The following is a 60,948-nucleotide window of genomic DNA, read 5'->3' as shown; positions in this document are numbered from 1 at the left end:
CAAATGGAACCAAACGTTTGTCGTTTTATTGAAAAATATAATTGAGGACACTTATTATTGCGCTCAAACAAATTATCTTATTCGATTTCTTCTTGAATTAGGATCAGTTGAACTTGAACCAAGTCTTTGAAGTCTCTAAGGTCATCTTAAAATAACAAAATAAAATTTGATAACCGTAGAATTTTTAGATGATATATGAGTCATATGACCAGTTCTCAATTGGTTAAAATAAGCAACTCAACGTAGAATATTGCTGCAGGAAAATAAGGTGAAAACTTGGCGTGTGCCATGACGTACAAGTGCTAGTGTTGACAATTTTTTTTAATACATAAGGAGGCTATGTTTTATACATATTAGTACACAAATTCACGCGTTGCGTGTCTTATACGTTCCAATGTTTTAATTGAAAATAAAAAACATAGTGAAAGAAAAAATGGAAATTTTGTAAATTGTTTTAATTGAAAATTTTTTAAAAAATATTGAAATAAAAAATGGAAATTTTGTAAATGGATATCGAAAAAAAAAAGAAGTAAAAGTGACGTTTTTTGTAATTACATGGTCATCAAAGGGTAAAAATAAAGGAGGTGACCATACGAACCCCTCAACTTTAATAAAAGGGTTTTGAATTTATGGAAAGATTTATTACAATATGAGTCTCCGTCGGACTCGAGATCACATATCAAATCCGAGATTTTAATAACCGATAAGCTATAAGTAATGAGCATATGTTTTGTTTTATATCGAGTATCAAAATTTTGCGTACCCAAATATCACATGCATATCTATTAAATATTTTGAAATGGAAAATGGGAGAGATGCGATAAGTGTGGTGGTCCCAATGAGTTGGGATCGAGCAAAGGATGTCCAAATAACTTTAAAATGCATAAATTAATGCAACATCTAATATAGAGTGCGATGGTTGAACTGTCTCAATTTCGAGTTTGCCTGTAACATACGACACCGTTTCATTCTATCTGCAAAAGGGAAAACATGAGTGCTTGTGTGACTTCATAAATATGGCAAGAGCTCTCTATGTACTAGTAAATTTGTACACATACACGGTATACAATTAATATACCATAAATTCAGACAATGCAAGTTCACATATAAAAACAGTACCACCAACTCAACTATTGCACATGGTGGACACAGAGATTGACACGGTTGGTGGGGAGCATAGTAAAACTCATATATATATATATATATATATATATATATATATATATATATATATATATATATATATAATAGTAAAAGTGCACGTGCTCCGCACGATAAAATAACTTATTTTATGATCAATATTATATAATTGAATTAAAAAAAAATAATAATAAAATATATTGTATATAAGTTTTATATATATATATATATATATATATATATATATATATATATAGACTAATGTCTATCTACTTCAATATCTAATTTAATGAAAAAAATATTGATTCAGAAATCTATGTATATAACTTAGAAACTTGAATATATCACAAGTGAAAAATAAGACACAATACAAAAAAATTTAGCAAATTAGATACAAAATGATATATAGATGAAAGTATAAAGTGGTGAAAAAATATACTCTAAAACATTAACTCAAAATATTAAATGGCCAAAAAAATGAGAGATCAAAACATATTCCATAATTGTAATAAGTAGTATTTACATAAAATAATATATGAAATTCGTATTCATAATTAACAAACAACATAATAACTAAAATTATTACTTGCTAAGTTATTTCTCATGATAATTTATTACTTTATCTTTCATTTAATGTTTTCAAACTTTATTTAATATATATAATATTTTTGTAATTATTTATTAAATTATAATACGATTCATTTAACACAGAAATATAACAATTAAAATAAAATTTTATTAAAAAATTTAATTAAAAAAATTTAAAGTACTATGATTTTTTAACTTAAAGTATCGTGATTATCACTTCATCGTTTTCTATAAGAATTAGTTTAAGTTTTAAACACTTAAATAATATTTAATATGTTGATTATTAATTTTTCACTCCATTTATTTGCACTAAAACCTTCAAAATTATATCAAATTAAAATTTCATAAATGTTACATTTTTTAAATAATAAATGTTATATTTTTGTTATAGTTAATTTTTTTTAAAAATAATTATCAATTAATCCACTATATTAATAATATGATACCTATGATAATAAAAAAATCTTCTTCTTCAAAAACTTTTCATGACAAAATAATTACATATTAACAAATATAATTAACTCTTCAAAAACTTTTCATGACAAAATAATTACATATTAACAAATATAATTAACTCACTGCTACCATCATCATCATCATCATCATCATCATCATCATCATCATCATCATCATTATTATTATTATTATTATTATTATTATTATTATTATTATTATTATTATTATTATTATTATTATTATTATTATTATTATATTTTTTAAAACAAATAAATGATTTTCAAGATAAAATAATGAATTAATAACAAAAATACTAAATCCACTAACATGTATTTTGATTATTATTATTTATGATTATGATTAATTTAAATTAGTCTTTATTATTTGATTTAATATTTATATTAATTAATGTTTATATCACCATCTAATCATTTAAACAAAAATTTTCGTCATCCTTATTATATATAAAAGAATACTTTCTCTAATTATTATTTTATATTAATTAACAATTTTAATTATTTTAATTATCATCTTAAGTTTATTATATTTAATTAAAGTTTGTTTTTTTCCCACCACCTGAAGTATAGTGAAATATAATTTATAACACTTTTTAATTATAAATATTTCATTAATTATTAACAAAATAGTTTTTTATTCAAAAAAATACGAAATATAAATATATGAGAATAAATTAATCTCATTACCAAATATTTTTGAATGAATAATAGCAATGTTACGTGGTAAAAAATTATTTTATTATAAATAATTATTTATATATATCTGTTGGGATCGGTTCAGAGGGTAGAGGGGGGGTGAATACACTCTGAAACTTTTCTTCTTCTTCTTTAAAATGATCAAGTGAGGTTTAGTTCACTTAATCTGTTTTCTCAACTTCTAAACCGTTTTGAACAACTTAAATAGTGCGGAACTAGTTCAGAGGTTTAGTGATGCAAAGTTTATAAAGCAATGTATGAGCAGGATGTAAGATAAATGGCAGTAAAGGCTAAAGCACGATTTTATGGAAGTTCGAAGGCTTAATCCTTCTACGTCTCCCCTTCTTCCACTTAGGAAGGAATTCACTAGAAGACTTTGGTTATTACAACGTCTTGTAATACACCCACTTCAGACTTAGGACTTATCCAATGCCTAATCCGAAACTCCTAGATTTACACAGATAAGATTCTCAGTTCTTATCAGACTGGTGGAAGCTTTCAGAGCAGCTTCAAGTCTCTTCAACACTGAGTATAGTTGAGTTGAGCTTCTCAGACTGCAGAGCGGTTGAGAGGCTTGGAAACCCTAGGATGATCCTTGATGATCAGATACGTGAACTATAAGCGAGGGTTTATTTGAGCAGCAGATGAATGATCTTGTGAGTGTGCTCAAGTATATCAGATGAGGACTTCTGATATTACTCAAGTGATTGAAATGTCTCTCTTCGTTGTCTCGTATCACTTGTTGTTGTTCCTTTTTTTTTGTTGTTATTCTTGTTTTTTACTTCTTGAGCAATCCTCCCTTTAAATAGGTCAATCATCAACGTCTTTATTTTGAACGTTCTGATGCTGCATTGAATGCACATTTAATGCTCATAAATGCATTGATGATTCTGCATGAGGATCGTACACTGCAGACAACTTCCAGGGTCCAAAACTGGAATAAACGGTCGAGTGCTTTATCTGCAGTCATTCTGTGTTTTTGCCATTTTGGTACAACCTGTTGTCTTGATTTGCAGGAGTCAACAAATCTTCTGATACGCCGGTTCTGCTTTTAAAAAAGGATCCTGCAAAGAACATCTTGTCACAGGTTCTTGTCTCGAGATATCTTGATAGGCAGTTGGCATTCTACCGGTAGGGATATTTGTCCTCTGCTGGTTTGAATAACCAGTCGATAGGCTTGAGACTTCAACCGGTCGAGAGACATAGGCGGTTGACAAGCTTCCGGTAGATGGATTTATCCTTGTGTATTCAGCCGATCGAGAGCAAGGGCGATTGACAAGCTTCCGGTAGAAGTTGTAGTAGATTCCTGAAATACAATGGTTGGCAGCACATTCCTATACAATGAGTTGTTGTTTGTTATCACCAAAATATCGGATTCAACAATTTCCCCCTTTTTGGTGATGACAAAACTTAAGTGCCCCAAGAACAATATGAAAGCAGTACAATGAACTTCATTGAGAGAATGAATTTCATTAAGTACAATAAACATTTTTATTACACCTACAGAAGAAAGTCAAAATGAGATGCAGCTGAGATAAGTGAATATTGTTCATCTTTTGAACCAACTGGCTCCTCCCGACCTATCGCCTGACCTGTCGCCTTCTCTTCTTCTTCTGCCGGCTTCTTCCTTTCTTCTGGACTCTTCTTCTCGTCTTCTTGCCTCTGCTGCTGGACTCTTCTTCTCGTCTTCTTGCCTCTGCTGCTCTACGTTGCTCTTCTTCCCCCTTTTTGGCATCACCTTGGTTGAGTCGAACGATGATCTCAGTGAGTTGAGTGCCAAGGCAGGATTGCATATTGTCAATCTTTGCATCGAGTTGAGCAAGTAGAGTAGCTTGCATAGTGTCCATCCGATCATTCAACTGCTTGTGAAGGCGATTTTCGGATCGGACAACTTGTTCAGATACGGTAGAGAGCGTGTTGATTTGAGTGCGATGATGATTAGTGATCTCTGTGGTCATACGAGCAAGGTCTCGAGACACGGTCTCGAAATGCCGAATCATCGTCTGGCGTGAATTATCAACGGAGAAGGAGGAGTTAGTGATATCTTGAGAGAAGGACCTAACCGTTTGCGTGAGCTCATGTAGCCTATTAATCAAGGTATGATCTAGAGCTGCGGCCATGGCGTCAATCAAAGACTCATCAGTCTGAAGCATTTGCCCTTGTTGGTCATTTCTTGGTGAAACCGGGCTTGACTCACGATGATGTGGTGATGGTGATCTGGCTGGAGAGCTAGATGATGGACCCTCCAATAATGGTACAGTTGGAGATGTAATAGTTTCGACTGCAGCCAATATGGTTGGTGGAGTATCATGATCAGCACTTGGTTCATCCATAATGAGATCTTCCATAAACTTTTCAGTGGATGGAGACGGTTGATGTGCTTGATCAGCATCAGTCACTTGCTGTACTGGAGATGCAGGTGATACAATAGTGCTTGGTGTCTCCATTGGGGGCACTATTGCTGCACTACTGCTAGGAGCCTCTGTCACAGAGGTGACAGGTATCTCTTGTGCAACCACTTCTGAAACATCTTGTGGATGACTTGGAGAGGTGAGAGCGGTCGTCACTGGAAAGGAGTGAGCAATCACAACTACTTCCGGTTGAGTGACTGCTTGGACTGCGATGGAGGAGGGGTCGACCGATGAAGAGGCTGCCACACTCGATTTTAGAGCAGATGATTGAAAGAGGTCGGCAGTGATGAGATCGGTCAGAATCCCATCTGAAGAAGAAAAAGCATAGACGTCTTCCTCACCCTGATCTTGAGTGAGAAAGGTCTTCATCATCACTTGTCCTTCCAGCACATAAGCTTGTAAACAGGCTGCTGAAGCTGGTGTGTTGTCAATGTTGAGAGCTTGATAGTGCTGAAGCAGTTGAGTGATTTGACGTAGACTATCCTGTAGTCCAGTCAAAATCACAAAGTCATCGGCAGCGGTATAACTCTTAGATTTGAAATTCTTGACACGCTCATTAATTAACAGAGATAGCAGGCTTCCTCGAAGCTTCAAGTCTATGAGCTGTCTTCTTCCCAAAGCCTCCACGATGTCTTTAGTATCAGCAAATAGAAGCATCTTTTGCTCAATAAGGTTTAGAGATTTTCATTTAGGAAATATTTGAGCCAGAGTCAGGTGTGTGCGGGAGTGATGCCATCTGTCAAAGCGTTGTAGGTGACGCTTGACAGTGCGGAGGACGTGAGAGATGATCAGATTGAGCTCTATCGTAGCTGCTGGTTGAGCCTTGGGTGTGTAGATCATCACACCTTTCCCTTTGTCTTTGGGATCAGCTAGAGTGACCTTAGGAGCTGATAAGGCACCTTCCCGGATTGTCACACCCTTTGTAGGATGAGGAGCAGTAGAAGCAGCAGCGGTAGTGGTCTCGACCGTTGGCAGGGTAGGAGCAAGGCCAGACAGAGACTTTAGCTTCTTGTGCTGCCTCTTCTTCTCGCCTGCAGGCGTAGATGACACAGCTGCTTTGGATAGAGAAGGAGATGATTTGCTGAAAGCTTGAATCAGTGGAACATTCTCACGTGATTCGTCTTCAGAGTCAGATTCGATGATCAGTTGGCGCTTGGCAGACTTTTTGGTGTCGACTGGTTTGGCCACGACCGGAACCGTTGAAAGCGGTTGTGGGATAGCAATAACCTTTGCGGTAGCGGGCAAGGTGTCGACCGCAGTCTCCTTTTTGTTCAGGAATTTGAGAATCGTGGACTTGTTGAGCCATTTGGTGGGATGCAGAGGCTCAGTTTTGGAGAAGTCCACTCCAAGGATGCTCAAAATGTGGCAAATTTGCAGAGCAAATCCCTCGGATTGCCCTTTTCCCCTGATCATTTCACATAGAATATTGAACAGAATGTCTGACCAGTTTATGTTGATCTTGGAGGCAATACACGCCATGTATTGAAATTTCTCCAGTGTCACTTTGTCGTAAGAACCAGCCTTGGCCAGAAGATTCTTGGCCACGATGTTGGTCAAGAGCCTGAATGGAGCTTTGAGAGATGTCTTCTGGGCCGGCAGTTTGATTGGAGCATCAGTGGTTGAGAACTCCTTCAACCAGTAAGAGCAGTTACCGTCTGGAAGATCCGTGCATTTTGTCAAACCCCTGGAGGGCAGATCAAAAGTGCTAGCGAAGAACTGCTGATTGAAAGAGTAGGCTTCTGTCTTGATCACGCATTTGATAGTCTCATGCTCAATTTGAGCGGTAGTGAAGAACTCCTTCAAAACAGGCAAATCGCAGATGGCACTGCATTCCAGAAATTTCTTCAGTCCAGAGGCTTCAAGCATGGTGAAGACCTCTGTAATTCCTGCATTGTTTGCCTTAACCACGGAGTCAAAGTTGATTGCCAGGCAGGTCTTCTGGATCGACATGATAGCTGTAGATAGGAACTAGAGCAGAAAGTAAGCAAAATCTAGAGAGTAATTCGATGGTGCGTTTAGTGCAATATGAAAGCTTTAGCAAATGTGAAAGGTTGATATACGAGTGTAAAGAGGTATATATAGGAACCTATGGGCCATAGGGTGACGTCATGAAAAAGTGTTTTTGAAATTCAAAAAAATTTTTTGAAGAGAATAATCACCGCGCCCAATTAATGTCAACTGGTTCAAAGCACAAGGCTGCTAGTACTAAGCCTGTCAGACACTAGTTTAAGGCGGATGATATGCCACTATTTATGGCAATGTAAAAGCTAAGCTATTAATGTCATAATGGCAATTATTCCCCCTAAACACATGCATACTAACTCAGATCTACTAAGCCAAGAATATTTCGAAAATAAGAAAACTTAGCGTCCGGTAGAGGCTTGGTGAATATGTCTGCTGCTTGCTGATCGGTAGAGATGTATTCCAGCTTGATTTCTTTCTTTAAGACATGATCTCGGATAAAGTGATGCCTGACATCAATGTGCTTTGTCCTAGAGTGCATCACTGGATTGTGAGTGATGGCTATGGCACTTGTATTGTCACAGTAGATTGGAGCTTCACTCGACCGGATTCCATAATCCTTAAGCTGCTGTTGAATCCAGAGTATTTGAGCACAACAGCTGCCAGCAGCAAGGTATTCTGCTTCGGTGGTCGAGGTAGCAATTGATGTCTGCTTCTTACTTGACCACGAAATCAGTCTATCTCCAAGAAATTGACATGTGCCGCTTGTACTTTTGCGATCAATTCTACACCCTGCATAATCTGCATCTGAATAGCCAATAAGATTAAGATTTGAATCTTTGGGATACCAAAGACCCACATTAGTAGTTTCTTTAATATATTTAATGATTCGTTTGGCAGCAATGAGATGAGATTGCTTAGGTGCTGCTTGAAATCTAGCACATAGACAGACTGAATACATAATATCCGGTCGACTGGCGGTCAAATAAAGCAATGAGCCAATAAGGCCTCGATACATGGTTACCTCGACCGGAATTCCCCCTTCATCTTTATCAAGCTTGATTGATGTACTCATGGGGGTAGATGCAGTTGAGCATTGTTCCATTCCAAACTTCTTTACCAATTCCTTGGCATACTTGGACTGATTGATAAATATTCCAGTTTCAAGTTGCTTCACTTGAAGTCCAAGAAAGAAGTTTAGCTCGCCCATCATGCTCATTTCAAACTTCTCCTGCATTAGCTTAGAGAACTTTGAGCACAACTTGGGGTTAGTTGACCCAAATATAATGTCATCAACATAAATTTGTACTAGTAACACATGATCACCTTTTACAAATTTAAACAGGGTCTTATCGACCGTTCCAATTTGGAAATCATGTTCCAGTAAAAATTTTAGTAATGTGTCATACCAAGCACGTGGTGCTTGTTTTAATCCATAAAGAGCTTTGTCAAGTTTATAAATATATTGAGGATGAGTAGGATTGACAAAACCTGGTGGTTGTTCAACGTACACCTCTTCTTGAAGTAGACCATTGAGGAATGCAGACTTGACATCCATTTGATAAACTTTAAAATCCTTAAAAGCTGCATAGGCAAGAAAGATGTGGATTGCTTCTAGTCTTGCAACTGGCGCGAAAGATTCCTCAAAGTCTATGCCTTCTTCTTGTCTAAATCCTTGAGCAACAAGTCGAGCTTTGTTACGCACAACGGTGCCATGTTCATCGAGCTTGTTACGAAACACCCATCTAGTTCCAATCACATTTTGATTTTCCGGTCGAGGAACTAGATGCCAAACATTGTTGCGGGTGAATTGATTCAGTTCTTCTTGCATTGCCTCGATCCAGCTGGCATCTGATAGGGCTTCATCTATCTTCTTGGGCTCTACCTGAGATATGAAAGCTGCATGCAAGAATTCATTAATCATTTTACCACGTGTTTTTCGAGGAGCAGAAGGGTCACCTATGACCAACCCAGGTGGATGATTTTTGTTCCACCTAAAATAATTCCCTAAAGGGTTGTCATCAATTGGTTGATGAACGTCCTCGTTTACTGGATCATCATTGGCAGGAGGATCGTTATCCACCGGTGGATCCACTTCTGGCCTTGTTTGATCACAAATGGTAGAGGGAGCTGGATCATCCTTCTTTGGAGGATATAGATCACTGTCACTCTCTTCCTGTAGATTTGTGTTTTCAAATCTGTGACTCAGATCATTTATGCTCCCTTGAGTTTGTTCTGTACAAAGAGTAGATTCATCAAAAATAACATGAATGGTTTCCTCGACCGTTAGTGATCTTTGATTGAACACTCGATAAGCTCTGCTAACGGCTGAGTAACCAATAAAAGTTCCTTCGTCTGCTTTGGCATCGAAGGCTGTCAAATGGTTTTTGCCATTGTTGTGGATAAAGCATTTGCACCCAAAAATTTTGAAGTATGAGATATCAGGTTTTGTGCCATTCCAGATCTCATATGGAGTTTTGTTAAATCGTTTATTAATCATAGATCTGTTTTGAGTATAGCAAGCTGTGTTAACTGCTTCTGCCCAAAGCCTTTGAGAAACATTTGAATCAGCAATCATAGTTCTGGCTGCTTCTTTTAAAGTACGGTTCCTTCTTTCAGCCACCCCATTTTGCTGTGGGGATCTAGCAGCTAACAACTCATGCTTGATTCCCTGATCATCTAGATAAGTCATAAGAGTGGTGTTTAAAAATTCAGTCCCTCTATCACTCCTGATCCTATCTATCACAGTAGATTGTTCATTTTGCAAGCGTTTAAAAAGCTTAATCAGGTGAGGTGCAGTTTGATCTTTTGAAGAAAGAAAGATGACCCAAGTAAATCGAGAAAAGTCATCTATAACAACAAGAGCATATCTCATTCCCCCTAAGCTTCTTACTGGTATAGGACCAAATAGGTCCATGTGAAGTAAGTCTAAACATTTGGAAGAAGACATACACCCTTTATTTTTAAAAGTTGCTCTCACCTGCTTTCCTAGTTGACAAGCAGGACAAACTTTGTCTTTTATAAAATCTCCTTCGGGCAGTCCAGAAACCAAATCATGCTTCCTCAAGTTAGAAATGGACTTAAAATTTAGATGATTTAATCGCTTATGCCACAACCAATGTTTATCATGATGAGCAGTAAGACAAGTAGGTGAGGAAATATGTGAGCAAGACCAGTTTACCTTGTAGGTGTTTAGGTCTCGTACACCGGTCATAAGAGTCTCACCTTTGTCATTTTTTATGAGGCAAGTGTGTTTGTGAAACTCGACCGAATGATCATTGTCACATAGTTGACTAATACTTATCAAATTATAACATAGTTTGTCAACAAGTAACACATCTTTAATAATGATGTTACCATGGATAATCTTACCCTTACCCATGGTTTTACCTTTGGAGTTGTCTCCAAAGCTGATCTTTGGTCCTTTGCACAACACCACTTCTGTTAGAAGTTCTGGATTCCCTGTCATGTGTCGTGAACAACCGCTATCTAAATACCAGGTAGTGTCCTTGATAGAAGTGGTTTTCTCGCCTGTTTGGACTTTTAGTACCTGCAAAGAGTGAAGAACTTTTGGTACCCATATCTAGTAGGGTCCAGGTCGGATTAGCCCTTTTGGGACCCACACCTGGAACACCCTTACAGGTTTGCCCGTGTGTGTGTCCAGAAATCTGTGCGGTCGATAGGCAGTAAATGTGTGTGCTTGTGAGGTTACTGTGTGCTGCTTGCCTTTTTGATTTTTATCAGTTAGCCTGTACCTCTTTTGAACTGGCCTGCAATTAAAGTACTGGTAAGGCTTCTCCTTTGACCATCTTTTCTTAGAGTAGTTAGGCTCATTCCATGGCCTTTTGAAATTAGATTGGTTTCCCTTTCTTCTTTCATTAGGTTTAGGTTTGATCCAAGTTCCTCTTTGATTAGAGATCTGGGGATCCACATATCCCAGCCCTCTATGCTTAGAACTTCGTTCGTTAGATACTTTCTGATTTTTGTCAAAGCTGCACTTATCGTATTCATATATCGTGCTGGACCTGACAAATCTTATTTTGTTAAGATTGCCTTTGTCCAGGCTTGACTGAATACAGGACTCCATAGACTGTTCATTTGTTCCAAACCCTAGACCGGTCTTATCATGTATCGGTCTTTGGATTTCTTGAATCTTGTCAATGGTTACAGAAGATTTATTCCAAGCCTTAATGGTTTCAAGTAGTTTTTTATTCTCAATCAAGGTAGCTTGGAATACTCTTTTCAAGGTGTCGTTCTCAGTAGCCAGCAGACTTAGCTTGACCTTAAGACCATCAAGCTCTTTTTGCTGCATGCAGCTTGATTCGCTTGACTTATCTTTTAGGTCGGCTCTTTTTGCCTTTACTTCCTCGAACTCCTTGGATAATGCTTTGTATTCATTAGCCATTTCGTGTAAAGCAGTAACCAAATCACTGTGAGTAAATTCAGGTGAGCCAAAGTCAAATACCTCCTCAGCTTCTTCTTCGATGTCAGCCATAAGGCATTCCACCTTTTCATCATCGCTGTCATCTGAAGAGCTTCCGGTATTGGAGTTGTCGGAGTCAGACTCGGCCCACTTGATTTTGCTTTCGTCTGCTACTAAAACCCTTTGGTCTCTTCCTTTTCTAAGGGTCCTCTTGTCCTCCTTGCCCCTTCTTCTTTCAGAAAATTGCTTCTGATCATTGCTCTTAGGCTTGGTGCACTCTGCAATGAAATGGCCTGGCTTGCCACAGTTAAAACAAGTAGGACCATCGTTTGTATGGTCCAATTTATGATAATTTTTAAATTTAGAATTGTTTTTACGCATAAATTTACCAAATTTCTTGACAAAGAGTGTCATGGCTTCATTGCTGATTTGCTCAGCTGATCTCTTTGGAGCTTCCTCGATCGGTGGACGTATCACGGTTGAGGTTAAGGCCTTGGTTGGTTGAGAGGTAGATGGTTCATCCTCTGTTCTCATGTTGAGCTCGAACTCGTAGGCTTTAAGATCTGCAAAGAGATCATGCAGTTCAACCTTGCTCAAGTCTTTCGACTCTCTCATGGCCACTGTCTTGATCTCCCATTCTTTGGGCAGAGCTCTCATAACCTTCACAGCAATTTCACGGTTAGTATAAGTTTTACCTAAAGCAATAAGATCACAAATGATACTACTGAACCGTTCATCAAATTCAGCCATGGTTTCCCCTGGCTTCATTTTGGCGTTGTCATATTTTTGAATGGCCAAGGTGAGCTTGTTTTCCTTTGTCTGGTCATTCCCTTCACACAGCTGAGTGAGCTTCTCCCAAATCTCCTTTGCTGTGGAACATGACTTGATTTTGCTGAACATATTCTTGTCCAGTGTTTTGTATAGGATGTCCCGGGCCACATTGTCAAGATTGGCCTTCTTTTTGTCCTCAGTGGTCCACTCAGCTCTTGGTTTCTCAATCATTTGTCCTGCACCATCGGCTAGAGCTGGGTTGACCTTCATAATTTTGATAGGACCGTCTGTTATGACATATAGCATGTCATCATCCTGTGCTGCAAGATGTGCTTGCATGCGAATTTTCCAATCATCATACTCTTCTTTAGAAAACATAGGAATTCTGTTGAAAGAAGTCATGATTTTAAAACTTTAGATCAACAGTTGAGAAAGGAACCCGCTCTGATACCACTTGTTGGGATCGCTTCAGAGGGTAGAGGGGGGGAGTGAATACACTCTGAAACTTTTCTTCTTCTTCTTTAAAATGATCAAGTGAGGTTTAGTTCACTTAATCTGTTTTCTCAACTTCTAAACCGTTTTGAACAACTTAAATAGTGCGGAACTAGTTCAGAGGTTTAGTGATGCAAAGTTTATAAAGCAATGTATGAGCAGGATGTAAGATAAATGGCAGTAAAGGCTAAAGCACGATTTTATGGAAGTTCGAAGGCTTAATCCTTCTACGTCTCCCCTTCTTCCACTTAGGAAGGAATTCACTAGAAGACTTTGGTTATTACAACGTCTTGTAATACACCCACTTCAGACTTACGACTTATCCAATGCCTAATCCGAAACTCCTAGATTTACACAGATAAGATTCTCAGTTCTTATCAGACTGGTGGAAGCTTTCAGAGCAGCTTCAAGTCTCTTCAACACTGAGTATAGTTGAGTTGAGCTTCTCAGACTGCAGAGCGGTTGAGAGGCTTGGAAACCCTAGGATGATCCTTGATGATCAGATACGTGAACTATAAGCGAGGGTTTATTTGAGCAGCAGATGAATGATCTTGTGAGTGTGCTCAAGTATATCAGATGAGGACTTCTGATATTACTCAAGTGATTGAAATGTCTCTCTTCGTTGTCTCGTATCACTTGTTGTTGTTCCTTTTTTTTGTTGTTATTCTTGTTTTTTACTTCTTGAGCAATCCTCCCTTTAAATAGGTCAATCATCAACGTCTTTATTTTGAACGTTCTGATGCTGCATTGAATGCACATTTAATGCTCATAAATGCATTGATGATTCTGCATGAGGATCGTACACTGCAGACAACTTCCAGGGTCCAAAACTGGAATAAACGGTCGAGTGCTTTATCTGCAGTCATTCTGTGTTTTTGCCATTTTGGTACAACCTGTTGTCTTGATTTGCAGGAGTCAACAAATCTTCTGATACGCCGGTTCTGCTTTTAAAAAAGGATCCTGCAAAGAACATCTTGTCACAGGTTCTTGTCTCGAGATATCTTGATAGGCAGTTGGCATTCTACCGGTAGGGATATTTGTCCTCTGCTGGTTTGAATAACCAGTCGATAGGCTTGAGACTTCAACCGGTCGAGAGACATAGGCGGTTGACAAGCTTCCGGTAGATGGATTTATCCTTGTGTCTTCAGCCGATCGAGAGCAAGGGCGATTGACAAGCTTCCGGTAGAAGTTGTAGTAGATTCCTGAAATACAATGGTTGGCAGCACATTCCTATACAATGAGTTGTTGTTTGTTATCACCAAAATATCGGATTCAACAATATCAAAGTATTCTAATTTTCAATGTTTTTATTAATCTTTGATCTTTGTATCAATTCATATATAATATTATTTTGTCAAAGTGATCACCCAAATGCATTAGATTTTATTTATTTTAGAGTGTATAAATGTAAAGAATTATTAATAATTATTGATTAATAAGCTACGTACATAATAATAAATTTACTTATCAATGTTTTTTTGTTGAAATGATGTTACTGCGAATATTTTTTTAAAATCAAACAAATTAATACCATAATCGTGAACACAATAGTGTTAAATATAGAATTACTAAAAGCATTAACTTTTGAAATAAATCATCAATAAATAATTGAAATAAATCTTGGATATTTGAATTTCTGTCTATTAACTTTAAATATTTTAAATTTTTTGAAAACACTATGTAATTTTTAATATAATCATTTATTTATTTTTGAAAAGTTTTTATTAATATACTATTTAAATTTTCCTCATAATAAATCTTTGAAATAAATCAATATAATAAATAATTGAAACAAATTTTGGATTTTGGATTTTGTATATTTATTTCAAATATTTTATGAAAATGTTAAAATTCTATATATATAATCAACATTTATTATTTTAAAATTTTGAATTACTCTCTATTTAATTTTAAATTTGTTTTTAGAATTTGTCAAAATACTATTTAATTTTACTATATGCATTTTTGATTTTGCAAAACTTTTTAATATACTATTTATTGGTGACAATAATCTATTTCTTGATTGAATTGTATTAAATATTATTTAAAAATTTACATTGGAATATTGAAAATACATGAACGAAGTGAATATGTATCAAAATTTGACACTATTAATAGTAGGAGAGAAATAACGTAGAAAAAAATATAAGTTTTATGTATGACAGATATTTGACACAATTAATAGTAGGATATATTAAAGTGAAAATTATAGAATTAAATAGAGTCTATTTTTTATTTAATTTAAATATTTTTTGGAAAACTTTACTGTTACAATCCCTATTATTTATTGGTGACAATAATCTATTATTTTATTGATATTAATATACTATTACCAAATTAATATTAGAACATTGAAAATACATGGACGAATTGATGTATAATAACATATAAAATGCATGTATCAAAACTTGACACTATTAATAGTAGGAGAGAAATAAAGTAGAAAAACATATAAATTTTATGTATGATAAATATTTGACAAAATTAACAGTAGGATATATCTAAAGTGAAAGTTACAAAATTAAATATAATCCATTAATTTTTTTTATTTTTTTAAATATATTTTTTTAGAAACTTCACTGTTACAATCATACTATTTATTGGTGACAATAATCTATTCTTTGATTTATATTAATATATTATTACAAAATTTATATTAGAATATTGCAAATTCATGGACAAAATGAAAAAATAAAATAACATATAAAATTAAAGTATAAAAATTCAACACAATTAATAGTAGGAAGGAAGTAAAGTGGAAGAATATATAAATTTTATGTATGACAGATATTTGACATAATTAATAGTAAGATACAACTAAAGTGAAAGTTATTGAATTAAATAGAGTATATTTACTTTAAATATTTTTTGAGAATTTGTCAACATGTATATAAATTTAGTGTATGCATTTGTTTGCAAGGTGGCAATATTCTATTATTTACCATACATTCATACTTTTATAGTAGAAATATAAATAAAATAACATATAAAATTAATGCATGAAAATTCAACACAATTAATAATATGAAGGAAGTAAAGTGGACAAAATGTATACAAATTTAGTGTATGCATTTGTTTGCAAGGTGAAAATATTCTATTATTTGATTGACTAATATTAATTTATTATAAAAAAATTTATACTGAAATATTACAAATAATAGACGAAATGAAAAAATAATAATAACATATAAAATGTATGTATGAAAATTTGTTCCAATTAATAATATAAAGGAATTGAAATGAAAGAAATATAATCAAATAGAGTTCATTAAAATGGAAGTTATATGTGAAATTAATACATTAATTGTCAAGTGCATTTTCCAACTTTCTCCCTTTCTTTTTTGTAATTTTACTTGTTTAGCCCTCATTATTATCTCATTTATATAGAATGAAAGGGTAAAGATGTATATACACAATATAAACTTTACAAAGTAGAAAAACATATAAATTTTACGTATGACAAATATTTGACAAAATTAACAGTATAATATATCTAAAGTGAAATTTACAAAATTAAATATAATCCATTAATTTTTTTTATTTGTTTTAAATATTTTTTTAGAAATTTCACTGTTACAATCATACTATTTATTGGTGACAATAATCTATTCTTTGATTGATATTAATATATTATTACAAAATTTATATTAGAATATTTCAAATTCATGGAAAAAATGAAAAAAATAAAATAACATATAAAATTAATGTATAAAAATTCAACACAATTAATAGTAAGAAGGAAGTAAAGTGGAAGAACATATAAAATTTATGTATGACAGATATTTGACACAATTAATAGTAAGATACAACTAAAAATAAAAGTTATATAATTAAATAGAGTGTATTTACTTTAAATATTTTTTGAGAATTTGTCAGCATGTATATAAATTTAGTGTATGCATTTGTTTGCAAGGTGACAATATTCTATTACATATAAAATGTATGTATGAAAATTTGTTCCAATTAATTATAGAAAGAAATTGAAATGAAAGAAATATAATTAAATAGAGTTCATTAAAATGAAAGTTATATGTGAAATTAATACATTAATTGTCATGTGCATTTTCCAACTTTTTCCCTTCATTTTTTGTAATTTTACTTGTTTAGCCTTCATTATTATCTCATTTATATAGAATGAAAGGGTAAAGATGTATATACACAATAAAAACTTTACCCCTACATTCATCCTTTTATATTAGAAATAGATAGATATGTAATGGACTGAGCTGACCCAGCCATTCTTGCACTCGTGGTCTTCTCCCTCTGGTGGGAGTTTTTGCCCTTCCCAGGAATCGAACCTTGTACCCAGGCTTAAATACAAAGTTTTATGATTTCTGGTAACATTGAGCTACCATGAGTGCAAGAATGGCTGGGTCAGCCCAGTCCATTACAATATATATATATATATATTAAGTAAGAAAGCTTTAAAGAAACAAACACGGTCTCTTAGTATGATACCCTAATTTTGAAATTTCAAATTATTTGAAAAAAAAGTGAAAAATAACTAATATAATCGGTTATCTTTTAATTACTCTTTATGGTTAATATTTTAACCCAAAAAACATTAATTTTTTGGTTTCATAAATTTATTATATTTTTTTTGAAATTAATTTTAATAAAAAAAATCAACTTTTTCGTCACACACAACGAGTGTGTTAAATACGCTAGTGTATATAAAGTTAGTAAATTTGATTATACGCTGGAAACAGAAAAATAAAACTAGATTTGACATAATTCTTTAATGCCATTTTGATTCTAGTCACAAAACAAAGTGTTTTTGCTTCTTATCTCTCAATTTTGTCGATTCATCAACTCCATTTTTTTTTTATTACGACAGGAAGTAAGGAGTGTTTTATATATGTTCATTAAAATCTGTCTCTCTTGTTCCACAAAAGGATTATGTCACTCGTCAGGATTATGAAATCAACGTTTATGTAAGAATATATGAAATTATGTTATTTTCCAAAAGTTGTGAAAAAACAATTCAAGATTTAAAAAAGTGTTGTTTATTGGATGAGAACATGATATGAGCTCATGCCCACTTGAGTTCCGAGGAGAAATTACTCAAAATATGGTAGCCAATTGATATGGTATAGGAAGTTTTTCTGTTGTTACTAAAAGAAACCCCTTTGGTTTAATTTCTTGAATTCTCAAAATGAAGCCAAAAGGTAATCTCAGTCAAAAAGTAAGTTCTCCATTCTCCATGCAAGAAATCCTAGGCTTGGCTGGCTGTCGGCAGCTAAATAGTTTAAGGCAGGACCACTCACAGTAGGGGACCTTCTATTGCCCAAAAAAAAAAAGTGTGCCCAAAATGTAGGTAATTTAAATCCAGCATATTCCTATATAGTTGAGTTTTTGTTTGACTACTACTAGATTACAATTACTGAATCACAATGTATTAATTATTCTGTAATTTCATCACATAAATAAACTGTGATTCAGGTAACAAATCACTAAATTTGGAGTAGATGAATTTTTTGGGTTGAATTGTTTGTGGAGTTGGTTTTATAATTGAGATGTATCGCCATATCGGGTAAGTGCTTTGAAGAAATTATATTTTGTATAAGTCGTTTTTCTGTATATTTTTTCGAAATTTGAAGACGTTAAATTATTATACAAACTATATATTAAATTAAACTAGATGAAGAGTCTATTATTTTGACAATGACAACCATCTGGATGATTTCAGTAATAAATACCTTTTTTATTTTATAGAATACTATGACGTAAAATCATTTATTAATACTAATAAAAAATGCACACGCTCGTTCGTATGTAAAATAAAAATTATTATTATATGTATTTTTTTGTGGGTGAAGTGATTGAGAGCTTTAATAAAATAGTTGATAGGAAGGGGAGGAAAAGGTAAAACTGAAAACAAAAGTTAGTGTCATAAGAAGAGTTGCTATATGCCTCTCAACTATTATAAAATAGAAGAGATATTGTTTAATATAAAAAAAATATTGTTTTGTATATTTTTAACTTATTATTATGTTTATTATATTCTATAATATCTTAAATGTCTTCGCAAAATGGGAATCAAACATGATTGTCCAAGTGTATAATTGTAAAATTTCATTCATGTCATACAACTTATCATATGTTTATCATGTGGACAGAGAGGGATGTCTAATGCTTAGATATAATGTCATCACGGGCGATTGATCAAATTGAGATGACAAAAAAATCAGACAAACATGAGATAAATAAAAAAAGTTATACATCATCTCGTTCCTTTTTTTTTAAAGAATATATACATCATCTCATTCTGCATCAAGTATTCAAGTGCACCCAACGTATAAGATGCATGAATCATGATAACATGAGAAAATGTTTTAAAAAAAAAAAAAAAAAAAGTTCAGACTCATTATTATTAGAAAAAGTTGGGAAAGTGACAAAATTAAAATATAATTTACAAGGATACCATGAACCCAAAAAAGAGTAAAACATAAAGTAAAAAAAATGAAACTAACTACACACCTTCAAAACATTTGGTAGTCTTACAAGGTGCAAGCTTCCATGGTGTTCACAAGAATCTCCTCATTTAATGAACGACCTACACATGAGCAATCCATGTTTAAAATCTCCATTGTATCTCCAAAATTTTCCCAATGTTATGAAAAATATACCTATGAAAACAATTTTGTTGATTTTATTCTCTCCGTCTCTCCACTGACGACTCGGAACAATCTCATATATTTCTCTCACTGCCTGCAAAACATTGAAAACCTAGTAAGAAATGAGAAACAAGGGAACTGTTCACGTCAGAAGAGATCATGTGTTGGTAAATTAGCAGAGAGACTTGAGATTGAGACTAATGATGATCATGCTGATAGACTACTATTATAACATGAGGAACTCAGCACATTGAATTAAAACCTAAAAGTTCATTCCTTTGCACCCAATGACCCAAAAAATGAAAACCATGATCGATTGTGCAGCAGGACTTGAGGTAGCATCGATTCAAGTTGGGTCGTCTAACAACAAAATTTCAAAAAAAGAAGAAAGTATCCTCAAACCCAACCTTTATGATATTTAGATCAAAACAGTACCTGCAGCGTGTGAAGTTGATTTGTATTCCTGACGCTTAAAACCCCTTTGCATCGATAAACATCCATGCCGTACTTTTTATCCCAAAGAATTTCCTCAATCCACATTCTAACCTAGATGAAAACAGCATTCCTGAGTATAATTGCGACATTGACACTGGGGAAAAGAAAAAGGCTTCTAAAAAGCAGAAACTGATGCAAGAAACACATATTGCACTGCTGATCCAATAAGGTGCCAAATTTTAAAATTAATAATAAATACACTATGAATACTCGTATACCAAAAAATCAAAGATATATTTAAACACCATCGCATTCAAAGCAAACTTGAAAATAGTTGTCTTTGAAAAGGTGAACAAAAGATGCATTGAGTGTTACAGATATCCCGAAAACATCCTCGTCAAGAAGCCATTTCAATTGGTACCTTATCAAGATCAACTTTCTTTGGCTCACAAATGCACAACGTTCTCACACCACTATCATGAATATCTGTGGTGGATAGAGTTCTATTTTCTTCCAACAGAGCTTCCAAATGAGCAGTTCGCTGAAATTAAAGAAAACTTTGATGCAGCTCACTTCCTTAACTATTACATAGAAAACAAGATAACATGTGCAGAAAGATAATTCTGATAAAGTCACTAACTGTAGCACCATATGATTGACAATTCAGTATCACGGACAAGTCTACTTGACACCGCACAGAATGAATAATGTTGGCAAGAGAATTGATACTAAATATATCCTTTTCCAAATCTTTCAGAATTGCTTTGGAATCATCGGAAGACACTAAATCGACCTTATTAAGAATCACTACATCCTGAAAAAACAAAAATAAAGAAGCATCAGAACTGTCCTTACCGCATAACCCAGCAAAATCTATAAGGACTGTGGATCTTTGGAAAAGGACACAATAACAAAGAGTGAAGAAATACCGCAAATGCTATTTGGTGGTATGCTTCTGGAAATGACGAAGATTCCTGATTTAATTTGAGCTGATAACGTAGGTTTTTGGCATCCACCACCTATAAGAAAAGAACAATCCAAGATTCATTAGAATCAAAGTGAAATAATTGTTACAAAAAATTCTATTCGATGGCCATGTGAAGAAACTCACAGTAATAATAGAGTCGAGCCTGACAGCTGATTCCAATTGGTCATCCAACCAAAGTACAGATGCCAGAGGAGCAGGATTTGCCAAACCAGTGGTCTCTAGTAATATATGATCAAGCCTATACAAAACGAAAGAACAAAACTAACTTCAACACTTTCCCTGGGTGATCTGCCGTGACTAATCTCTTCTACATACTAAGACTCTAGTTCACTTTTTGAGAAATGTTTCCTCAGGAAATTTTTCGAGAACCTGGATGTAGCTACAAATGCCAGTCACTATAAGCGCATATCACATCAATTGTTAATCTTCATTTCAACGAGGCAGGTGAAGTAGTATTGAGCTCCCTTTACTCAAGCTTGCAATAAAACATCTAAGGCAACGTCACATGGTGCAAGAAACTAAGAAAAAGGTTTTGATTGCAGCATACTGACATGAACTTTCATAAAAAATTGTATTCTACGATATCCTGCCTGGACTTATATGTTACTAATCGTTGTAATTACTGTTGAAACCACATATCGAAACATTCGAGCGGAACACATGTGACCACCTTTTTTTTATTATTATTACTTCACTTTAGAAATCATATAAAAATATCAAAAACATAAACATAAAGAGATGCAACAGGGAACTTCAGAAGAATGACAAGTAATTAAAGGAAATGATAGACTTGCCAGAAAAGTAAATATTTTTTCCCGAGGAAATGCACAACCATCATAATATCATAAAAACAGAAACATCACACGTGATAATGCATTTCATCATCAAATTACCATTAAAAACCAACCCACTAGTTTGCAAACAATCAATCAGAAACCGAAACATAGTAAACAAAATTAAACCTTTCTTTTCTCTGCACGAGTTGCTCTAGAGCCTGAACCAAGCTATGCTTTACAGTACAGCAAATGCACCCATTTGCAAGCTCAACCCACTCCTCCACAAGCGCCCCACCTTCTCCTTCATTAATCATTGCTCTCTCCACTCCAATCTCTTCCCCAAACTCATTTAATATAACCGCAATTCTCTTCCCATGCTTCCCATTCAATATATGGTTCACCAACTACAAGGAAAGGAAAACACCAGCACAAGTTCAATCACACAGAGTCTAAAATACACAAGTGCACATAACAGTGAGCAACCCCCTCGGTCGATTTTCTTACTAACTATTAGAGTTCAAATTAGTAGTAGTAGTTATATTCATACTTAGAGGCTGTTAGTTAGATAAGAGTAGTAAATCTCTTGTGTATAAATAACACTTGGAACTATTTTTCATCGACTCGGTAATTCATTCAACGAATTCTTCAATACAATTTGCTCTTATACTTATAATACTAACCGTAACAGAAAAAATCTCACTCATTAATGTATAGAAATTAATGGCACGATTCAATCTACTCTCAAAATTCCACATAACAGGCGAAAATAACTTCAAACAATACGGATTAAACTTCAGAGTCTACACATAGTATATAATATCAACAAAATCGTATGAAACAGCAAACAAAAAAAAAAATTCAAAAGAAGCTGAAGACTCAAGCTTAGCTCAAATCTAGTTAGCAGCTGCACTTAATCAATTAACAAGCAAGCACTGATCATTTCCTTGAACTCGCATTTATGCATGCCTGCTAAGTTTTCTATGGATCAGCAACCTTAGGTTAAATAACACTAATCTCTTCCTACTTTCATTATCTACCGTGGATTTCCCGGCGCCCAGATAGCCTGTGATGACGGTGACGCCGACCGCCGGAGCTCCAGGGACATCCGTCGGAAGTATCTGATCGGGATCCTGCGATGGAACACAGTCATCAACGGCGTCGTTTATAGGAACGGCGAGAGGCGGCGTCTCGTCGTCGGCTTCGTGTTCCATGTTCGGGTCGGCCCTAAAACTTTGGAAACAAAACCGGGGAAAATTAACTTAATAGATTGTTTCTGGGTTGGGCCAATAATGGAATTTGAGCCCATTACAATTTCTGGACCTAGCTGTCCTGTTTTCGCCATTAACCCAACATTGAACAGTCGGGTTGGGCTACATGACTTTTTTCTCGTGAAATAAGTTTGTATTTTAAGTAGTACTTTTCTCGATCCAGTAAACATATTTGATTATATAAAAAAATTATTGTGTTTCGTTGATGCTTGTATCACATTTTCACTACCCGAGTTATCATTTCGAAAATTCAAAATGAAAGCAAAATCCGCTGCGAATTTCAAAACATTTTTGTGAACAGTAGAAATTGATTAGACCTAGCTCAACCCCAAAAACAGGGAGAGGTTTGTCTCAGTCTATATATTGAACTTCTAGGATATTTACACGACTGATGTGGGACACAACTAACACACCAAACAAAAGTGGTAGAACTCGACAAGAAGAGTCCATTGTAAAATTTCAGGTTGCGCATGGTGGACAGATAATCTTGACTATGCATGGGAACATGATCGGCACGTGAATGACATGCGCTTCTCCGATTGCCTAACCTTCCTAAACTTAACCCGACCTGTTCTATAAGTTTCACAAGATTTCAACTTCTTTTCGAATTAATATGAATTTTTAAAATTTATCCAGTGACTTGAATTTTTTTTTGTTTTGGTCCTTAATTTTATCTCCTTGAAAGAACAAAATCCAATTATGATTGCTTATTTGGCATGTATGATTTTCCAGCATAGCTCATGCAACGATCGTAAAAACGTATAGTAAAATCAACATAAGAAAAAAGATACTTTTTCCTCTAATTTCCAAATATCGGGTGTTGTTCTGGTGTATTTTTGCTTAGATGAATTTATTTCATAACATGAGCTAGCTTAATTTACATCATGTGCTATCCCATTCGGGCACTGTCCAAATGGGGATTCAAAGATTTTTATTTTTTTTTATTTTTTTGCATTTGAACATCTCAAATGAAAAAAACAAATGAGCCGTTGGATGCAGTTCAAATGAAAAAAACAAATGGGTTGTTGGATACAATGTTCATGTGCTGGCATAGACAAGACCGTGGATCACTTAAGAGAAATCAATGTCAAATAATTAAGCAACGTTCGATGCGTTTAGTGTCTTGCAAGAAAAAAACAAACAAACAAAAAAAGTCCAAGTCATCATATTGACAAGCTACATGACTAAAATCTAAAACAACCAATTTACAGGATCAAAATCAAAATTTTATTAATTAATTTTTTTTGGAAAAAAAAAAACAAATATATAAGACTAAAATGGTAATTTACCCTCCAAGCATTTAGGTGTAGAAAATTTTAGAACAGGAGAGCGTTGAATTTTAAAATTAAAGTCGTCACTACAGACAGCTTGCAGTTCTTTTAGGTTCAATTCTAAATTCATCCATGCATGATACTAGCCAAAATTATTTAATACGAACATAATAATTTATGAAGGTTGAATACCAGAGGCTTCAGTAGTTCTTTTATATTCCAAATTACATCTAAATGTCGTGGTTTACATTATATATTTCAGAATAATTTATTGCAAAGGAATTAATGAACAAGTGAAGAAGATTGAAACCTGATTTGGACGGTGCATAAATTATAGAAAAATTATTTGATTATGAATCACGCGACAATTATATATATATATATAGTCTAGGTGGCTAGCTGTAGGATCTCAATGATAATTGTTTGTTATGTTAATATATAATATAAGAATCGTTTAGAGTATTTTTTTTTAAGGACACAAGAATGGGCACTTACTACTTTTACAGTGTGCATTAGACAACTTTTAAACAACTGTCGTTATTTGCGACATAAACAAATATTATGTCATTATATTATATTTGTGATAGAATTTTTATTTCTGTTGTAAATTAGTGATACAATATATTTATATTATGTCGTTAATTTCAATTTTTCTTGTAGTGAAGCTAATACTGAAAATCATTCTAATCATTGAGTATTGTTGCACGTACCAACAAATATAATTGCCTTGAAGAGAGATCAAAACATATAGATTAAAATATTCGAGTTCCACAATTATTTACCACTATAACTTTTTAAAAAGCGATCCAAACGCTCGATCATCATGTACAATCAGTCAGATAAAATGATCATGATGTGATTGATTGTGGGTAGTAAAAGAGCCAGAAAATTGAATTAGGGTGGTCAAAACGATTTTTTATTGAACGAAGACGGTGTGGGTATGCTCTGGGGATTGGGTCATCTGCTCCCTCCTTCAGGTCTCTGCCGCTCGTGCACATCACTCGATTTACCCTCCGCATGAACCAATGAGCCTCTGACTCATATGAAATGGGGTCCCCTTCAGGGTCAACCATTTTTTTTAAAATTGAAAGGGCGAGTGCAACTACCGATGCTCTTCGCTCCGTCACGTTACCCGTCCCGATTGTGGGAAAGGTAACATTCCAATTACCACGTGATAATTTTCGTATACTAAATAAGTAATCATAATATGCATGCAACTACCTAATTAATTAGTGGGTTTCCATTTCGTATTTCATGCGTATAAATTAATATGAAAATGTAGTTTTATGAAAATTTATTTAAATAAAAAGGTATAAAAAGTCTTCGTTCACCTTCACCACCTCCATCTTTTTCTCTCTTCCAACTCTCACACACACAAAACACACACTCAGCTCCACCATTGTTGCGAGCTTAATTCGCTATATATTACACTCAAGATTTTGTCACCATCCCATACATTTTTCTTATATATAATATTACGTACTTCATATCCCATTTCTCATATATGAATGTACGCACAACACGAAATACAGCAAAAATAATATATATAATTAATATATAGTTACGTACGTTACAATGTGGCTGAAAAAGGGTGGTGTTGCTTTAATATTTGTATTGATTTTGGTTCTTGAAATTCAAGAATGTTTTGGTCAAAATATTAGTAGAGCAAGCTTTCCTCAAGGTTTTTTTTTTGGGACATCGTCTTCTGCGTATCAGGTTAGTTTCCCTTATTTTCTATTTCAATTTAATATTTGGAAAAATTGCAGTTTTGATTTTGTATGTTTGTCACTTTGCGATTTCGGTTTTTTATATTTTCATATTTAAGTTTTAGTCCTGCATGTTCTATTTTTCCAATTTTTAGTTATTTTTCTTCGAAATGCTTACGTGGCACTATACACGTTAGTTCCACATCAGCACTGCATTGGTGACACATCAGCGCCACATCGAAAAACATGACTGAAATTACCAAAAAAAACAAAGATAGCGGACTAAAACTGAAATCTGAAAATATAGAGAACTGAAATCGCAAAATGACAAACATAAATGACCAAAAAATAATTTTCCATTAATTTTTGGATCTTGATCATTATGCAATTATATATTTAATAGAGAATTCAGAGAGTTGGTTGTGTTTTTATAATTTATTTTTTTAAAAATAATTCAATAAAGTTTGTATTTTACTTTATTATTCTTGAGCGAGCTCAGATATATATGAATTATATAAATTTAACTCGAGACTAAAACCACTATGATTCAGTGATTAAATATTTGGACATGCCTCGTTTGTATTAACTCAGGTACGGATCTCAAATACAAAAAAATAATTTTTTTGGGTTCAACAACTTGTTTTATTTTCAGTATATTTGGATGCCTAAAAAATGAAATTTAGAATTGGAATTTGAATTAGAATTGAAATTGGATTTTAAATTCATGGAATTCAAATTCTATTTTGGTGTTTGGAAAAAAGTTAAAATACATATTGGAATTTACTAGCATAAATTTTAGGAAAATCATAAATTTATAACTAAAGTTTATAAATTTATTATTAAAAATAAATTTATTATTTTTATAAACTCAAATCCATGAAATCCGAACAATTTTATAAAGATTTCACTAAGTTAAATAAAATCTCATCAAATATCAATCCCGTTTAAAAATTTCATTTGCCAAACACCAAAAGAGTATTTGCAAATCCAAATCTCACCAAATCACCTCCAAATCTAGTCCACCAAACACAATTGGGTTTCAATCTATTAGACAGGGGCGTCCCTTATGGACGGCGAGCCGTGCAACCGCTCACGACCCCATTTTTGAGAGAGGGCCCAATTATCTTTATAAATTATTATAATATGCATATAATGTTTTTGTTAATTATATAAAAAGTAAAATATTTGGTCATAAATCTCCATGAAAATCATGTGCAACCATAAGTCAGTCACTTCTTTCTTTCGATCAATTCGTGCAATTTTTATCAAATTTTATTCTCATCTTCAATTCTTCGTCGTGTGCACCTCATATACAAGTAGTTTTTTTTATTTCTCTTATTCTTTTATATATTTTGAGTTATAAATGTCTAATTTTAAATTAAATTAAGAGAATTGAGAATAAAATTGTGGCATAAAAAGAAGCTTCTCCAAGTTAAAATTATTAAAATCTTATTTGATCAATACCCAATTAATGAGCCAAAAAATATTAAATGATTTAACGATTATTTGTATTGAAAAAAAATATTTGAGTATATTTCATATGATGATATAATTGATGATTTGCTTTTATAAAAATTACAAATATGTTGCATTTTATATAATATTGGTTTTTAAATAACTATAGTAAGAAATTATGTAAAAAATTTTTTTTTACGGTAATGTAAAACATTATTTTTAATATGTAGCTTTACAATTATATATTAAGGCTTACTTTGATTATGATATTAAATTATTATATATTTATATACATGTATGTATTTGAGTTTTCAAATTAATACGATAGAACCCATATTTTTTGTTCGCCCGAGGCCTCATTTTTCTCAAGACCGACCATGCTGTTAGGTATTCAAGAACTTGTATTAATAACAACGGAAAACAATGATGTGTTATATACCATGTCAATAGTTACATTATATCAAAATAACCAAATATTAGAATTTAGGTTCATAAAAATAAAGTTCGATTAGTTAATTAACAGATTAAAACCCGAAATATAATTAATAAGGTGGTAGCTAGACCAAAAAAGTTATACAAATTAGCTTGTAGTTAATGGAATTCAATTTAATCATAAGCTAGAACATAATCAAACACGAACACTCAATCAAATTTGAAAGTTATTACGACCTCCATGAATTTTGTTTTTTTAAAAAAAAAAAAAACTTGAAATCTGATGCAATAAGAAATTGTGTTAACCGAAGTTATAGAAACTCCGGATAGTCATTCAATATGGATAAAAAACACGTTGTTTTGAGAGGTGCGCTCCTTCTGCGTTTCCTCCAATGAATTTTAAGGGTTGCCACATGTCTCACGCAATGAGTTTAGAGGCGCCGAAGGATACCCATGGTAAAAGTCTTTTCGACAGTACTCAAGTCAACGATCACCTCAAAATTTGTACTCACAAGAATTAGAGGCTTTTAAAACCTATATTGAGAGATACTTTGAATGTGAGAGCATTGACCTATTTATAGGAGTTCTAATGACTTAATGGGCCTTCACCCTTCATGAGCCCGACTCAATTTTAGCGGCGTCTAGCCCACAATGATCTAAATCTAAATCAAACCCAACATTACTTAATAAACTCCAAATAATTTAAAATTAAATTGAACTATATCACGCCCATGAAAATCATTTTCCAACTAATTAATTAGCATAAATATAATCTTATTAAAGAAACCAAATGTTAAGTTCTTAATTTCAATATAATCTCTATTTAATTATATTACATAAAAACTAGTAACAGTAAAAAAAATATTTTCCATAAAAATTAAGTCATATTCAGTACATGATATATGCGTGTGTGTGTATATATATATATATATATATATATATATATATATATATATATATACTTTTGATCGCCAGTATTTCATCTTCTAATTGTGTTAATTTGATTCTGCTGTTGGTTATAGTATGAAGGAGCTGTGAAGGAGGATGGAAGAGGCCAAAGTACATGGGACACATTTGCTCATACTTTTGGTAAATTTTTACCAAATTATATATTATTAATGACGTTATTTAATTTTAGGGTGCACATAAAATTTTTTAGTTGCTAATCTATCAACATTGTTGCAAATCTGGTTCATGTTACAGGAAAAGTACTCGATTTTAGCAATGCCGATGTTGCCGACGATCATTATCACCTCTATCCTGTAAATTTTTCTACCTTCAAGTTTTACTTTTATATTCATATATCTATCAATTTTTTGTAAGTTTAATTAATCCCGTTTGAGCGGGATTTGTTAATGTAGTGTTGCAAACTTTCACGCATAAGTATCACTACAAAAAATTTGTTAAAAAAAATAATGGACAAAAACTTAAATTTGACAACATAGATGACTACAACCACAAAACGTAAATAATACATAAATAAAATTGCAATTTTTATAAAAAAAAAAAATACTTCCCCTAAAAATTGTCCCTTTTGCACAATCTTTTCCAGTTTAAAATACTGCCTAGTTGAATCCTGATATATGGAATAATTTGATTTAAAAATTAGCAGTGATATCAAATATGAGGTAGCTTTTATTTTATTTTATTTTTTTATTTGTTGTTTTTGTAAAATGAATACAGGGAGATATACAACTTATGAAAGATATGGGCATGGATGCCTACAGGTTTTCAATTGCCTGGTCCAGGATTTACCCCAGTAAGTTTATTTTCCTTAAAAAAAACAAAAACAAAAAAAAACGCATATTTGTGTGTATATATATCATGAAAGTATTACTATGTATGTAATTAAACTTGTAATTAAAATGTTTATAATTTTGTGATCAGATGGAACCGGGAAAATCAATCAAGCCGGAGTCGATCATTACAATAACTTCATCAACGCTTTATTAGCCAAAGGTGATGATTATTTTCGAGAAATGTTACATGTTCAATGAAGATTACGTACAAATAACATATTTCTAACTTTTACATACAACATTTCTCATTATGTTAAATTATGGGATTCTTTAAACTTGGCACAAATTTGATGTTAGAAATAATTAATAAGTTGACTTTATATGTTATTGAATCTAAATTAATTAACACATTCTTTTACTTAGGAATCGAGCCACATGTGACACTATACCACTGGGATCATCCCCAAAGTCTCGAAGACAGATATGCAGGCTGGTTGGATCCACAGAGCATGTAACAATCCAATCATCGATCTCTTCCATGTTCCCAACTTTTTTTTTTTTTTTTTTTTTTCTTTTTAGATTAGATAAAATAAAAAATGAAACGAAGCCGAAATTAATATACGATACATATTTTACTATTAAATGCTCTTAAAATGGTACTAAATTTTCGACACAGAAAAGACTTTACAATGTTTTCGGAGACATGTTTCAAGGAGTTTGGTGATAGGGTGAAGCACTGGATCACTTTCAATGAGCCACACACCTTCGCTGTACAAGGATACGATATCGGGATTCAGGCCCCGGGGCGATGTTCGATCCTCCTTCATGCACTTTGCAGGGCTGGGAACTCGGCCACTGAGCCTTACATTGTTGGCCACAATTTGCTTCTTTCTCATGCTTCTGTGGTAGATGTTTACAAGCAAGTATATCAGGTACGTAGTAGATAATATTTAAATAAAATTTTGAAATTTTTTATTATTATTAAGGTTGGTTTGGGAATTTTTTTTTTTTTTTTTTTTTTGGCCATATCAACATGGTTCAATTGGAATAAGCCTAGATACATTTTGGTATGAACCGTTATCAAACTCCCCTGCTGACATCGAAGCAACACAAAGGGCCTTAGATTTCAGCTTGGGTTGGTAAGTACTTTGCATTCAATCTTCTTGAATCTTCTTGGCTTCTTATAATATATTGTTCCTTGTCTTCCCGCCTCTTCAACATTCAAGCTTTCTCAAATCTCAGTCACACCTACAAACAATAAAAATATGACGATATAAGCACAAAACTCGAGACAAAAATGTCAGATAAGCGTTAATACGACAAAATAAAGTTCTAAATATGCTATAGGATTCATGCTTATATATCATACTTCTATTCTGGCAAGGCAACGTAACACTTGATTTTATGGTATGATACACCGGAAATTTCATTCATACCATATACTCCGGACTGAATCTTTTGGTATTGAAAAAATTGTACTGATGTCGTATCGAAATTTTGGTATACGATTTCAATACAGTATAAATAACATACCGATTATACTGAATATTTACGGTTATAATGTCTAACGATTTTTTTTCATAGGTTTATGGATCCTTTGATATTTGGCGACTATCCAAGCTCAATGAGAAAAAGAGTGGGGATCCGGTTGCCAAGATTTACGGAGGCCGAGTCCAGAAAATTGAAGGATTCCTTTGATTTTATAGGCATAAATCACTACACAACATGGTATGCATACGCCGACAATATAAACATTTTCGGCGTCTTGCTCAAGGACTCCCTAGCAGATTCCGGCGCCTCTTCTTTGCGTATGTTAATCAATCTTTATCACACATGCATATATTCGAATTAGTACGTGTCATGTCACGATCTTCTGTCACGTTCTAAGTTACTCGGGATGTCAATTTTCTCTGCAGCATTTAGAACTGGGAAGCCTATACCTGACAGGGTATGCATTATATGGCTTGTTTAAGTTATATTGATGAATTATATAGTTGCTTGCTTATTTAGTTTTGGTTGATTGCAGGCAAATTCTTTCTGGTTGTATATCGTGCCTCGTGGGATAAGAAGTTTGATGAATTACATTAGGCAAAAATATGATAACCCTTTTATACTAATCACTGAAAATGGTAAGTGAACATAAATCTAATATATCCAATATACAATTATTTTCACCAACGTCCATGTGATTCTATACTGACATAAACCTCTTTCAAAATATGAAGAGCATATATATATATGTTCGAATGTACGTACTTCGAAATTTGGGGGTATTTTCACGAGTTTATCTGAATTCCCTTCACTCTTTTTTTTAAAAAAAATATAAATAGGCATGGACGATGCAAATAACCCAGTTTTGCCCATTGCTCTCAAGGATGAAAAGCGGATTAAGTACCATAATGACTATCTAGTAAACTTATTAGCCGCAATCAAGTAAGTTTATTTTTACCCGAAAAGAGCACACGTGCTATTTTTCCATGTATTTTGTTGACAATATCGTTGTTATTTGTATAATTATTTAATAAAATATGACTTTATATTCATATATATTATAGAGAAGATGGGTGCAATGTTGGAGGGTATTTCGTATGGTCCTTGCTTGATAGTTGGGAATGGGCAGCTGGATATACTTCAAGATTTGGGCTGTACTATGTGGATTACAATGACAACTTGAAGAGATATGCCAAAGATTCGGTGAAATGGTTCAGAAATTTCATGGCTTCTTAATTAGTCCAATTTTATTTGTTGGGATAGTAACTAAAACACTGATATATTGTGATGTAAAGCACAAAGAGGCAAAAAGAAAAAAAAAAAACAAAACAAAAGAAAAGAAGGTCATGTGTATGCTAATAAAAGAATCAGTATCAACGATCGAGATACATGTAAATTAATCGTTTAAATGGCGTGATTTTCTCATTGACATATTTTTATCATCATTGTATAGATACAACGATTCAATTTTCATCCACAATATGAAAGAATGAAAGAAGTAGATTTTACCGTATCTAATTACAAGAGTATTTGTATACAACTACAAGGAAACGATCGATGATGAAAAATTAAAAGGGAATAAAATTTAGGAAAAATTGTTTTTTTTTTTTATATATATTATAAAATTTCAATTTGAGTCTCGTATCTAATTTGTTTTTTTTTTTTTTTGAAATTTTAGTCTTTTGTCCGACTAGACACTAATATGAAACCAAAGTTGTGCTAATGTGACACTGATGTAACATCAACACTCCGGCGAAAAATGACTGAAATTGTCAAAAATAAAAAAATTACAAGACTAAACTGAAATTTAATAACATAGAAGACTAAAATCGTAAATTGATTAAATTATTTGACAAAAAATACAATTTTTCCTAAAATGTAAAAGAGAATAAAATTTATTTTTAGCTTGTTGTAATTAAGAAGTGTCACTCTGAGATTAATTCTTCCAGAACGAGATTCAATGTAATCTAATTTTCCGATTTACTCATGGAATCTGGCCATCCTCCGAAAGTTCCATGAGCATGTCATATATATTTATATATATATATATATATATATATATATATATATATATATATATATAAGTCGACTTCTTTTTTTTTTTGGATGTATCAAAAGATTTACTTATTAAATCTAGCTATTATTGACATGATAAATAGTATATTTATTAATCAATTAATTTAAAGATATATATGATTACTTTGGAGTGGTGGTTGATAAATAATGATGGATGAATAATGGGACACGATCGAGTATGAATTCTCTTGACAGCCAGCCGCCCGCTGCTCTTTTAACTTCAAATCTAATTATTCTGTCCAATTTTTCTGCATCTAGTTCACATGACGACACTAGCCAAATTAAAACTATTCAATGCAAAAATAATAATTTCTGAATTTGAATACCGAAACTCTGGATAACAGAACTTATTGAAAATGATTTGATCTCGAAATTAATATATATTTATAAAGGAGAATGACATAAATCGGCACTGGTCTATTTTGGTTTTTGGTCTTGTAAGCACCCAAAATTTCCCAGATATATTGGTATTTAAAATGCACGCAGCACATTGTGTCCGCCATCGTGTCCGCGGAGTGATTGAAAATGACGAAAACTTTTTTTTAAAAAAAGAACCACATTATTAAATTAGTCGTAAATTTTGATCACTCACGTGACTAAAATCCAAAACAAATCACTTTAATTATATGTAAAGATGTCAAACGGGTTAACGGAGCAGGATTGTCCACAATCCGTCGCATCCACCATTAGGTCGGGTGGGCAGTCAGTCTTTTAGGAGGTTGGAAAAACACCAACCCGATCGACATAAAATAGCAGAGGCCAATCCGATGGACTTATGTGTAATTGGGTGGGTTGGGATAGGCAGACCTGCAACCCACCACTAGATGGTGCGGGCACGCCGGATCACCACATGGTAGGTTGAAAAATTATCAATCTAGTCCAATTATTTTATATACTGTGTTGGATCAACCTGACAGGCATAATCCATTTTTGACAAGTCTATTTATAATACTATATTTTTGTGTGATTTTTCATATTTATGATATATAAATGAGTACGCATCCGAAAGGTTTAATAAGCATACAATTTTGATAGTGACTACATATGTGTAGGCTAGCTGGAATTTCTTTTTATAGCTTTGTTGTATCTGAATTCTTTTTCTAATTATTGTGGACTTAATTGGTTGGTTCACATCATAGAGGTCAAAACAATCTATGGCAAGGAATTATTGAAATTATTGAATATTGATTTGACTGTAAAATACGCGATAACAATATATAATATATCTATATATAGTTGAAGGATGAATCAAAACTTTCTTTCGATTAGATTCCTGATTTTTTAAAACTTATTTCAATTGCATCCACCGAATTTACTTTTAAATTGCAACAAGATGTTTAAATTTTAAATTACCTCAATGCATCTTTCAAATTGATAATGATACTTATACTGACTAAGATGTAATCTAATAATTATGGAAAATAGTTTTTTTTTTTCCATTAACTTATCCATTTTTTCTGATCAATTAAATTTTTAAAGTTTGATTTTCGTACACAAGTTTTTAGTTTTCGGCTATTTTTGTCCAACTGCTGACATGTCACCTGAAAATGTTGATCTCATATCGGAAAATGATAACGTGACATCGAAAAATACTGACACGTCAAACTGCCACGTCAGCAGCTAGACTAAAATAATCCAAAATAAGTTAGTTACCAAAACCAAACTTTGAAAAGTTAATGGACCAAAACCTAAAAATTAATAAGTTAATAGATTAAAAAAACTCATTTTCCTAATGATTAATATGGATAAGAAGTACGCATGATGCTCAATTTTTCTTCCAACCCTGTTTTGAAGTGAGTCTGTCCTAATACAGTTTACCAAGCTAGTGTGGTTTGCAGGTTACTATGTTAGCCCAATAGTTCACTTAGTACACATAGAAAGGTAAGGACGACAAGTTACATCGTTGTTAAAAATAGACCTGGTCATGGGTCGGGTTGGACCCACCAGGTTCGATTCGACAAAATACCGATCTTTAACCAGCCAGACCGTGGCCGGTTACGGTCCGGTTCGTGGAACGACGGTTTGGATCCGGGTCCGGACCGACTCTTTTATTTTTTTAAAAAATATTTAAAAAAAAACAAATGAATTAAAAAAATAAAATTTTGCACAATTGAACTTATAAAAACTTTATCAAAACTCTATTACATTTTCATTATATTCAATCACATTCACTCGCATTTCATTATATATTCTATATATATTTAAATTTATTTAAAAAAATCAGATCGACCTCCGGATCGACGAGTTTGAAACCAATAACCGAAACGCTTAATGACCGGTCATGGGTCCCGGTTAGACCCATCCCTTAACAAGATCTAGTTAAAAAGAAAAGAAAAAGGGGAAGTAGCTAGCTATAAGCCAATCAAAATGATATTATAATTAACATATTATAGAAGGGAGGTAAACTCTAAATCCTAATAAATCATACTTGAAGCAATTTCATCGAAGTTTATGTTTCAATCTTGTCTTATATTACTTATTACATATTATTATTGATTTTTCAAATAAAAATTTTATTACATCATGATATTTTATAATACATTAACTTCAATCATCTCACGACTTTTCAATTTTCATCATATTTTTCATTTGGCTTCTACATTTCTTTTTTCATCTGATTTTTTTTCCAATAACATGTTAAGCAAAAGTACAAAAAAATCAGAAAAATAAAATAATAAAGTGATCGTAACTGAAAATTTTTTGTTGCACACGCATGCGTGTGCCATGTTTACTAGTATTGAATTTATACATGAGATTATTTGAGAGTACAAAATAAAATGACAAAGAAAAAAGGTTAATTACTTGATTTACTTGAATCATCCGTCTTCAAATTACTACATGCATGGTGCATCTAGCGACTTGCATGCATGTTTAGCAAGTCAAATTAATTAACATATGCATATATTAACAAAAGAAAATAATTAGCTTAGCTTATGATATGCGTATATGTATATGTATATGTATATATATAATATAGGTCTCTTGTCATGAGACGATATCATAGATCTTAATTTACCCGTGAGACGGGTCAACTCTACTCATATTTATAAGAAGAAGGAATACTTCTGGTATAAAAAAGTAATACATTTGTATCACAAAATTAACATGTACGTGAGACCGTCTCACATGAGTTTTTGCCATATATATGTATACGTGTGTGTATGTATGTGTGTGCGTGAGTGGAACAAAAGATAACCGAGTCAAATTAATCCTCCGTTGATATATAAAACTTACAGACATCGTTTGGTTTGAGTGATATGATAAGTAATTCATAGATAAGTAATATAATGTAAATTAAAAAAATAGTTAATACATTATTTGATTTGATGAATAGATTATAATTTATTTGATTTAATTGATGTAAAATTATTAATTAATAAATAGATAAATAATATGACGAAAATAAGACGAAATTGATTGGAATAAGTTATATATAAATTAATAATATATCAAACCAAACAATATCACAGGAGATAAATGAGGCGCTAAGTGGGATCAATCACAGCAAGATAATTATATACCATAGTCATACGTCTTATTAGAATAGTGGAACGAGCACACCTGTTATGTGTGCAATATAATATATGAAAAAATGTCATTTTTAGTTATTGTTTTAAAAAAATAATAATTTATTTCAAAAGTTTTAGACTTTTTTTTGGAACAATTAATTTTGAAAAAGAGTCATTTTTTGAAGAATTTTTTTTCCCTCAATTAGTTTTGAATGAAATCACTAGTTGTAAATAAACTACAAATAAGGGTTATAATTACAATTCAGAGTTTTCGTACCAAAGTAATTACTAAGAGGTGTTCCCTTTTTACAATATAGTATAGTATAATATAAATAGTATATATAAAGATATACACTGCTCTCGTGTTCGAGTTAGTGAAATATATGAGCGTTTGACCAATGATCAGGAATTCGATTTCCCTTGCAAAAACTTTCTCGAGCAAGCTTCTTGCACAGAGTTTATCCAATAAGGTTTACTTAGTTAGCCTAATTACCAAACTACTGTGTTAGCCCAAAGGTTTTTCTAGTACACAACGAAGAATAACAACAATGGGTTTCATTGTCGTTAAAAAAAAAAGGAATAAAAATATTCACCGTAAAATAAATTTCAAAATGACAATTAATCGTGTTAGCATTTATGAACTTTTTCCCCAAATTCTATACAATTTGACTTTTTTTATAAAAAAAAACAATTTGGATACAACCAACATACATAAGTGCACTGCAGTCACAAATGAGAAAGAAATATTTATTCTTCATAATGTATATATGGAAATTTTTACACCTAAATATGATCTGTCAAAATACAATTACACTTTCCAATAAAAAAAAATCCAATTACACAATAATTTTGAGTTCATAATTACTTAGTACTCAATTCAACAAAATTTTCGTCCGGATGACAAGAATCCACTTTATATCTACAATATATATGTGTTTTTATTTATTTATTTATCTATATCTACAATATGTTGAAAAATAAAACTAGATTTATTTATTATATACATGCAATGCCTATGCCCCATCGCTAACATATATAATGCTTGAGCATAATAGAAACAAAAATGTATTTAATTTTGTGTAATTTTGGAATCAGAAAAGCACCCAATTAGCTTTTTTATTTTCGTATCCTCCCTATTTGAAAAATTAAATTTATATTAAAAATATAAAAAAACGTATTAAAGATAATAATATTTTCAATTTTTTTTTTCTTACGTACAATAATACTTATTAAAAAAATTATCGATTACACACGACGCTATTCTATATAATATATGTATCTGAAAACAATTTAAATGAAAAAAATATATATAAAGCCTTCGTGGTGGTGCCTATATATATTTGGCAAAGTATGTGTGAATTAACTCCTCTACATATATATAACACACTCACCACCTTCCTCTCTCTTTCTCTCTTCCAATTTCTCACACACAAACACACACTCCACCATTTTTTCCAGCTTCACTAGATTACAGTCAAGATTCTTTAGCCATCCCATTTTTATTCTATATATATATATATATATATATATATATATATATATATATATATATATAATATTCCTTCATATTCATATATCCTTTTTTCATACAAAAATAAATACTGAAAAAATAAAGAAATATTTATAATTTTCACAATGTGGCTCAAAAACTTTATTTCTTTAATATTTGTATTTATTGTGGCTCTTGAAATCCGAGGATGTTGTGGCCAAAATATTAGTAGACGAAGCTTTCCCGAAGGTTTTGTTTTTGGGACCGCGTCTTCTGCTTATCAGGTTAGTATTTCTTTCTTTTTACTTATTATTATTTTTTTTAATCTTGATTATATATATCATGTTTAGCAGAGAATTTGATTTGTATTTGAACTCAAATATGTTGAAAAATTATTTCGAATTAGATTTTAGTAAATTATGTTTTACTCCAAAGTTTCTTGACCCATTAAATGTGAGTAGTCTCATGTGAGACACTCGGGTTTAGTCGGTCTATAGTACTGTCTCACAAAATTGAAAATTTAAGTTAAAAGTTAAACTAGTACTGCTATTCTAGCCAAATTTTAGCGTTTAGATTTATCAATTCGATTAGGAGGTTTGAACATGACGGATTAAATTAGTTCATGTAAAAGTTAATTTACAATCGAGCTCAAACAAATCGATCAAATTTAATTTTAAATCGATCTCAATGTTAAACTAGTCTTCACTTGGAAGAAATTTGAAGTCGCATTCTTTTTTATTAAGAAAGAAAAATGTTTTATCTTCTAATCCTTATTTGTTTTGCTTGAAAGACACCTCTTAAATACTATTCTTACATTCCAAAAAGACTAACCCGTCTCCATTAGAGGGTGCCTTTCATTGGAATTGCTACGGCACTTCTTATGTAAAGGGAACAAAACGTAAATTAAAAGGATTTATTTATTTATAATTTATTAATTTTACTTATGGGAAATGGTACAACTGCAAAAGAATAACGGTAGGTAGCAAAAAAAAAAAAAAATTCCAAATTTAGTTTTGAAATTTTGGGGAAAATATTTAATTAGCAATTTGAAATTTTTTCGATAAACAACACACACGGTACAGAGAAACCACACATCCACTTCAAAAGTGATGGTAACCTTTGAAGGGATACTAAAGTTTATATACCACACACACATATGTTGTTAGAATTTTATTTTTTTTTGAATCAAGATTGAGTATATATAATATAGCCACATATACATGGAACTGTTCATGTGCTAATTATGCGGCAATGGATTTATTGTATCCTAATTTTGGAAATTAATTATTGGGTCATTTTTCGGATTCAGGAAAAAACCAAAAAAACTTGGGGGAGGTATGTGAAAAAGTTGGAGAAGAGGACCAGTACTATTTTCCCAAAAACAAAAAATAAAACATTTCATATGGGATCGTCATAAACCTCACGTATTTGGGTCAATAATAACCATTGGATATGTTTATTATTCGTCTTAATCCTCTTGATGGGATTTCTTTAAACAAATTAACTAGGAATTCGGATTATCGTAAACTTACACGCAATAAAATGCTCTGATTCAATCCTTATAGGAAATAATCATACTTAACTGTAGAACTTTAATTGATTGTATCCTTAAAAAAGGGGAAAAAACAAAGGAATAGTGTTGATTGCTGCTTTTAGATACAATACTCGTCATTATTTAAAAAAAAACAAACAATCGAAACGTAAAATTTTAATTGTTTGTAGCGAAATGCTAACAATTGGAATGTCAAAATAATGGCGAAAGAATGTGCCAATTAAGATTGTCAGAACATGGACCTTCCAGATTATTATACTTATTTATAAACAACCCCGCACCTTTCATATTTTGCAGTTTCACCCAATAATTAAATAAAATTTTAACTTTGCTAAATTATTGGATTACTCTAATACTCAAACTTTGTCGTGCATGGTAATTGGATATTTAAGTATTGTTTGAGAGAGTTTTTAGGAATCACTTTTCAACTTTTTCTTCACAAAATTTCGCAAAATTTCAAAATTTTGTGAAGAAAAAGCTGAGAAGTGCTTGTTAGAAGCTCTCCCAAACACTTCCTCAGTTTTCTAATCTTATTTTGATCATGTTGTCGATCAGTACGAAGGAGCTGTGAAGGAAGATGGCAGAGGTCAAACTATATGGGACACATTTGCTCATACTTTTGGTAAATTGAAGAAAAAAAATAGATTTTTGAAGTGTCTTTACGACCATAAAAAAAATCGATTTTTATTTATATTTGTTTTAAAATGTAAAATTAGTTTATTTAATTTTAAGGCACACTTGATTAATATTTAGTTCCTATCGAATAATATTGTTATGATTTTGATTCGATGTGACAGGAAAAATTCTTGATTTTAGCAATGCGGACGTTGCTAACAATCAATATCACCTCTATTCTGTAAGATTTACTACTCTACATCAATCTTTAATCCCTATGGATCGTCGGAGATATCGACAATTCCCTAATTTTCAGCCAAAAAATTATTAATTTACTATAACATTTTTTCGATTTATTTTTATGATCCCGTTGCGCAATCTTTTCCGGTTAAAAAATTATGTGCTATATTTAAAATTTAATAGTAATATGAGGTAGATTTAATATTTTAGGCTCGTGCAGTAATTATGTGTTGTGTAATTTGGATTGGTGATACAGGGAGACATACAACTTATGAAAGATATGGGCATGGATGCCTACAGGTTTTCAATTGCTTGGTCCAGGATTTACCCCAGTAAGTTCATTCCTTTACACAATTTTGGTTTCACCGTATTTTCTTGTGATTTTGGTTTTCTATATATACGTTATTAAATTTATGTTTTAATCTTATTTTTTAGTTTTTGTTATTTTAATTATTTTTCATTTAGATTGATGATGCCGATTGACAACATATATAAAGTACCAAAATCTAAAATATATAACAAATATATATACATGACCAAAATTGTAATTTTTTTTCTTTACTTTTTTAGGGGGAAACTGTTTTTAATCCACTCTAATCTAGGGTGAAATTAAATTATTTTGAGTATTTATGATGGTCAGATGGAACTGGGGAAATCAATCAAGCTGGTGTCGATCATTACAATAATTTCATCAACGCTTTATTAGCCAACGGTAATCTTCCTTTTCTTTTTTTCTTTTATTTTTTCTGGGTTTTTGTTATTGAATTATTTCTTTAATATATACTTACAAAACTCGAGTTTTTGTGTTATTAAAAATGAAAGTTATATCTTTTCAAACAAAATAAAAAAATAAATGAAAGTTATATATTCACCATAACTTTCTGTGTAGGAATCGAACCATATGTGACACTATACCATTGGGATCTTCCCCAAAGTTTGGAAGACAAATACAGTGGCTGGTTGGATCCTCAAAGCATGTAATAGACTAATAGTCCCGCCAATCAACTTTTCCTTAATTATATATTAATCCAATCAATTAAAATGATACAATCTTTCACTCAAGTAAGTTCTCTGAAATGGTAATAAATTAATATTTGACAGAAAAGACTTTACAATGTATGCGGAGACATGTTTCAAGGAGTTTGGTGATAGGGTGAAGCACTGGATCACTTTCAATGAGCCACACACCTTTGCTGTACAAGGATACGACGTCGGCCTTCAGGCCCCGAGCCGATGTTCCATCATCCTTCACGCCTTTTGCAAGGCTGGGAACTCGGCTACTGAGCCTTATATCGTCGCTCACAATGTGCTTCTCTCGCATGCCTCGGCGGTACATATTTACAAGCTAAAATATCAGGTAAATTCAATGTCGAATAATGTTATCCAACTTAATTCTTCGCATTCTAATTCGCTTTCACCTAGTGTTAATTAAATTTGATGGCAATGAGACTACCAAACGATAAATTATAAAGTAGCTAGTTATTGCACGAGTCCATTGTGCAGTCACGCTTGCATGGGTCTCGCCTCGGGCGTGACATGAATAATGGAGCTAAATCCATTTTTCAACAAAATCAACAACATAAATACAATGAATAATAATAATGTGATCCGATCCATGTTATTAATTAAGGTATGCTTGGGTGGTATTTTTTTTGTTTTGTTTTGTTTTAGCCACATCAACATGGTTCAATTGGAATAAGCCTGGATTCCTTTTGGTATGAGCCGGCATCAAACTCCTCTTTTGACATCGAAGCAACACAAAGGACCTTAGATTTCAGCCTGGGTTGGTAAGTACTTATATATATATATATATATATATATATGTTTGGATGCAATAATTGCTCTGGCAGAGTATAACGTGACATTTGAACTGTTGTACTGTTTCCGTTATATCAGCTTTAACATTTGGCAAAGCAACAAGGCTCGGTCCTAGTTACAATATATTTTATAATGCCACAACAATTTTATGTTATATATATATAGGTTCGTCGAGCCTCTCATATTTGGTGACTATCCAAGCTCGATGAGAACAAGAGTGGCGAGCCGGTTGCCAAAATTCACCGACGCCGAGTCCAAACATTTGAAGGGTTCCTTTGATTTCATAGGCATAAATCACTACACCACATGGTATGCAAACGTTAACAATACGAACATCATCGGCGTCTTGCTCAACGACTCACTCGCAGATTCCGGCGCCTCTTCTTTACGTATGATCTATATCACATATACTTTAATTATCATTGTTTGGTGATACATATTGTGTTGCATATTCTAAAATATCTTTGGGATATTTATTATTTGCAGCATTTAAAAATGGGAAGCCTATAGCTGACAGGGTATGTATAGAAATGAACATGTATACTGGCTTATTTATTATTTTTACTTTGTATTTGTTGAGGATATATATATAGGTTTATTTATTTTTATTGCAGGCAAATTCTATTTGGTTGTATATCGTGCCTCATGGGATTAGAAGTTTGATGAACTACATCAGGCAGAAATACGGGAACCCTCTGATAATAATTACTGAAAATGGTAAGTAATTATTGAATATGCAAAAATTAAAACTGAAAATTTGAAGGATGATGACAAAAATACTTTTATAAAACCGTCTCACACGTCAATTTTGTAAGACAAATCTCTATCACGACCTAATAAAATAGCTAGTTTCCAACCAAAATTCATTCTTGTACTTACTTTTTCATAGGCATGGATGATGCAAACAATCCATTTACGTCCATTAAGGATGCTCTCAAGGACGAGAAGCGGATTAAGTATCATAACGACTATCTAACGAACTTGCTAGCTGCGATCAAGTAAGTTAATCCCTTAAGCACAGAAAGCTGTGACATGATAACATGCATTATCTTTCAATGTATTTTGTCGAAAACATCGTCGTTATTTGCATGATTGACTTTGCAAAATATCGTTTTAACAGAATAGATTTTTTTTTAACAGAGAAGATGGTTGCAATATTAGAGGGTATTTCGTATGGTCCTTGCTTGATAATTGGGAATGGGGAGCTGGATTTACTTCAAGATTTGGCCTATACTTTGTGGATTACAATGACAACTTGAAGCGATACGCCAAGGATTCAGTGAAATGGTTCAAGAATTTCTTGACTTCTTAGTTCAATTTCATTATTTGTGAAAGTACGCAGAAGCAAACAAATTGGTTTATATATATGCATGTGTGATTGTAAAAATATATCCCTATTAATACTAGTGTGCATTAATCTTGGACCAAAAATTTTGAGTCGTGTAAATGTTCGGCTCTTGGATGAGAATGTTAGGGATAATCACATCCAGAGACGAAACCTGGATTTGAGAATGTTTGGGATAATTGCATCCAAGGACGGAACCAGAATTTTCTTCTCGGGAGGGCTAAAAATTATTTGATAAAAAATCGATGCATCAAAACAGAAACAACAACAATGTCTAAACACAGTCAATTTCCTGATTTGAAGTCTACATAACATTTGATTTGAACCATATATATCAATTTATAGCCTAACATTTAACATGGGAAAGCCCAATTTCAAATATATATTAAGCCCAAATACTACACGTAATTATAATTTTATTTGATAGTGATCGAAATTATCAAATTTCAAATGTTTATCTTTATTAAAATCACGTGTTATACATTTTACTGACAAGTTTAAACTTCAGTCACTATGATTCAATATCCAATTAGCAGGTGAAACGGAAATATTACATCTTTAACTTATTTTGTGATATTTGTCGGTTTTTGATCAACGTTTTTTTTTTTGTAGTGATATTATATATTTATACCTTGAGTTTAATTTATTTTTTAACTGACAACTTTAAAGCAATAACATATATTGTATATTTATTGAAAGCGTAATATATATATATATATATATATATATATATTTGTTATAAACTGTTGGATCAAATGATTTGTCTGTTATTAAAAACTATAGTTGATGGTAATTGTGCAACTCAAATCTTTTAAATCGTACAACAGTACAAACAAACACATGTTTCAATTGTTCAATTCAGGAGAATGACAATTATTGCACTCAAACAATCATCTTATCCATTAGTGCGCTTTCAATCGATGTGAATCGAAACCATGACCTTGACTTCGATATTAATTGTATGACCGACCGCTTCTCGCTTTACCAAAATTTATAGTTTATGGTAACAATTACACTTAATTAATATTTTAAACAATATAAAATTTCAAGCGTCATGAATAATTTATGTTAAATGATAATTTTAATTATATTGATTTTTAAGTAAAAAATAGTAATTTATTTCAGAGAAATGATTTTTTGATTCATTAACTTGTCCAAATTTGAGTTTTAGTCCATTGAGTTGTCAAATTTGGTTTTGGTGCACTAACATTTAATTTTTTATTATTGTTAATCCAATTGTTGATGTGATATTTGATAATTCAACAATTTTCGATCTCAGCATTTTTACGTCATGTCAATAGTTTTTTATTACAAATCTGTATTTTCGAGTGTCAAGTTACCAATTAGACCAATAATTGCTGAGAATTAAAATTTAGCGTACCAAAAAGAAACTTTGAAAATTTAGTGGACCAAATCCTAAAAGTAAATAAGTTAGTGAAAAAAAACTATTTTTACTTTATTTAAAAGTTTTATTTGAAAATGAAAGTGGATATTCCATTAATAAAGTAAATATAAATCATGTATTATTTTTTCTGTGGTAAACCATGATAATCATAAGACAATTGTTCTAGGTTTACTTGCTTTGATTCTCAATCATCTTGGTCATACATAATAACATATTCAAATTTTTCATACGTATGTTTTTCCAGTTTATTGAATAAATTTGTTTGTTTGACTTCGATAATCAAATTTAAATATACATTAGATAATAATTTAGTATAAAAAATAATCAATATCCTAACAAAAAAATAGAAATAAAAATAATATTTTTATAATATAAACTCTGTGTGTTATAGTATATAAAAATATATACTAAGAGTATTTAATTAATCCAACTATACAAATAAATATTTAATTAATGATATATATATACATATTTTTTCATAAGTTCATCAAACTCTTGTTTTAAAAAAATATAATATATTAATATGTGGTAAATATTTTTTTTCAGAAATCAAATTCATATAATGTGCAACAGCCAATCCAAACTTTTCTTTATACTTTTATTTTTTCAAATCTTGTAATATTTTGTTCAAAAAACCCTTAGAGTATTAGCTTTAGTGGAACTGGTGACATTATTTTAAATTATCTTTTTTTCTTTCTATTCGAGATTATAAGTATATAAATAAATTATTTTTAATTTTTCTATTATTATCGCTAATAACATAGTTTCTAGTCTAGATATATTATATTAATATTTCTCGAACCTCTAATCAATTATATGAAGAGAATAATTTTATGTCGTCTAATCTTATTACCTCTAGTCTTTCAACCATTATTTTATACGACAATGCCTTGATAAGACATTAATATGTTTTCTGCTTAATTTTCTTCAATAGTAATCCAATCGAGTTGTTTTAAATTTGATATATGTATAAGAAAAAATTAGCATTTTGGTCCTCTATGTTGGCTTCTTTTTGGTTTTGGTCCTGTATATTGACTTGTTTTGGAAAAGGCCCTGTAACTCTGTTTTTTTTTATTTAGTCCTACATGTTGATTGTTTTGGTTTTGGTCCTATAAGTTGGTTTACTTTTTGGTTTTGATCCTATACAAAGGTCATGTTTTGGAAAAAAGTACAGTAATTTGGATTTTTTTTTATTTGGTCCTATTAGTTGACTTGTTTTTTTTATTTTGGTCATGGAAAAGATACGGTTTTGACCAAATTAAGCTCGATTAAATTAGAATAAGGGTTTATGTTTTTTATTTTAAAATAATAAATTAAATTTAGAATTTAGATGTTGACTTTCCAACTTCACCGCATAAACTTTTAAATTTAGAATTTAGTTTTTTAGCTAATTTTGTTAATTTAGGTTGGAACTTATTTATGTCATATGATCATTAATAGGTGCTAAGTGGGCAACACTTAGTGCCAAATAAATAAAAAAATCGAAGTTACAGTTTGTTACTTTTTAAAACAACAAAAGTATGTTACATTTAATACATTAAATTAAAATATTTTAGATTTTATTAAATTATTTAGATTAAAAAAAGTTTAAGCATAAAAAAATATTTTTTTATTAGTTAGTTGTAATTACCTCAAACCAATAAGCAGATAAAAGATGAAAGAATAAAAAATATTTATTATAAAAAGAATTAAAGATCAACTTCTAAATTCCAAAACATGATAACATACAAGACAAAAACTAAAAAACAAACCAACTTACAGGACCAAAACCAAGATAAGCTAACATATAGGACAAAATTCAAAAAAAAAACCGAGTTACAAGATCTTTTCCAAAACAAGCCAACATACAGGACCAAAACCAAAAAGAAGCCAACATACATGACCAAAATGCTAATTTTCCCTACGTATATAAAGTACATGTTGTTTTACATGTCATAAAAAATATTTATATATGGAGTGTAATAATTAATTTATAGTTTCTAAGAATAATATGTTAAATATATTATTTGAAAAAAATATGAGCAGATAAAAAATGTGAGGAAAAATATTTTTTTTAGACGATGAACAATCACATTTTAAACAAGTTAAAATTTTTTATACTCAATATTTCAAGAATTTAAGTAACTTAAATATAAGAATAATTTGTCAAACATAAAAATTGATTTGAGTGTAGTGTTTTTCTACTTTTTGACATGCAAATTTTTACGATTTCATAAGTATTAACATTAATTAATTATATTAGTCAAATATTATACTGTAGTACAAACATCAACATGAAACTTAGTAAACTACATTTATTTTTTTATCTTTCTCAATTATATAGTATAATTTTTATATTAAATATCATTTTTGCTACTCTTTTATCAATTTATCCCTATTAAATTCATAAAATGTATTATTATTTTATTTTATTAAAATTTCACTAAATAAGGGCAAAATGAGAAATTTATTTTTTCAATTACTTTCTTAATATATATGTGAAAATACACACAAGTCTAAATTAGTAGGACGAAATGAGTATTTTTTTTTATCTTGTACAAGAAAATATTGATGTTGTTGATTACATTTGTAGTCCCTAAAATTTCAAAAATATTAAACAATTAGTCGTCAGCATTTGTTTTATAATATCTCTTCCTAAAAAATGAAATATCAGAAAGTATGGTTAGATGAAAAAATCTCAAAAAAATAAATGAATGATTAAATAAAGGATGTGAGTACATTTTATATATAAATGAAATATAACGTCGACTTATGACATGATTTCACTTGTTTTGAACACAATAGTGAAATTTAATGGTTTGATTTAATTTTTTTTATTTTTCTTAAAATTTGAATAATCAAAATATTGCGTTAAAAATATAGTAAATTAAAAACGTAACTATGACGATAAGGTTGAAATAAGTTCAAAAAATTAATATTTTTTTAAATTTATAGAGCAAAAATTAAGGTAGCTTTCAATAATACTTTTTGTTTTCATGAGTGTCACAATATATATTTATCACATGAATTAAATATTAACAATTAATTTACCTTGAATAAATAAATGGACACACAAAATGATATGAATTAAATATTAACAATTAATCTAACTTGAATAAATAAATTTACTAATCTATAAATGACATGAAAAACCTTAAAAACCCTTGGAAATGATAAAAAATATTAATTATTAAATGAAATAATGAGAACAAAATTGTAAATTCATTATAAAAAATGTCAAAATATAGATTTAGGACATGAATTAAATATTAACAATTAATTTACCTTAGATAAATAAATGGACACAAAAAATAATATGAATTAAATATTAAAAATTGATCTACCTTGAATAAATAAATTGACTAATGTATAAAATAAATGCAATACCTAAAAAACCCTTGAAAATAACAAAAATGTTAATTGTTAAATGAAATAATGAGGAAAAAATTATAAATTGACAATTAAAACCAAATAATTAATGAAATAATGAGGGTATTGAAGGAAATTCACAATTCAAACTTGTATATTAATAGGGAGTTGATATTTACACTTCATTTTTTGTTATTTGCGCTCCACTTCATGTGCAAAATATGTTTTAAATTTACTCACAAATGGAGTGCAAATAAAAAAAAATGAAGTGTAAATATCAACTCCCATATATATATATATATATATATATATATATATATATATATATATATATAAGGGAGGGGCCAACCAGTGCGCCTGAAGCCTAGACTAACGTTACATCCCCTCAAACAAGTCCGTCCCTAATCCCATCAACACACCGTACGAAAAAATGTAACAAGCAAAAAACTCTCTATGTGAGATTAAATGCATGTTAGATCTATAATTAAAAAATAGGCATAAAACCTCTTATCAAATATGGTAAATGTGCCTGAATTTTAAGTGAAACGTGTTTGATTTTTTTTTTTTTTCCGGTTATAGTTTGTAACAAGATCTCGATTTTTATTGGAAAAGTACTAAAGATTACTCTTGAATGGTGATTCAGAAATTTTTTTTAACACTCGACACTCTAATCCCGCCGGCCCCAAGCAATATTCTTCTATATTCTTTCATAACATTTTATAGTGTTTTTATGTTTGTAGATAGCGTAAAGAAAACTATTTTGGACAAGGAAAATATTGTGAATGTTTTATAAGATTAATGAATTGTTATAGTGTTCGAATTTTATTAGGATATATATAAAAGAGTTTGTCCTCATTACAATTGAAAAAAGATTTTCTGCTGTGGAGAGAGAAACATCACAGGATACTTGTATTAAATAGACATGATTTCAAATTCTGTGTGTAAATAATTAAATAATTAATGAGTAAAGTTCATTTTGGTACATGAACTATTGGTAAAATATCAAATTGGTATATGAACTATTGAAAATGGTTTAATTGGTGCATGATCAAGTTTTAAAGACAATTTTACCCTTTACCTAAATTATTTTATAGTCCAATGTTTTTGTAAAATTAAAATATATACATGTTTTTTTTTCAAAATTATTTTATTAAAATTATAAGCATAAATTTATATTTATTTAAATTTTATATTATAAAAAAGAAATCGCACTCATTGTACGAAAATATTATAAATATCAATTAATACAAACATACACATACACATATACACATATATAATAATTGATAAATTATATATTCAAAATAATATATTAAAAATATATAATAAATGAGTTTTTCTTTTTATCTATGTTATAATATTAATATTTATATTAATAAAATTAAAAAATGATATATATATATGTGTGTGTGTGTCTTTTCATTTATAATATACAAATTTTACGTTGAATATTTTTTCAGATATATGATATATAATTTCATTTTATAGTATAGTAATTAGTAAATATGAATTATATTTATTTTTACATTTTTAATTAATAAAATAATTTAAAATGTAAAATATGTATGTAGTTGAATTTAATAACATTATTGGACTTAGAATTTTTTAGTAAAGGGCAAAATTGACTTTTGAGTTTATCATATACCAATTAAACTATTTTCAATAGTTCATGTACCAATTTGACATTTTATCAATAGTTCATGTACTAAAATAATTTTTACTCAATAATTAACTATTTAATAATGTCATGATATGAATTACATAAGACTATTCTATGCACAATATTCTGTGTTGTTTCTCTCTCCAAAGTGGAGGATCCAGATCCATTACAATATAGTATGGGAATTTTTTTTTATCATTTAAATTTTTCACTTTAAGATTTTAATTATCTATATGTTATATCAATTTTAGTCTTGTAATTTTTTATTTTTGGTAATTTTAAACATTTTTTTATCGATTGATGCGACAGATAAACGTCTTGGTCACATACAACAAAATTGCATTAGTGACGTGCGCGCATATTAGTGGCACCTCGATAAATGGCTAAAATTGTAGATGTGTGTGTGTGGTGTTGGGACTGATTTGAATATGGCATAAAATATAAACAAGATTGGAATTGTTGAGACTCGTGTTGAACACTGTAGTGATCCGATCCGCACCATAATCACCTACTAATAAGAAGCTTACACATGCAATTAACTTAATTAAATAGAATAAAAAAAATAAACCAACGGAAAATAAAGTAGTTATACAACCCAAGAAAAAGAAATCCGATCGAATACAACCAAATCGAAATAACTGACTAACAACAGTTCAAACCAAATACTAAAAGCCAACACCGGAACTTATCTCCACCACTATTGTTCAACTGCAACTACGGTCTCCTTGAGCCTCCTGCTCCATCAAGTCTGAGACCTGCCCCGTGGAATATGGTGTGCAAAACAGTACGAGGACGTGAGCATAAAACGCTCAGCACGAGAGTATGATTATACAAATACTATATGAGCATGAATGCAATTGTACGGGTACCAAGACACAAGGTCAAGAAATCCTGCCACTGACTCAACTCCCAGGTATATAGCACTTTGTGTCGTCGCCCTAGGAGGTGGCTCATATACCTAATGAAAATATTTACCAAAATTCCAAAATTAAAGGGAAAATTTTCACTTATAATTAATTATTAAAAATTATTTAATAAAATAAATGTTTGTTGTTCTGAAATATTAAAATTTTAGTAATAAAAAAATATAAACGTGTAAGATATTAAAAATATATAAACGTGTAGGATATATTTTTTTCTTAAATTAAATAGCAAAATAATGTAAAAATATACTTAATCAAGAGCCTAGATGAGCTATTAACATTATTTTCAAAAATTATAAATATAATTTATTTGTGAAAATTTTAAAAAGAAAATACATTTGAGTATATAAAACAAATATTTGACAATAAGTTAAAACATTGATTCAAACAAATTTAGTTAATATAGTTTCTCGGTCCTCAAAGATTTCGAGAATAATTGTTATAATACTTTGAAAGATGATAATTGTAATTAGCCTATTATTTTCTATAATAATTGATACGTACATAAGTTTTTTTTTTTTTGAACTGAATTGATACATAAGTTGATAACAACTATTTGTAACTTCATGTAAATAAATTGCTTACACTTGTATGCAGTTCACGTGCAACCCATGTGTTTGTGTCTAGTTTATTAAATATAGAAAAATCGAATAAAAGATATACCGCATGGTAATTGTATTTGAGATCAATTAATGAATATTCAACAAAATCATGCAAATTTTTTTTTTTAAAAAAACATATAATTGATGATAACAAAGTATAGACGTCCAAGATTGAAAATATTGAAAACATAGAGAAATTATCAAGTAAAAAAGACAAATACATATAGTTGTACCTGATAAATAATAAGAAAGATAAAAAAATTTAACAAGTCATAAAAGCAAAATATATATATATATATATATATATGTGTGTGTGTGTATTCATTTTTAAAAATAATCCTTCATATTAGAAGTAACGTTATTGCCATACTTGATTGTACGGTGGTGGTAGGCAAATATTTGCAAACAATGGATAAATGAGCAGATTCTTCAATCAAAACATTCATTCATATATGTCCACATTTTTACTGAGCAAACTCATGAAATGCTTTTATTTACTTGCCAAAAAAATAATTTTGAGCTGGACTTAGGGAGTGTTTGCTAGGGGTGGGCAATCGGATCGGGTAGTTCGGGTCCCGACCCGACCCGAACCCGATCGGATACGAAAATCGGGTTGTTCGGTTTTTTAATCGGGTTCGGGTAGTAACCGAACCCGACTATTATTAAGTCGGTTCGGTTTCGGGTAGCAAACTGCTATCCGAATTACCCGATCGGGTACCCGACTATCCGATTTTTATTACTTTATTTAAAAATATAAAAATTAATTGGGCTATTGGTTTGGACTTTTATTATGAGGCCCATTATTTTAGTACAAAATATGCATGATTTGGTGAATGAGGGAAGGGACTGTGTCCTTATTCTTTCATGAGAGAAAGTTTGTATTTATTTTGATTATTTTTATTTTTTAAAAATTAATTTTTTTGTTTTTTTTAAAAAACTAGGTTACCCGAACCCGAACCCGACCCGAACCCGACTTAATCGGTTACCCGAAGAGTCGGGTACCCGATGTTATCGGTTCAGTTTCGGGTAGTATAAAATACTACCCGACTAATCGGGTACCCGACCCGAACTACCCGAAACCCGAACTACCCGACCCGTGCCCACCCCTAGTGTTTGCAATCACTAAAAAAAAGTGATTGTTAGATTTTGGCTTAAAAAAATCATTTTTGTATGTTTTTTAAACCTAGATTATGTGTTAGCTTATGCTTAACTTAATTGAAATCCAAAAGCTAGTCATGTGGTGATTATGATTCTCCAAAAGTAATTCTAATAAGAAGACCATTGTTAAAATCTTCCTAATCACTTATTTATCAAACACTACCCAACTTTGATTTTTAGATTTTCACATTTGTTTCCAAACACTACCAACTTTTGATTTTTTTTAAATTTTTTATAATCTATAAATTAATCACTTTTACAAAAACACAATCTATTGCAAACACTCCCTTAAATCTACTATTGCAGCAAAAATAAAACAGTGGGCTGGGCTACAACCAGGATGGCCTAAGTGTAAATCCCTCTGATTTCTTGGTTGTTGAAGCGCTTGGAGATTTCTCTCTGAGCCAGTCCAAGAGGATCTAGATTTTATGTCACCCATCCTACATTCCTCTCTGGCTCATACTGATTCCATCCCATTACACAGGTCTTCTAGAGTCAATGTACCACCTATATGGACCAAATACTATGTGTGCTCTGTTTCCAATGCTTCCAAGGCTTATCCAGTGTGATGTCTATGGCTGGAACAATCTCAACACAATCATTCTTTCGTGGGTTCTTACAGGTTAAAAAAGGTGTCGTTGGTAAGACATAGGAAGTTGAAGCGCTTGAAGATTTCTTCTTCTAGGAATGTGGTGTCGATTGAGGTTCGCGACATGATTAACATTTTTTCGTTGACGTGTCGTAAGTTGCAGCCTAAGTATTCACTTCACCCCGACAATGTCCCAGAGCTTGCTGAGTTCAACTCATTGGATCAGTTTTACTTACTAATTGGTTGTGTCTTCCTTGGAATTTCACCTTCTAATCTCGATAAATTAGTGTGCATCAATGTTGACTCAACTGACTACGAGATACCAAGTACTAAATGTTAGAAATGAGACTTGGACCTAACTCACCTCAAAAGCTAGCTCAAGAGGGGAAGTTTGCCATTGTTTATATAAAGGGCTACCAGGTTATTTAGCCAACCGATGTGGGACACAAACTAAGACACCAACACACCCCTCTCACGCCCAGAAATGAAATGACTGGAGCGTGGAGATATTAACGGGTGACCAACTATGAGACTGGTGAGACCAACTATGGGCCGTCCAACACATAACGATGGAACTCGGGCTCTGATACCATGTTAGAAATGAGACTTGGACCTAACTCACCTCAAAAGCTAGCTCAAGAGGGGAGGTTTGACATTGTATATATAAAGGGCTCTCAGGTTATTTAGTCAACCGATGTTGGATACAAACTAAGACACCAACACTAAAATCATAAAATTAGTATCACTACTCCTGTTACCTTTTATTGTTAGGTGATATAATTAATATTTCTGTTTTATATAGGACATCTGCCTAACACCAACCCCCATATTGTCAAATCTAAAGCATCTCAATCTTCAAATAAATTGTGTGCATGGTGGCAGATGTGCTGAATATTACTTTCTTGGGATTGTCCTAGCTTGCAGAAACTTGAGATAGTAAGTAATTTGGTTTTATTTTTAACACTGAATGCTTGTAAGAAATTAATTTGTGTGTTTAGTTTGGTTTACCTGCCTTCTCCCATCTCACATACGCTTGTATTTGAACAAGATCATCCGGAATATTGCTATTTAATTTGGAAACAAGTTTCTCCCTGCTCTCTCTTATATCATATTTTCTTGTTAGCTTTGTTCGAAGGTCCTGAATTGAGGAACCCTTGGCCATTTCTTCAAACAGCTCCAATCGAGCAGCCAACCCATGTATCATGATTCATGTGAATCTTTTCCATACAGTGTAAAACGGCTTGTTATATGATAACATAAACTAAAATATTTGAATTCCATAAGAACTGAACACGTACATTTTCTCAAATAAACAATCAACTTTTTGTAAAATGGCTTGTTATATGATAACATAAACTAAAATATTTGAATTCTCTATGAACTAAACACGTACATTTCCTCAAGTAAACAACCAACTTTCTGTAAAACGGTGTTGGATTTTTGGAATACAGGCAATTTTGATTTTGATGATAACAAAACTTGTTATTTTGTTTCTAACATATTTACTCTAGTGTGAAGTTGTCAACTCAAGATGGAAGCCAAAACTCGAAATTAGCTAAACTGAATTTCTTGCGAGCTTCAGTGTTTCAATGATATCTTACATCTCAGTGATCCAAATGATTAGCCGCCAAAGAAAATGCAAATAAAACTTAATTTGAAACATATCTTATTTCACATTAGTTGAGCCAAAACGGATGTTATCTAGATCAAACTGACGTCGCAATACCAAACTGAATCGGATCAGTTTAGCAGAAATACAGAAGCAGTTTACCTCGAGCAGTTCTGGTATATTGGCCATATCTTGCAGCTTGATTATCCGAATGGAACGATTAACCATGCGTTGGAAAGAAAAGAGAATGATCTACAAATCATATTCACAAGTTGAAGACTAAATCAAATTCTAAGGAGATGATAAACTGCGTTGAAGTTACTAGTTTGGAAGTGAAATTCTGCAGAGCAGAATTTCTAGAACAGTCTGGTGTATTAAGCATAACTTTCGCATTTGAACTCCGAATTGAGTGATTCTTGATTCCGTGGAAATCTAAGAGAAAGGGATACAACTTTCATGTTTATCACTTTGCCCAAAAATCAACGAATCAAGAGAGATGATACTAAACTGATCGTATGATTACTAAACTGCTCCAAAATCAGTTAAGCTCCTAAACTGATTTTGTGCTCAACCGAAATTTTGTGCAGCTCTGGTATTTCGAGCATAACTTTTGCATATGAACTCCAAATTTATTGATTCTGGTGGAGTTGGAAAGCTAAGATCAAGAGCTACAACTTTTGTATTCATCACTTTTCCCAACAATCAACGAATCAAGAGATACAGAGTTAGACTGATCACATGTCTCGGAAGTTGCTAAACTACTACCTAAACTGAAGTTGACAAAGAGTAGTTTACCCACCCAAACTGAAGATCGCTCAACTGCTACAACACCCAAACTACTCCAAGTCCAGTTTCGCACCAAAGTTCAGTTTAGCAAGATCAGTTTCGCTTAAGGCCAATTTAGTGAAATTCAGTTTAGCTCCAGAAAAGGTACAGAAACAGTACAAAAGTATTTTAACGGCTCTATTTCTGTGTCTAACGGCTATATCACTCTTGGAGCCTATAAATACAATATCTTAGAGTTCAAACACAAGCTTTTGAAGGAGATTAAAAGTATGGGTAGCCTACTTGAAGAAATCAGCTAGTTGAGAGCAAAGCCCAAAGTGTGAAGAACACATCAAAATTCTTGAGCATGAAAAGTCAAGTTCTTCACACCCAACTCACTCACATATAAAAGAGAGATGCATTCATAGATTAGTTGAGTGAAAGTCTTTACACAAAGACGTTAAAGATTGTGTTTGTAGTCTTGGCATAAAGACGTAAAACATTATGCGGATTGTGAGGTTGCGGCCTACAATTGAGTGGTGGCTAGGAGTTTTTGTTTAGGCAGTGGGTAAATCCTAAACCGGATTGGGTTTGTACAAATGTCTTGTATAAATCAAAGTCTTCTAGTGGATCCTTCCGAGGAGGAAGAAGGGGTGACGTAGGAGTTGTTGAAATCTCCAAAAATCCATAAACAAATCATTGTCTCTTTATTTCTTGCATTTATTCATTGCTACTGTTTGGATTACATTGTTGAAGCATTTTCCGTGTTTGATAAAATACCCAAATGTTGCATTCAAAGTGTTTGATAAAATGCTTCAACTAAACCGTTTTCATTACTTCAACTTGCATCCTTTTAAATTGATTTACAAAATGTTAAATTAGTTTCTACGAATGATTATTTCAAGTGTCTTTCGCTTGATTTGAAAACCAGACTCGATTTAATTCATCGGTGCTCAATATTTCAAGAACCGAGCTATTGTAGCTCAAAAAATATTTTAAAGTGTGTATTCACCCCCCCTCTACACACCGTGTTCGATCCTATCAAACGGCTTGTTATATGATAACATAAACTAAAATATTTGAATTCCATAAGAAATTAAGAACTGAACACGTACATTTCCTCAAGTACTAAACAACCAACTTTATGTAAAAAGGCTTGTTATATGATAAAAAAAACTAAAATATTTGAATTCCATAAGAACTAAACACGTGTATTTCCTTGAGTAAACCACCACCACTACAAGAAAAAATAGATATAGTGACATTTGTGGGATGACATTTTTTATGTAATGTTGTCAAAACAACTTTTTAATGACACTTGGAAAAATAACTTAATTTGATAAAATATAAATCTTAAAAACCTAGCTACAGTGACATTTTCACCATAATGTCATTAAATATTTAACTTTTTATTATCTCAATCCCTCCATTTGTTTTCACGATTCCCTCCATTTTTCCCCACTCAAACTTGAATACATCACTTCCACACACACACACACACATTTTAATTAAAACTTAAAAGAGTAAAGAAAAGAAACCCAACCCTAAGCCCCATTCCCGTCGCGGCGTCGCCTCTCAATTCTAGCCATCTTCTACCTTTTGTTTTTGCCACAGCCGCCCATACGCTGCCGAAGAGGGTCCAACAACTTATGTTCAAGCAATCCGAGCCTTAAAGCTTTCAATTGTGTCCAAAATCACAATAATGACGCTCGAAGTTAGACTCTGTTTCACGAATGAATCTACAGATCTTCTTCCACGCGATTTTTTCTACTTTTTAGCTGTTTTTGATCGATTGACTAACGATGTCTTTGAACCCTATACTACTTGTTTTACAGCAGTCAGACTTAGTTGAGTATTCCATCGAAACCAGCTGGATTTGCGGGCTCGTTCTATTCTGTGGACTGTAGGTGATGTGAATGGAGTCGTAGGGGTAAGAAAATGTATTCTTACACTGTAATTTTTAGAGAATTTAAACCTCATGTTTGATTCAATGTAAAGTAGGTGGATTCAAGTTCCTTCAGGGCTTAGCCGACCACTTCTCGGCAGTTTTCGAGTTCCATCGACAAGTTTGGCCACGCGACCACCTTGTTTTATTCTCTGCTCGGTCATGCTTCCTTCTTGAAGTTTTAAATCTGTTCCAGCTCAGTTTTCAGCCCATTTTATGGCCATTCATAGGCTGGCCAAGGGTGAAAGTTCAATCCCTTAGATTTAAATTTGTTTTGTCGTTTATATCACATTAATATTGATTGTTAATTGTGTAAATATGTAGTCGTGGATACTTATGATGCAGCCTTTACAAAATCGCTTAATCTTATTTCAGCTAGTTTGTTCTCAATTGATTTTGCTCGATTTAATACGGATTTGTCGCAGAAACTTAAAGAGCTCATACATGGTATGATGGAGCTTAATGGGACGCCAAACCTTGCAAATTACTTTCCAGATCTGAAGCCTTTCGATCCACAGGGGATTAAGCGCAAAATCAAGGCTTATGCTGGGAAATTGTTGGCAATTTTTTATGATATAATCGATCAAATATTGCGACAAGGAGGTGATAAGTTGACTCCTTTTGAGACTATAAATGATTTGTTGGGTTTCAAGGAGTTTGAGGTATATTTTCGACGATGAATGATTTTTGTCAAATTACTTTGTGCGATGTTTTGAGATGATTTTAGTTGCGTGATAACTAGTGAAACTTTCTGGCAAATGTTCAAGTTAAATACCCAATTAATTATCTGATGCAATTGTAGGCAGAGGATTGTGCAATGATTTGGGATCATTTGCCTCAATTATCGTGATGTGAGTTAATTTATATTGGCTTCATCTGTTTCTTGTCTTATTCTTTGATCATGCTATTTTCATGGAGTTACTGTACAGATGAGTCTTCAATTGCACATTGTTTTCTTGATTGATTTATAGTATTTTTACATCATTAAATCAATTAGTATGGAGATTAAAGATATTGATTTTCCTATAAAGTAGGGATTTAAGCAATAATCATATTAGAGGAAATATACCATCGAACTTGTCGATCGCTTTTAAAAGTTGGTGTGTTTCTGTTCTCAAACTACTTATTACATTATGTCGCAACTCTTTCTGTAAATAATGGTTGATAATACCCTTATTCCCCCAATAAAACGCCATGAACTCTAGGTTTCTTTCAGATAATCAGATTACAAGAAATGTTCCAAATACTTTATCAATGTTGGGGTAGTTGACAGATTTGTAAGTTTTATTCTCTCTCTAGTCCTACTTTTTCTTGTCTTCTCTTTTCATTGGTTCTGTATCAATTTCTAGTTAACTTAAAATCCCCACACTTTCTGGGTCTCTGAATAATAATCAATTTACTGGATCGATTCATGGTGTCTTTTAACAGCTCAAGGAATTGGTTAAAATGTAAGAGGTTTTGTAATTGGAACATAATATAATATTTAGATATACTTGGACCATTTTCGTATGATTTACATCATGTGTTGATAATGCAGGGATTAGCCAGGGAATAGTTTATTTGGCCAGCTGACCTATTCGATGGGGAATTTGTCATCTCTGACCACCTTGTAAGTATATAGTCTCTGAGTGTAAATGCGGTCCTAATATTTTCTTATCTTATGCCAATATTGACTGAGCTGTATTGGATTACAAGGGATTACAAGAGTTTTCTTCATACCATGACTTCTTGAGGAACGTCAATCAGTTATGGAAAAAAAAAACATAGTAGTATGTGATCTAACATGCTTAGCATTTTTTTTACATGATTTTCTATGTTTATATATCAAGTGGAGATATATTTTGGGTCTTATTTGTGGTTCTTGCATCAGAGGCTATGTATATTGATTGTGTTTTGTAGTTAATTTTTATATTTGGCTTTTAACATTATTTGGTTTGATTATTACCCATAGTTTTGGCTACTTGACTGCTTAGCTACAAATACATATTTGATGTAAGTTCTTTTCTGATGTACTATTTGTATTTTATCATCATGAATCATAGTTATTCATATAATCAAACTTTATTGGTTTTTGTTGGGTTCTAATCTTGTACGTAGTTTTGACAAGTTACACAGATTTGTAAAGTTACGTTTTTTTAGCTCCTTAGATTAGGAAGATTTTAATTAATATTACAATAATGGAATAATTTGTTTAAGGTTATAACATCCTTATTTCTTGAACTCAATTTCTATTATCATTTTTTTCATTATAGGTTGGAAGCTCGGGTTTGATCAAAAGATTCAATCAAACGTGTGGCCAAACTATTTCTTCATATGACATGGATCCGAATGATGAAGGACGATGGTTTCATATTAGATCAAATATAATTTATAGGCAGTTTTTGTCTTTCATTCATTCTAGTATACCAACATTTATGCAAAAGTTATATTGTGTACCAACATTTTTGTAGAAGTTTTTTTGCAATCTTATTTATGAAAATATTGGTTGTTAATGATTAATAATTGTTTTATTACTTTTGTTAAATGTTAGAGGTTATTGTTTTTCATAATTTTTTAAGTTTTAAATTCATAATATTTTATGAATTGGCAACATGAAAATATAGGAATAATATTTAAATGGTTAAAAGTTTAGAAGACACTTACAAATGTCATTATAAAATTTATTATGACATATTTGTTTGTCCTTTAAACAATATATATATATATATATATATATATATATATATATATAGTATTAATAGTGTTAATATTCTATGTTATCGTGACATTAAAAAATGTCATCTTAATTTTTCTTGACATTTTTCTGTGTCTTTACAATGATATTATGTGACACTAATAGCGTTGGTATAACCATGCTATAATGACACTAAAAAGTGTCATCCTACTTTTAACGACATCACTATAGAGGACATTTTTACGAAATGTCACTATAACTAAAATGTCACTATATGTAATATGTAAGGACATTTTAAAATGTCAACAAAAGGATTTTTTCTAGTAGTGCACCCAGAAAGTTGGTCAAAATGGAAGGACACATTTGATAAGCCAAAAACCCCATATCCTTGTAAGACAAAATTACTGGAGGAACGGACAAGATGAGAGGATCCAATTCACAAACCAAGCAAACAAGGCTTTGGAGAGTTTCTTTGAAACCCTGAATTTTCGA

General features: G+C 31.7%; 3 protein-coding genes across 5 annotated transcripts; 2 read left to right on the top strand and 1 right to left on the bottom strand.

The window, feature by feature from the left end:
- Positions 1-717: 717 nt before the first annotated feature.
- LOC140871588 (uncharacterized) lies at positions 718-22,989 on the bottom strand. Of its 2 annotated transcripts, XM_073274168.1 has the most exons (10): positions 22,810-22,989; positions 21,959-22,176; positions 21,120-21,234; positions 20,938-21,027; positions 20,649-20,822; positions 20,430-20,549; positions 20,009-20,119; positions 19,586-19,667; positions 19,437-19,512; positions 718-974 (listed from the first exon to the last, which is right to left on the bottom strand). In XM_073274168.1, exons 1-9 carry the CDS (start codon positions 22,981-22,983, stop codon positions 19,457-19,459), a joined length of 1,140 nt encoding a protein of 379 aa, XP_073130269.1. In that variant the 5' UTR covers positions 22,984-22,989; the 3' UTR covers positions 718-974; positions 19,437-19,456. The 2 variants fall into 2 exon arrangements, with proteins under 2 accessions (XP_073130269.1, XP_073130268.1); XM_073274167.1 differs by lacking the exon at positions 718-974 and having other exon boundaries at positions 19,253-19,512.
- A 2,897-nt stretch (positions 22,990-25,886) lies between these two features.
- Positions 25,887-32,370, top strand: LOC140872010 (beta-glucosidase 6-like). Its single transcript, XM_073274748.1, has 13 exons — positions 25,887-26,027; positions 28,927-28,993; positions 29,108-29,166; positions 29,588-29,663; positions 29,792-29,863; positions 30,067-30,154; positions 30,320-30,576; positions 30,668-30,782; positions 31,228-31,451; positions 31,560-31,591; positions 31,670-31,772; positions 31,974-32,076; positions 32,199-32,370. Exons 1-13 carry the CDS (start codon positions 25,887-25,889, stop codon positions 32,368-32,370), a joined length of 1,509 nt encoding a protein of 502 aa, XP_073130849.1.
- Positions 32,371-38,086: 5,716 nt separating this feature from the next.
- Positions 38,087-43,889, top strand: LOC140871224 (beta-glucosidase 6-like). 2 transcript variants are annotated; one of them, XM_073273634.1, is made up of 14 exons: positions 38,087-38,244; positions 38,275-38,492; positions 40,316-40,382; positions 40,558-40,616; positions 40,872-40,947; positions 41,256-41,327; positions 41,505-41,592; positions 41,717-41,972; positions 42,287-42,402; positions 42,599-42,822; positions 42,920-42,951; positions 43,048-43,150; positions 43,323-43,431; positions 43,574-43,889. In XM_073273634.1, exons 2-14 carry the CDS (start codon positions 38,355-38,357, stop codon positions 43,743-43,745), a joined length of 1,512 nt encoding a protein of 503 aa, XP_073129735.1. In that variant the 5' UTR covers positions 38,087-38,244; positions 38,275-38,354; the 3' UTR covers positions 43,746-43,889. The 2 variants fall into 2 exon arrangements, with proteins under 2 accessions (XP_073129735.1, XP_073129736.1); XM_073273635.1 differs by lacking the exon at positions 38,087-38,244 and having other exon boundaries at positions 38,261-38,492.
- Positions 43,890-60,948: the final 17,059 nt, after the last annotated feature.

This window comes from Henckelia pumila, unplaced genomic scaffold, assembly GCF_033568475.1.
Source record: "Henckelia pumila isolate YLH828 unplaced genomic scaffold, ASM3356847v2 CTG_461:::fragment_3, whole genome shotgun sequence".
Taxonomy (NCBI): domain Eukaryota; kingdom Viridiplantae; phylum Streptophyta; class Magnoliopsida; order Lamiales; family Gesneriaceae; genus Henckelia; species Henckelia pumila.
The sequence above is the reverse complement of the archived record's forward strand: the minus strand, read 5'-3'. Positions and strand labels throughout refer to the sequence as shown.

What these genes read in the sequence shown, in the direction of transcription:
- LOC140871224 (XM_073273634.1), top strand. Translation starts at nt 38,355, where the DNA reads ATGTGGCTCAAAAACTTTATTTCTTTAATATTTGTATTTATTGTGGCT. An exon ending in TTAGATTTCAGCCTGGGTTG is followed by an intron (nt 42,403 to 42,598) that starts GTAAGTACTTAT and finishes ATATATATATAG; the next exon opens with GTTCGTCGAGCCTCTCATAT. An exon ending in GGAAGCCTATAGCTGACAGG is followed by an intron (nt 42,952 to 43,047) that starts GTATGTATAGAA and finishes TTTTTATTGCAG; the next exon opens with GCAAATTCTATTTGGTTGTA.
- LOC140871588 (XM_073274168.1), bottom strand. Translation starts at nt 22,983, where the DNA reads ATGGAACACGAAGCCGACGACGAGACGCCGCCTCTCGCCGTTCCTATA. An exon ending in CTCGTGCAGAGAAAAGAAAG is followed by an intron (nt 21,235 to 21,958) that starts GTTTAATTTTGT and finishes CGTTTTGTATAG; the next exon opens with GCTTGATCATATATTACTAG. An exon ending in GTCAATCATATGGTGCTACA is followed by an intron (nt 20,550 to 20,648) that starts GTTAGTGACTTT and finishes CTTTAATTTCAG; the next exon opens with CGAACTGCTCATTTGGAAGC.
- LOC140872010 (XM_073274748.1), top strand. Translation starts at nt 25,887, where the DNA reads ATGTGGCTGAAAAAGGGTGGTGTTGCTTTAATATTTGTATTGATTTTG. An exon ending in CATCGTCTTCTGCGTATCAG is followed by an intron (nt 26,028 to 28,926) that starts GTTAGTTTCCCT and finishes TGTTGGTTATAG; the next exon opens with TATGAAGGAGCTGTGAAGGA. An exon ending in TTACAAGCAAGTATATCAGG is followed by an intron (nt 30,577 to 30,667) that starts TACGTAGTAGAT and finishes TTTTTTTTTGGC; the next exon opens with CATATCAACATGGTTCAATT.